This window comes from Tenrec ecaudatus, chromosome 2 (assembly GCF_050624435.1).
Source record: "Tenrec ecaudatus isolate mTenEca1 chromosome 2, mTenEca1.hap1, whole genome shotgun sequence".
NCBI classification, from domain to species: domain Eukaryota; kingdom Metazoa; phylum Chordata; class Mammalia; order Afrosoricida; family Tenrecidae; genus Tenrec; species Tenrec ecaudatus.
The window spans coordinates 28493974-28566062 of NC_134531.1; the positions used below are offsets into that span (position 1 = coordinate 28493974).

At 38.0% G+C, this 72089-nt stretch overlaps 1 pseudogene; it reads right to left on the reverse strand.

Moving 5' to 3' along the window:
- Positions 1 to 1592: 1592 nt before the first annotated feature.
- Positions 1593 to 2008, reverse strand: LOC142440732 (protein FAM136A pseudogene; annotated as a pseudogene).
- Between the last annotated feature and the right edge of the window lie 70081 nt (positions 2009 to 72089).

Sequence of the window (72089 nt, forward strand, 5' to 3'; positions counted from 1 at the left end):
GGCAGGTCCGCCCACATGCAGATACGCCCACAAACAGGGTCACCACACAAGAGAAACTGTATTAAAGGGCCGCAGTATCAGGAAGTCTAAGAACCACTGGTTTAGGTATCAGTTTCTTTCTTTCTTTTTGGGGGTGGGGGTGGGGGAGTGGAGTTAAACTCTTTTAATTAAACCACTAGGAAAATATATCACCGCTTTGAAACCGCAAACGGACAGGCTGTATGTATTATCACTTCAGGTATTAAGTTGGTAGAAAGGTGACATGTTCCTTATCTAAATAAGGTGTCCATGAAGCAGGAACACCACACACTAGAGGCTTTGGGCAGAAAGTGGTGTTTGGTAACAGTGGGGGGGGGGGGCTCCTTTGCTCTAGAAGAATCACGGGTCTCCCTTACCTCTACATCACTCACTTTTTCTCCCTCAACTTTCCTGTTGCCAGGAGATTGGTTTATCGGGATTCTGATAATACAGGGGATGAGAAAGCAGCTGGCCCTGCCACCCGGATAGCCCTATCAGTTAAAAAGGACATTCTGTCTGGAAGAGGGCCACCAAAAACGAAACCCTCCATGAGACAGACTTCTACAACGGGCCCACACACGTCCGTGACCACAGCGATTGCACGGGCTTGGCAAGATTTGTTCTGTTACACAAAAATGGGCACCTTGATTTGGGCTCGACTCAATGAACCAGTAAGTAATGGCATGTTTCGGCTTTCCTTTCTTTCGGCAGCCACCAGTTTCCCTCTCGCTGTTCATTCCCAGTTACTGGAACAGATTCCACTGTCCTGACCCCCTTTGATTCCAGGGGAAGAGACAGTCCTGTCACTCTGCTGCGCAGAGCTGGTCACCAGGACAGCCGGTGAGAAGGAGGCTCTGCCTCCCACAGCCAGAGTTACAATCTTTCATGTTTTTGCATGGTCTCTGTGCTGAAAGATTCCATGTGTGTGAATTTCAAGAGCAGCCAATCTTGACAGCCAGACGAAGGCCAAAGAACCTTTCAGAGATCTTACCCAAACCAGCACTGTCTCCCGACTTGACATCTGAATCAATGTTGGGTCCTTGTACATGAACCAAAACAAGCGAAACAAAAACCTACACATCCATTTTCCTCTTCTGGATTATTGCTCTCATGGATTTTGTCTTATAGCTTATGGAAAATGGGGAGACAATACTTCTTGTAAACAGGAGGTTGGCGAGAAACAGAAATACTTCTCCTAAAACTCCATCAGATCATCATAGACAGGTTAGAGGGACGTGCCAGCATGGTGGTCCCTGTACCTCAGGAGAACCCGGTGCCCTGGGACGCCTCTGGCGTGGGACAGAAAGGGAGGGACCAAAGCCAGGATAAGCACCTGCCACAGACAACTTAGGCTGCATATCACTCACTCGTACAACCCCCAACCCAAATTACAGCACCAGTTTTGTCCAATTTACTTCTTGAGAGCTAGAATTGATAAAAGAGGTTGTGTGTAGAGTCAGGTGACATTCCTTAAACTTGCTGATGTCCTTTATTTTTTCATAAAATTCACTTAAACGACCCAAATTCCCCTTCTCTTTTATATAGATTCCTGCCCTGATCCCCAATGGCCACCACTATTTTGCGATGGCTGAGAGAGACTCCTTCGTCTTCCTTCTCATGGACGGGATGAGGTGCCTGTGGTCATCCACACATTTGGTTACAATGCTCTCCAGCTGCTGCTTCACCTGCAGCTCCTTGCTCCCGGCATCCATGGACTCTTTGGCTTGGTCGTTGAAGTGCATGATACACCGGGCCAGGGAGTTCTGGAACCTCTCCAGTTCTCTGGTCACCAGGGCCTGGGCTTGTGCAAGTGGCGCGTGGCTGCACTCAGTGCACTGGGCACTTGCTGCGTGGAGGCCAGACTGTCCTCGCAGCAGCTGGCGCCGCACCGGAACATGGCACCCTGCATCTTCCGGATTTTCCCCCTCTCCAGAATCTTCACCATGGAGGCCCCTGCCTCCTGCACGCGGAGCTGCTGCATCTCTTTCATGGTGACCCCGCGCTGAGGCCCACAGGGACAACCAGGCCGGGCGCCCCCTTGCTGTCGCTGCTACGGTGCGCTCCCATAGGAACCATTTTCAAGGTGTGATGCGAACCAGTTTTATGGCTGGGTGTTTTTTCTGTTCTTTACTTTCCTTTTTGTTTTTTTAAGTCATTTTATTAGGGGCTCTAACAAGTCTTATCACGATCCATACATACGTCTATTGTGTCAAACACATTTGGACATTTGTTACCATCATCATTCTCAAAACACCTGCTTTCTACTTGAGCCCTTGGTATCAGCTCCTCATTTTTTCTCCTCCCTCTTCGCTTCACCCTCCCCCATGAACCCTTGATAATTTATAAATTATAACTATTATTTTGTAATATTTTACACCATCTGAGGTCTCCCCTCACCCACTTCTCTGCTGTCCATCCCCCAGGGAGGAGGTTATATGTAGACCTTATAATCTGTTCCCCCTATTTCCCTCACCTTCCCTCCGCCCTCCCAGTATCACCACTCTCACCACTGGTCCTGAGATGTTCATCTGTCCTGGATTCTCTGTATTTCCAGTTCCTATCTGTGCAAGTGTACATCTTCCAGTCCAGCCGGATATGTAAGGTAGAATTGGGATCATGATAGTGGTGGTGGTGGGGAGGAAGCATTCAAGAACTGGAGGAAAATTGTATATTTCATCTTTGCTACACTGCACCCTGACTGGCTCATCTCCTCCCCGAAGCCCTTCTGCAAGGGGATGTCCAATTTCCCACAGGTGGGCCCTAGGTGTCCACTCTAAACTCCCCTTCATTCACAATGCTATTTTATTTTTTAAATATTTTTGTCTTTGATGCCTCATACCTGATCCCTTCTATGTCTTGTGATCTCACCGGCTGGTATGCTTCTTCCATGTGGGATTTGTTTTTTCTCAATTAGATAACCCCTTGTTTATTTTCCAGCCTATAGGACCCCAGATTTTGTGACGGGCACCATCGCTTTTCTTCACTGTATTTGCTAATGCACCCGCTTTGTCTTCAGCGTTCATGTTGAGGTAGGCTGGTGTGCTTCTTCCATGTGGGCTTCGTGGTTTCTTAGCTACATGGCTGCCTGTTTATCTTCAAGCCTTTAAGGCCCCAGATACTATATATCTTGATAGCCGGGCACCATCAGCTTTCTTCATCACTTTTGCTTATGCACCCATTTTGTCCTCAGCAATCGAGTTGGGACAGGCTGTTGTGCTTCTTCCATGTGGGTTTTGTTGTCTCTCAGCTAGATGGCTGCTAGTTTATCTTCAGGTCTTTAAAACTTCAGGTGCTATATCTTTTGGTAGCCAGGCACCATTGGCTTTCTTCAACCCATTTGCTTGTGCACCCACTGTCTTCAGTGATTATACCAGGAAGGTGAGCATCTCTGACTGCCGAATTGTTAGAATAAAGTTTTCATGTGTTGAGGGAGTACTTGAGCAGGGGCCTACTGTGCATCTGTTTTCTTAATACTAAACCTATAAATATATGTACATAGATCTGTTTCCTCCTCATCATATATAAATATATTTATATCTGTATATACCTCTATTTAAGTCTCTATGACTAACCAATGCCTCCTAGTTCTTTCCTCTATTTCTTTGTACTTTTCTTCTGTCCCACTCTCATGTTCAGCCTTCATTTCGGTTTTAGGAATTCCTTTCAGTTACATTGCCCTTGATCCAGCCCTGCCAGACCTCTTACACCCTTCTTGCCACTGATTTTGGATCACTTGTTCACTTTTCCCTGGGTTTGTTAATACTCATTTCCTTTCCCCTGCCTCCCCTACTCCCATGTTCCACCAGAACTGTCATCCCATTGTTCTCTCTTCTGGCTTGTTTATCCTGCGTATTCCTTCAGGTAGACATGCTATGTACTATCACAAGACTGAGTGCAATGAAGCAACAATAGAAAGTAAAACAATAGCTACAACAGACCAAAAAATGTGTAAATAGTTCAGGTTCTATTTATTGTCCTTCATGAGTGCTTTTCAGTCAAGTCTGATGGGTTGCCATGCTCTGGCACCACATCTATCCCCGGGGCTTCATTGCTGCCCCCCCCACCACCCACACACACTCTGCTGCATGCCCCAGAGGCTGGTTTCAGTGTAGTGAGCTCCTGGCAGGCACAATTCCTGCCGTGTGTCTCTAGTGTTGTCCTCAATGGTGCAATGGGTTATGAAGAATGCTGTGTCCCATGGTGAGGCCGGCCCTGTGGTCATCTCTGTGAATTGTTGTCTGAGCAGGGACATTTTTCTCATGGCTTGGTGAGCCAGGATGTGCTTCACTCCCCACCACCCCCACCTTTTTTTTCCCCTTGTTGGCTCCTGTGTGCTCTGATCAGACCAGTCACTCTTCTTGTTCTGTAGCTTCAGTGCTGTCCTCTGAAGTAAATTCTTCTAGGGGGACGGTGGTGCTGTCCACTTAGTTGGTAATGGGGCCGGTCCCTCAGGCCTTTCAGTTCCCTGCTTCATGTCAGTGTGTTGTGTTCTTGCCTTGGAGTTTCAGGTTGAAGTCTGGTCCCTCTTTCCCTGTGGAGACACAATCAACACCCTCCCCTTGTGTGGGTTAGTACCCTGTTCCCCCGGCTACACTTACCTTTTGCCCCCTCCTTTTTAATGGGCTACCATATGTATCCCATATGTATCCCTTACTTTAGTCCCTGCCATATTACCTGGACCTCAGGCCACGGACATATGCATACAGTAGCTTCTTCCCTATGCCCCTTTGGAATTTTTTAAGTTTACCTCAGCAGACTCACATAGTACTTGTCCTTTTGTGCTTGGCTTACTTCACTTAGCATAATTTCCTCCAGTTCTTCCCATGTGGTGATGTGCTCATGCATTCATCACCGCATTTTAGGGATGTGTGATGCTTCATTGTATGTATGTACAAGAGATTTTTAATCCATTTGTCTGTTGATGGAAATTTGGGCTTTTTCCAACTCCATGTAATTGTGAACTATGCTACAATGAACATTGGAGCACAGATGTCTGGCCGTGTTTTGTTTTTGTCTCTTCTGGGTATATGCCCAGCAGGAGGATTGCTGGATCATAAGGTAGCTCAATTTCCAGCTGTTTTAGATATCGCCAAATTGATTTCCATAATGGCTGTGCATACCTGCAGTGGACAAGAGTTCTTATCCTGTATCCCCTCCAATACTTGTTACTTACTGATTTCTTGAATTGGGCTATCTTTGAGAGTGTTAGGTGGTATCTCATAGTTGTTTTAATTTGCATTTCTCTTATGGTTAGAGATATGGAACATTTTCTCATATATTTATTGGCCATTTGGATTTCTGCCCTTGAGAAACTCCTGTTCAGGTCCTTTACGCACCTCTTGAGCAGACAATTGTTTGTTTGTTTTTTTGTTGTTTTTGTAGGTTAGCAGTATATTGTAGATTTTAGTAATAAGGCCTTTGATTTGTCAATGCTAGAGAAGGTTTCCCATTCTGCGATCTCTCTTATTGGTCTCTTGGTGAATTCTTTCGATGCACACAAGTGTTTTATGTTTAGTGTGTCCCCCTGGTCAATTTGTGCCCCCTGTGTGTTGGTGTCCTTCCCAACACCCGCCTGCGTAATCCCTGTGCCAAGCTTCTCAGGTTTGTCCAGATTCCCTCATTGATGGTCTGAATAGTTTGGGATTTTACCTCAAGGTCTGCGATTCACCTTGAGTTTATTCTTGTGCATGGAGAGAGGTAAGGGGCTTGTTCATTTTTCTGCAGCTATGTATCCATTTTTCCCAGCACAATGAATTGAAGAGGGCATCTGCTTTCCACTTGATATTTTTGGTTCCCTTATCAAAGATCAGTTGTCTGTAGGCTGATGATTTTATTTCTGGGTTTTCAATCCTTTTCCACTGGTCTGAATATCTACCATTATACCAGTACCATGCTGTTTTGATCACTGTGACTATATAGTACTTCTTGAGGAGTACTCTGCTAATTCTAGGTTTCTTCCCTCTCCATATGAAGTTGGTAATCTGTTTTTCCAACTCTTTGAATAAAGATGATGGGATTTGGATCGGGATAGCATTGAACTTATAAAGTGCCTTGGGTATAATCGACATCTTTACAATATTGAGTCTACCGATCCACGAGCCGGCGGAGGATCCCCTTCCATTTGTTGCGGTCACCCTTGGTTTTTTTAATAGTGTTTTGCAGTTTTCCTTGTACAGATCTTTTGTTTTTTGAGTCAGGTATATCTCTAGATATCTCAATTTGTGTTTGGCTATTATGAAGGGTACCCCCTTTTGATCCCCTGTTCTGTGTCCTCGTCCGATGTGTACAGTAGTGCAATAGAATTCCGTTTGTTGATCTTGTAACCTGCTACTCTGCCATATTCCTCTTTTGCTTCCGGTACCCCTCTCATGGGAATTTTAGGATTTTCCATATATAAAATCAGATCATCTGTGAATAACTATAGTTTCACTTCTTCCTTCCCCAGATGAATACCTTTGATGTCCTTTCTTTGCCTTAGATTGTTAGCTGGGACCTCCAGTATGATGTTAAATAGGAGTGGAGACAAGGGACATCCTTGTCTAGTCCCCTTTTTCAGAAAAATTGATCTCATCTTTTCACCATTGACTACCACATTGGCTGTTGGTTTTTCATACATAGCTTGTATTATATTGATGAATTTTCCTTCCATTTCTCTCATCTTGAGTGTCTTAAACATGAATTGGTGTTGAATGTTGTTGAATGCTTTTTCTGCATTTATCAGTATTATCATGTGGTTCTTAAAGTTTTTCATTTCAATGTGACAAATGATACTAATGGCCTTTCGTATGTTGAACCATGCCTGCATCCCTGGTATGAATCCCACTTGATCATGGTGAATTATTTGTTTTATGTACTTTTGTATTCTCTTGGCTAGTATTATGTTAAGGAATTTTGGGTCAATATTCACTAGGGAAATTGGTCTGTTGTTCTCAATTCTTGTGGGATCCTTGCCCAGAGTTTTATTAGCTTCATCGAAGGAATTTGGGAGTTTACCATATTTTTCTATGTTCTGGAAGACTTTGTGTAGGATTGGTGCCAGTTCTTCCCTGAATGCTTGATAGAATTCTCCTGTATATCCATCTGGTCCTGCATATCTATCTGCATGTAATGCTATGAGACTTCCTCTGATGACTGCCTTTGCTGTGTCCCATAAGTTTTGGTATGTCGTGTTTTCATTCTCATTGATTTCTAGAAATCTCCTAATTTCATCTTTGACATGAGTCAGTACGCTCTCCTTTTGCAATAGAGAGTGATTCGTTCTGCAATGGTTTGCACTTGATTTCTTTATCCTCCTTTTGTTTGTTAGCAATCTTGTGGCCCAGCAGTCAGAGAGGGAGGTCTGTACAATGTCCATGTGCTTGAACTTATGCAGGTTCGCCTTATGCCCTAGCGTGTGGTCTATTTTCTTAAATGGACCATGTGGGATTGCAAAGAATGTGATTTCTTTTTTATTTGGGTGGAGAGCTCTGCAGATCTCTATCAGGTCAAACTTTTTAATTGTCCTGTTTAGATTGTTAGCCTGCTTGTTGAGCTTCTTTCCAAGTGAGCTATCTCTCTCAGAGAGCGGTGTATTGAAGTCACCTACTATAGTAGTTGAGGCTGTGGTTTCTTTTTTTATCTTTTGGAGTGTTTGCTTCACATATTCTGCTATAAGCTTGTTCATCGAGTACATGTTTAAAATGCTTCGTGGTTCTTTATGTGATGTTCCCTTGTGCATTATATAGCATCCACCCTTAACTCTTTTTATCATTTTTACTTTGAGGTAAATTTTATCCGATATTAGGATTACAACCCCTGCTTTTTTAAAAATTGCTGTTTGCTTGGTATGTTTTTCCTCAGCCTTTGATTCTCAGTGTATTTTTGTCTGTAATGTTGAGATGTGTCTCCTGTAGGAAGCGGATAGAGGGGTTGTGTTTTCCAAGCAGTCTATTAGTCTCTGTCTCTTAAGGCCTGAGCTCAAACCACTAATATTCAGGGTTATCACATCTACACGGGGACCTTGTGATGTCACTTTATCCCTCTTGTGTTGGGTGTTTTCCCCCCTCCATTTCTTCTCTGTGGGTTGCGCATATGTGTGTTTGTAGTTGATTCATGCCTTTTCCCATCACTGAGCCAGTTTTATCTTGGGGACTGTTTTCCCTTTGATGGTCTCGGGGTGGAGTTGTTCTCTGTGGAGGTCTCTTGTATGTGCTTGGTGAGTGTTGTTCTTCTGCCCATACTGGGTCAGTGAGCATCTTTTGCAGTGCTGGGTTCATTTTAGCATATTCTTTGAGGCTTTCCTTGTCCGGAGAGACTCTCACTTCTCCATCAATTTTGATAGATAATTTGGCTGGATAGAGTATTCTTGGGTTTGCATTGTTTTCCAGCAATTTTTGAAATATGCTGCTCCACTGTCTCCTCTTCTTCATAGTGTTTGCTGATAGGTCTGCTTGCCTTCTTATGTGGTTGCCAGTTTTTCCCTCGCTGCTCTCATAATTTTCTCCTTTTCCTCATAGTTGGATAGTTTAACAACTATATGGTTTGCTGACTTCTTCTTGGGTCTGTCTAGCTGGCACTCTTTTGATCTCCTGGATAGTTGCCTGATTTTCGTTCATTAAGTTAAGGAAGTTTTCCTGCAAACATTCCATCACTATTTTGGATGTTGTTTTCCTTAATGGGCATTCCTCTGGCAGGCCAATTATTCTGATGTTGTTCCTTCTCATAGCATCAGACATTGCTCTGAGGTTTTCTTCAATTTCTCTGATGCACTTGTTAGACTTTTTCTCACATTTATTAATTTTTGCTTGCAAATCTTCTAGGTCATTGTTGTGGTTCTCTGCCTCCTCCATTCTCTGGGCAAAGTCTGTGAGTTTGCTATTAGCTTTGTTATCTCCCCCCATTAACTCCTATATTTCCTTTTGTTTCCTATATCATTTCATCCTTTTCTGTAATGCTTCCCTCATATCCTGTATGTCTCCAAGCAGCATTCTGAAGATTTCTTTCCATAGGAGTCAACCTCATCCTTTCCTATGACTGCTATTAGGTTCATGTGGTCCTCTGGCACTGGATTTTGTTTCTATTTTCTTACTGAAACTGGAAGCAGCTTGCTGTTTTTTGGTCGATTTATTGGAACTAGGTGCCATCTTCCTGGGTGTCTCAGAGCCCTGTGCTCTCTTTGGGAGGTCAGGGTTGGTGTTTCAGCCGGCTGCCTTTGCCAATTGCCTTGCAGGATTGTGTGTCACCTTGTCCTGCTGGGGGTTCCCTCTGGCCTTGACTTATGGTTTGTGCTCCAGTCCCCTTCAGGTCTCCTTTGGGGCTGTTTGCAGCTTCATGCTGTGGTCTGATAGAAAGTGTTGGCCCCAGTGCAGGAAAGCATATTTTGGGGATTGGGTGATCTGTTTCTGGCTAGAGGCACTGCCCTCAGTTGGGGGTGAGAGGGGGACTGCCACTGATGAGCAGATGCACCACTTGGAGCACAAAGGGTGGGACAGAGTGAGCAGAGAGAAGGGAGAATGCAGTGAGCAAGTCCCAAAGACTTGGGTCCCTATGTCACAGTTGCCGACATTTCTGCTAGACTTGTATTCTCTGCTTGGCAAGCCTGAAACAGTGTGGCAGGATGCAGACCTCTGCATGCATGTGCCTGTGTGCTTGCGAGTGTATTGGTGGTATAGGGAGGGGGCTGGCTGGCAGAACTGTGAGGAGTGCAGTGATGGGGCCGGCACCTCTGAGCTGAGACCTCTGAGTGTGGGGGCAGATCCGGTGGTCAGTTAGCAGAGCACAAAGGCCTGGGAGGAGAGGGGAGGGTCTGGCATGTTGGTCAGCGAAGGGGACCCAGATGGGGCACGAATCTGTGGGCTGGTATGCAGGCTGGAGCATCCACACAGACCCCATGCACTCTGAGGCAGGGTGGGCGTTACTGACTGGCAATTCTATGCGGAGCACCAAGGCTGGACACAGCGTCCATTGCTCACCTGACTCCCCTGTGGCACTGGTCCAGGCACAGGGGGCACCCGGAGAACCACACAAGAGCCCATGGAAGTCCACACCAAGCACTGGCGATCAGATCGGAGTACACTTCTAGGTCAGAGAAATGCTCTGAGTTGCCTAAGGAATTGACAGACAGACTTGATAACACTTACTCCGCCCCCAATTCTCCTCACTCACCGATCTTCTGGGAGCTCCGGGCATGAGCTTCCTATCTGGTGGCCATCTTCCACTGAGTTCCTGTTTATTTTTAATGGACTTTTAATATATGATTTTGATGCAGTAAAACATTGCTTGGTCCTGCATCTTCCTCAGATTCTGTGCCATCTTTGAACTCATTGTTGCAGCAACTTTCCCGAAGAAGTTTGAGGCTGTCTTTCAGTATTGCGTTGGTCTGCTAACTGCAAACTCACGGTCATCGAGTCAATGCTGACTCAGCGTGACCCTAAGGGTCAGGGGAGAACTGCCCCTGTGGGTTTTTGAGATGGTAACTCTAATTCAAAGTAGAAGGTCTCACCCTTCTCTGGCTGAGCAGATGATGGGTTTCAACTGTTGACTGCAGGTATCAGTCCAATGATTAACCACCACAGCATCAGCGTTCCCTCAAAACTCCTAGCAACGTCTAATTTATTTTTTTAAGGGTCAGGGGGGGCGGTGTTCTACTTCCACAAAGATTTACAATCTTGTGAAACCACAGAGGAAGTTCTGCTCTGTCTCATAGGATCGCTGTGAGTCTAACCCCACAGCAGTGAGCTTGTGTGAGTGGAAGTAATTCAGGAAAAGACTGTGACTCAATCTCAGCTTCATAATATGCTTCTTGGATTTGTATAACATGGACTCTACACACTTTTGATAAGGCAGACCATGGGTTTTCTAGAAAATAGAACATTAGAAGTATTCATAGAAATCTCAAATAGCAATTCTTTCAAGTAACATATACCTATGTAATTAACTTTGATTTCATGGTATTTTGACTAAGTGGAAAGCGATTTTATCCAGTTTCTACATGATAATAGAAATCATCATGAAATGTAATTGTATCCTCCTTTGAAATAGTCTTCATCATAAATTTGTTATAATCTATCTTTTATTAAAATATTTTGATCACATATTTTTAGTGAAGGAGCAAAGTAAAAAGGTATCTGAAGATTACTAAAATGTTCACGATTAACTTACAACATTATTTAAAAATGAAAGACCAAATTAGAATTAATCATAAAAGTGATGCTAAGTCAAATAAAGCTATTTAGAAAGTAAAATTAAGGCACAAATATTTTAAATGCAATGATGAATTTTGTAGAGTTTAGAACACAAAACAATATTGAGATATTACATTAAATATAATATATCCAGGGTACACTACTCTGCATTTTTCTAAGTAAACCATTAGGCTGATTGATACTTGATTCATAATAAATAAATAAAGCTATAACCAACTTAGCCACTAAAATAAAGAAAGTGCAATAATTTGCAATGATCGTAAGTGATCATTACTGACATATACTCATTAACATAGAAAATGAAATACTTCCTCTTATTTAATACAATATTTAAAACCATTTGTAGTATATTAAATGTATTTTATTGCACTTTCTTTTTACTTACCAGAAAAATATTTCATGGCTTTCTTTAGGTTTCAATTTTTCAGGAATTTACTCTAGATACCTAACAACAATACTTGCATTATATAATCAAGTATTTCAAAGGTAAAAATCCCTTATTTTCACAAAACAAAAATTATGGTTTCTTGATTAAAGATATGAAAGCTCCCATAAATGCACCCAAAGCACTTTTGATACCCAGGCAACTTAAATAGCATAAACAATAAGCTAAAGAACCAAGACTACAAAAAGTAAGTAAAATTTGACAGTATTTTCACATAATGCATAGCTTTTTCATTTTAGGGATTATTTTATTGAATATTCAAGATTGATTGAATTAAGAACAAATGACTTTTAAAGCAAATATTCAAAAAGAATGTATTATTATCTTAAAACCAAAAAATGTAATTCTCTGTTTTACATGTTACTTGACATTCAGTCATTAAAATGCTTATAAATTAAATAAATAAAAATCAAATCATATTAAACTTATATATACTAAAGCTCTAAAATTCCTTCTCTATATTGCAAATTTTTATAGAACGTTCAAATCATAAAAATGAATATATACATAATCTGATGTAAATACATCACTAAAGTAAAGAACTATTGCTATACATATGTATATATATATTCATATACATATGACGATATATATGTAGCTGTCGCATGCCATCCAGTTGGTTAAGACTATTACGGGCCCTATGTGTAACAATCACAATTATATAGGCCAGTTCCTGCACCATCCGTGCCATTCTTCTTATGCTAGACCCTGCTGTACTGCGAATACCAATGTCAGCAGTTTGAACTGTATGATCCCCTAAACTGCCTGTGCTTGCAACCCGACAGAAAACTCAAGTAATAGAGCAATATAATTAATGTCCCTCACAAGTAAAATTAATATGAAGCTCATCCAATAATAGTTGCAGCCGCACATTGACAGGAACTACTGTAAGTTAAGGCTGACCTCAGAAGGGGACATGGAATAAGGGATCTCTTGGCTGAAGGGTCTGAGCTCTTCAGGGAGCTGTAGCAGGGAGCTGCCAGAGGTTCAGGGTGAACTGAGAAGAGGCCATGGAATAAGAGATACCATTGCTAATGTCAGATGGATCTTGGCTGTAAGCATAGTTTATTAGAAAGATGTTTATTTGGATTTTATTAACTATACCAACCATGCAACTGTGCAGATCATAATAAGCTATGGAGAACCTTGAAAATAATGGGAATTCCCAAACACTTAATTATGCTCACATGGGACTTGTACATAGGTCAAGAGTGTGAATGGAACAAGAGAATACTGAATGGTTTAAAATCAGGAAAGGTTTGAGCCAAGTTATATCCTCTCAGCATACATATTCAATCTGTATGATGAGCAAATCATCAGAGAAACTGGATTGTATGAAGAATGTGACATCAGGCTTAAAGGAGGGCTTATTATTAACCATCTGCTATATGGTGATTACACAACCTTGCTTGCTGTAACTGAAGTAGACTTAAACCACGTTCTGATGAAAATTGATGATTGCCGCCTTCAGTAGGGATTATAAGTCAGTTTAAAGGAGCACAAAATCCTCACAGTGGACCAGTAGCTAAAATCATGATACATGAGAAAAGATCGAGGTTGTCGAGGAGTTCATCTTTCTCAGATCCACAATCAATGCTCATAGAAGCAGCAGTCAGGAGATCGAACAACACATTGCATTTGGTAAAGATGCTGCACAGACTTATTTGAAGTGTTGAAAAGCAAGGATGTGATTTGAAGGAGTAAGGTGCAACCTATGGAGTTTTCCATTGCCTCATTTACACGTGAAAGTGGCAGATAGACCAAGGAAGGTCGAAGAATAATTGCTCCATCTGAATTATGATGCTAGAGAAGAATATTGAAACTATCAGAGATTGTCAAAAGAACCAACAAAGCTATCTTGGAAGTGCAACCAGAATGGTTGTTACAGACAAGGATGCCTAGAATTTGTTTTATGTTACTTTGGTCTGTTGTCAGGAGAGAACAACTCTTGGAGAAGGACATCATGCTTGTTAAAATGTAGGGTCAGCAAAAATTAGGAAGCCCCTCAGCAAGATGGACTGACACAGTGGCTGCAACACTGGGCTCACACTTGGTAAGAATGTGAGGATGGCGGCAGGACCCAGCAGTGTTTCCTTCCGTGGTACGTAGGGATGTAATGAATCAGAACTGATGCAGTGGTACCTAACAACAGCTATTCTCATTTATAGGCTCCAGCATCCTGGATCATTTTCTCATCATACAGGTTGAATAAGAAAGATTAAAATGATGAAAACCTGCGACATGAAACCGTGGAGTATTCTATTAGTCTGTTTGAACATCTACTTTTTGGTCCACGTATAGATATCACATATACACAGTTAAGTCGTCTAGAATTTCCACACTTCAAAATTTTATCTACAGGTTTTATTTGTTTGTTTTTAATAATTCAGACAGTTAATACATTTGCATATTCAATAAAACACAAGTAAACATCTTTCTAGTTTTGTCAGCTTCCATCCAAGATCCATGTCATATCAGCAATGCTGTTTGTGGGGCTGCATCTTCTTCTGAATCTGGCATTAATTTTTGTCAACTCCCTGTCAGAGTACTGCTGCAAATGTTGTCGAAGTTTTGTCAACAACAACCATAGCAAAACGTTTTACTTGCATATAATATTAATGTTATTGGTTGATATATTCCAGAATTATGTTCCATTACCTCACTTTTAAATGGGCACAAACATGGATATCTGCCAATCATTTGTCCAGGTAGCTGTTTCAAAATGTCTTCAATTGGATGAGTGAGTGCTTTCAGCGCTTTGTCAACTTGAAACATTTCTTCAAAATGCTGGAGCCTTGTTTTGCATGAATACTTTCCATATAGCTTTTAATTATTTCTTCAATATTATGGGTTATTGACCAGATTCTATTTCTTTTTGGTACAGTTATCCTTTGTATTATTTCTATCATCTTTTGATATTTGCTGCTTTGTTCTATATTTTTATCATTGAATTCTTCAATATTTATTAAAACTCAATACTTCCCTTTTTTTCATTTCTTTCAGATGGATAGATACATTGAGATAGATACATTACTTGGGTGGTTTTTGGTTTTTTTTGTGCTTTTACACTTTCTAACTCCACATTTTTGCATAGTCCATGATAACACTTTGCCTTCTTGAATTAGCTTTTGAAATTTTTTGTTCAGCAGTTTTACTTCATAATTAGTCCATTTTCTTTAGCAACTCAGCTTGCAAGAGAAGTTTTGAATCTCTTCTGACATCCACCTTTCTTTCTCATTGTCTTTTTTTTTTAACATTTTATTAGGGGCTCATACAACTCTTATCACAATGCATACATATACATACATCAATTGTATAAAGCACATCTGTACATTCTTTGCCCTAATCATTTTCTTTTTTTACATTTTATTAGGGGCTCATACAACTCTTATCACAATCCATTCATATACATACATCAATTGTATAAAGCACATCCGCACATTCCCTGCCCCAATCATTCTCAAAGCATTTGCTCTCCACTTAAGCCCTTTGCATCAGGTCCTCTTTTTTTCCCCCCTCCCTCTCGTTGTCTTTTTATTGACCTTCTGTTTTCTTCTTTTCAGCTCACCAGGTTTTCTGTCCTTAGTGTTCAATGCATCAATTTTATTACTGAGATGCTCTCAAAATTCAAATGGGATGTACTGCAAAACCCTCACAGTCATCTAGACTGTACCTACTCATGTAAACTCTATAGGACAAGGTAGAACTTCCCTTTCAAGTGTCTAAGACCATAACTGTTTAAGGGAGTAGAAAGCCTTGTCTTTCTCCCAAGAAACCCCTACTTGTTTCGAACTGCTGACCTTGTGGTAATTGCCCAAGGCATAACCACTATGCCACCAGGGGCCCAAGGGATAGACTTAAGGTTGCATTTTTAGTCTCATGAATTTGTATTTAATGTTCTTTACTCGCAACCTGAACTTATATATGAACAGTTGATGGTCTGTTCTATATTTAACCCTGGCCAAATTTTGACTACTGATATTAAGTTTCTTTTCCACTATCTTTTTCTACAGATGTTCACAATTTAATTCCATTTGTATTCCATCCGGCAACTTAATGTGTACAAACACTGTGTATGTTATTGGAAAAAATGAAGTTTGCAAAAAAGAAGGTATTCATCTTGTGCATTTTACCTGGTACGTTCCAGCTTTGTTTCAATCAAGAGCTTCACAGCCTCCAGCTAGAGTTCATTCTTTGTTTCCAACTTTCTCATAAATATAACAAAAATAAATAAATAGACTCACTGACACCAAGATGCTGCTGCTTCATAATGACCCAATAGGACAATGTAGAACTGCCTCTCTGGGTATGTAAGACTGTACCTCTCTATGCAATAAAAGAAGAGTCATATTTTTTTCTCTCACAGAATTGATAGTGGGTTCAAACTGCTGACTTTGCATTTAGCAGCTCAACTAGCACTCACTAACTACACCACAAGAGGCCAAATTGCCAATAATTATTAGTGTATCTTGATTACAAGTGTGATCAATTGGTATAGTTATTCTACTTATTCATCACTTACTTCAGAGGTTGGTGCTTAAATATGGATGATATTGCATTAACTAGACTCCCTTGTAGTCTTATCCTATCGCCATCAGCGCTGTATTTCAAGATAAGTACTGCAGTGCATTTTTGGACTACTAATGCAGTATTATTCTCCTTTAATTTATAATTTCTGACCTACCGAATTGTGGTTACATTATTAGAATGGCCAGTCCTTTTCAGCTTACCATTGTCGAGGATATAGATCTTTATGTGCTCCATTTAATTTTAATGACATTCAATTTTCCAATATTCATATCTTATACTTTCCATATTCTAACCATTAATGGTTGTTTGCATCCATCTATTTGTGCTTATTAGTAAAATGAAATTTTCATGATGTCAATCTTTTCTTCATTTATCATGATGATATATGCCTGGTCCAGGTATAATATCAATTGTTTTCTTTACACTGTGTTTCAATCCATAATGAATGTTATATTCTTAGATTTTCATAAATAAGCTTTCAAGTCCTTTTAACTTTTCAAGCAAAGCTATGTCATCTCTATGTTACATGTTGTGCCTGTATAAATTAGGCTGGGTTGACTAGAAAAAAAAAATCAATGACATTGATGTGTATGTGTATAGAAATAGATTTGTGTCAATACATGGTTCACACAGTAATACTAAGTACACTCTGCTTCAAGTCTGTGGGTCAGATGTAAGCTGCAGATGTCTGAATCCTGTAGTTGTTGGGCATAAGAACAGGAAACAGTAATATGCAGCAGAGCTCAATGAATCTGAGATCACACACATGAATGAAAGAATAGCAGAGCTCAATGAATCTGAGATCACACACATGAATGAAAGAGTAGTAGACCAACTTCTGAGATTGGGAGACCATATAACCAGAGCTGGATGAACAAGATAAAAGATTAAAATCCAGCGGTAAATGTGAGCTAATTTTCACACACTGACCATTAATAATAAGAGTAGGCCACACTCTGAGCAAAACCTCTCTCAATCTATCAAAGCTGTGACTAGATGAAGGAGGTCTATTCTCCCCACAGATGCTTGGCTACTTCACAAAAGATTCCATCATGGAGTGGATCACAAATAATAGAAAACACCTTGGGTGTGTCTTGCAGGAAGTGAGTCTTGCCAGCTGAAGCAGGAACTGGCTAATGCAGTTGCACCATGGTCTGACCATCAGAAAGAAAGAAACTTGAGAACTCAAAAGGCAGGGCTCACTGAGCTATTTATCTTTCTGTCCTTCAGTCAACCCCACGTGTTTATCAGCCAGGTTGGCACAATAAACTAATTCAAACCAATGGACATATGTCTGCGGGGGTTTGCAACCCACTCTGGGTACCAATAATATGTTATTGGAGAATCCAACTGACTCATATGAACATACACCCTAACTATCACATGTGCCTTCTTCTAATCCTATGTTCTTCATAAAGCCTAGCTTTTTAGATAATTTCTCAGCATATAGATTAAATAAGTATGGTACAGGGATACAACATTGATGTTTACTCTACATGAATTTTTTTAAATATTATGAATTGTGCTCAGATTTATAGTCTACATAATGTTTTACATTCAACAATTCATAAGCAATATATTTCAATTCATCAATTTTGATCACTTTAAAGCATTCTTACTTATCTCACAATCTTTGTTTCTTATTTCCAATCCACCTTTGTTTTTAACTCTCTGGTCTTTGTTCTTGGATAAATGCTGACCTACGGATATTAAATAATTGATTTTTACAAGATGTGAGTACCACATGATTGTTATTAAGATATGTCTAAGATATTCCATTTTGGTTTCCTTATCCCAAGTCATTGCAAAGAGTCTATACTTCTATTTAATTCTTTACTTTTAAGAATAATTTTAAATGTATCCTTAAATTTGTTCATATTTTTTGTTTTCTTTGTTTTTTATCTAACAAGGTGATGCTTCTAATTTTTAGTAATATTTTTATTACTTTAGATGTCATGTTTATCTTACTTGCTTCTAGTCTTAATGCTTTCTTTTCCTGAGAGTAGTTTTTTCAAAACTTTCCTTGAAGTAATATGGGTCTCAGATGTTTATTATTAATAATAAATTTGTTCATCTAATCCCATTTACATGTCTTCAAGTTAGCCCAGGTATTTGATAGAATGAAACATAAATAAATGCTTCACATTAGGTGATGATTAAAATATTCATTTTTCAAAATTATATTTCTAGCTTAATTTTCAATTATTTCTTCAAATATTATAAGAAATTTATTTAACATATATAACCATTTTTTAAAAATTATAACCCAACCTTAGGAAACCCTTTGAAGAAATATTTCATCAAATTTAATTATCTATGGAGATATGAAATTATATTGCCATATATTTTCTTTGATACTTCTATAACTAGTTGTGGTGCTAAAGAAGAATATTGAAAGTACTTCGAACTTCTAAAAGGAGAAACTGATCTCTGTTGGAAGAGACAGCCAATGTGTCCCTTAGAGCCAAGGATAGTGAGGCTATGTTGTGTATAATTTGGACAGCTTGTAAGAGAGACTAGTCCCTGGAGAAGAACATCATGTTTGGTCAAGTAGAGGGGCAGACAAAAAGAGGAAGGAGCCAACAGGATGGATTAGCACTGTTGCTTTAACAATGACCTCAAGCATAAGAGAAATTGTGAGGATACTACAGGACCAGGAAGTTTTCTTCTGTTGTGCATCGGGTTACTATGGGGTGGAACAGACTCAATTGCAGCTAACAACAACAATAAAGGTTCTTGTATCATTTGTGTTTCTGTTCTTAGAAGATATTCTGGTGGTTTGACATCCCATTTTCCATAGCTTTGCTTACTGATTCGTTAATTTAGTGTATTTTATAGTTCAAAATAGCAAGACTAAAGACAAAATCTATGCTAATTATATCTCATTAACATAAGGTAGAGAGCTCATTCCCCAAAAGGACTGTAACTTTAAGTATATAGGTTGGGGTTTATGACATATATTTTGGGGAGGAGGACACACTTAGAGCAATGCATGTGCTAAAGAAAAAAATTGGTGTGGATTTTCATTATCAAGAAAATATTTCTCAGCATTTAGAATAGAAATCCCTACTACCACTTTGAAATAAAATAAAATAATCTCCACATATCTGCAAGAGTTTTCACTAGTTAAACAATAATAAGTACCCTCATACATACTGGTAACATTGGTCATTCAAATTACACATATCAATATATTCCTAAAATAATAGCACAATATACCCTCATTATTACCCATTATTTATGATTAAAGTAGCAATTAAGCAAGAGACTATTTTATCAATTTTAGACTTTCTTTAATCACAAAAATTCATCCCCAACTCTTAATCAAATATATAACATAGAGAACCCCAAATGACTTTTCACTGATATCTGTGACCATTTACAAGAATAGAGAAGAATTTCATAGCAGAATTACTTGAATTTGATCACATTATACCCATTAAATTTACCATCAACTTAGCTATGATTTCTGGTAATCCTGAGTCTGTTAGACTAGAACTGTGCTCCTTTGGTTTCCCATACACCTTAAAAAAATTTACGTTACCTTCCTTTTGTTCTGAGACACCTATGAATGAACTCAAACTTCTAATCTCAGTTAGCAGCCAAGTGCATTACATATGTGCACTTTACAGAGATTCCTCAGTACATCCAATTTATTATAACGTATGAGGCCTGGATAGTGAGGAGAAAACACCCTGGCCCACCAAGCCCTGAGGACAATATTCCTGCTCATAGCAGACAATGCACAGAGGGGACCATAGGGTCGGCTCTACCACAAGGCAGGATATCGCTCACTGAACCATAGCGCTACTTAATACAACACTGGAGACAGAGTGTGGGAACTTTGTCTGATCTGACAGCTTCACACTGGGGCAAAACACTAAGGGCATGCAACAGAGCAGCAAGGTGAGCAAAGTGATGAAATCCCCAGGGAATACCAACAATAGTGTTTGGTGACAGTGTGGTATCCCATTAGTCTCCACTGGAAAACACTTCTAAATGTCAACAATGGGACTGATGGTTCCAGGGGGACACAAGAAAAGAGAATGTGGGAGAAAGGAATAGAGTGGTCAACCAACCCAGGGACAAGGAAACAACAAGTGAACTGAAATCAATGGAGGGAAAGGTGTAGAATGACTAGTGGGGCTTAATGAAGGGCAATGTAAGAGAGAGGTATTACTAAACCTGACTCAAGGCCAAACATGGTAGTGGGTCAAGAGAAAAGTAAAAGGAAATAGAGGAAAGAACCAGGAGGCAAATGACATTTATAGACGTCTAAAGACAAGCATGTACATATGTAAATACATATAATGATAAGGAAATAGATCTATGTACTTATATCTATATACTAAGAATTAAGGCAGTAGATGAACATTGGGCCTCAACTCAAGTACTTCCTCAACACAAGATCACTTTTTTCTAATAACCTGGCATTCCATGATGATCACCTTCCCCACAGAATCTCTGAAGACAAAGTGGGTGCATAAGCAAATGTGGTGAAGAAAGCTGATGGTGCCTGGCTATCAAAAGATATAGTGTCAGGGGTCTTAAAGACTGGAAGATAAGCAAGCAGTCATCTAGCTCAGGAGCAACAAAGCCCACATGGTAGAAGCACACAGCCTGTGTGATTATGAGGTGTAGATCAGATCAGGTATCAGGCATCTAAGCCCCAGAACAAAATAATACAAATGTGAATGGGGGGAGGGGATGTGGAGTGGAGACCCAAATCCCATCTGTAGACAATTGGACATCCCTTTACAGAAGGGTCACAAGGAAGGAACAAGCCAGTCAGGGTGCAGTATAGCACCGATAAAACATAGAACTTTCCTCTAGTTCTTTAATGCCCCCCCCACCACTATCATGACCTCAATTCTACCTTACAAATCAAACTATACCAGAGCATGTACACGGTTACAGAAAAAAGCTGGAAACACAGGGAATCCAACACCAATAAACCCCTCAGGACCAATAATGAGACAAGAGATATCAGGAGGATAAGGGGAAGGTGGACAGGAGAAAGTGGGAATTGATCACAAGGATCGATCTACAATCCTCTCCCAGGAGGACAAACAAAAGAAAAGTGAGTGAAGAGTGACAGAGGACTATGTAAGATATAAACATAATAATCTATAATTTATCAAGGGTTCATAAGGGAGGGAGAGCAGGCGAGGGAAGTGGAAAATGAGGAGCTGATATCAAGGACTCAAGTAGAAAGGAAATGCTTTGAGAATGATGATGGCAACATACGTACAAATGTGCTTGATGCAATGAATGAATGAATGGATTGTGATAAGAGATGTAATAGCCCACAATAAAAGTATTCAATTTTTTAAAAAAGAAAGAAAAGGTGTAGACGTTACAGTAATTAGCAACTAACTGAACTCACCAGACTCTCTTCTGGAGAAAGATGTGGCAGTGAACTTCTGCAGGGATCTACAGCCTCAGAAGCATGGGGCTTATCTTCTCTGAGTCTCTCTGAGTTGAAAGCGACTCAATAGCAATGGGTATGTACAGCTGCTAAATTTATAGTCATATTTTTACACAAAAATTAAAAGCAAACACTTTCAATTTTTTGAGTTTTGATAATTAAGTCACCTCTTTTTTGCATGTATTTTGTGATAAATTAACATATATATCACATAAAATTGTTCATTATAATCATTTTAAGTGCACAGTTCAGTGGCATTAACCACATCCACAGTGGTGTGCTATAATTCTTGTGTTTCTAAAATTTCTTAGCACCACTTACAGAAACTACATATAAATGATTTCCTTCTACTCACTGACAATGTCTAATCAACGTTCTGTCCTGGTAAATTTGTCTATTCTACATATTTAATATAAGAGAATCATGCGATACTTTTTATTATTCCTGGCTTTTTAAACTTAGTGTAATGTTTCATCATTCATCACAGCTGTGACATATAACAATATGTCACTTCTTTTTATGGCTGAGTAAGTCTTGGATATATCACATTATATTCATCCATGCAAGAACGACTATCACATACAAGTAAAAATTTGCTCAATATAATTTTAAAACAGCAGGAGCACTGCTCCAACAGGGAACTGCCAGAAATATAAAATTTCAAGTAAGATTCAGAAGAGGATATAGACTAAGACACATCATTGCTGATACCCAATGGATCATGGTTGAAAGGATAGCATGCCAAAAACCCTGTGTATGTGGCTTGTTCAAAACCACCTGACTCTTTGGATCATTACAAACTGTGTATAACACTGGGAAGGATGCAAATTCCAGACACTTAATTGTGTCAATATAGAATATCTACATAGGACAAGAGACAGTCATTTAAAAAGAACAAAGGAAAACTGCTGGGTTTAAAATCTCACGGTGTGCCTTTTCACTAAATTTATTCAATCACTATGTTGAGAAAAGAATCCAAGAAACTAGACTGTATACTGAAGAAAGGCGCACCAGGATTGGAAGAAGGCTCCTAACATCTCACTGCCACAACGTCAGTGCTCACTAACAGCGAGCTCTGTGGATTTCTGAGCCGGTAACTATTTCCTGGAGTAGAAAGCTTAGTCTTTATCCAATGAAGCTGCTCATGAGTTTGAACCACAGACCATGAAGATCACAGTACAATATGTAATCACTATACCACATAGGCTCCTTCCTTAACAGCTGCTGAATAGGAGATAACATACTCTTGCTTGTGGAAAGAAAAGTGGACATCAACTCTTACTGATGTATATAAAACCTACAGCTACATTGGATTAGTCATCTACATTGTATTATACCACACTGTAAAAAAACCTCACAGCAGGACTGATAATTAGCATTTTGATAAATGGTGAAAAGTTTGATATTATTGTGTTAGTCCAGGGAAACTAGGGAAACAAATTCATGGAGTCACTCAAATGTGTATAAGAAGGAGATTTTTATACAAGAGTAATTGAATATTGAGAAAACATCCCAGCCTACTCCTGATGAAGTCCATAAGTCTGACATTAGCCTACATGTCCGATACCAATCTATCAAGTCCTCTTCAGACTCATGAAACACATGCAATGACACTGAATGCAGGATGATCACAGGCCAGTGGGTGCAAAATCAGTGGTGATAGAGTCATTTCAGTGCTGGCACGGTTCTCCATGTGTCTCCTCCAGTTGCCAGGGCTGCATCCGGGAAAGATTATGTGGCCTCTCTTCAGAGATGTCTCACAGGAAGTGAGCAGAGAGAGTCTCTCCTGCCTCCAAGGAGGAAATCTAGGGGTTCCCAGAATTCCCACAGAGGCCTCATTGGCTATGATCTGATTGACAGACTAGACTCCACCCCTTCACTCTTAATCCTTTCAAGTCCCAAATCGACACCAGATTATGTAACTACCACAATTGTCAATATTTCAATTTACTGTAATCCACAGTAAACACTCATGGAAACAGTGGTTCAGAAAAACACATGTTGTATTAGGCAAATCTGCTGCAAAAGCCCTCTTTAGGGGGTTAAAAAGTAAAAATATTACTTTGAGGACTAAGGTGTACCTGAAAGAAAATACAATATTTTCCAAACCCTTAAATGCCAGGGACAATTTGAAAATGAAGAAGGAAAACTGTGCAAGAGCTAAGCCATTTGAATTGTAATGTTGGAGAAGAATTATGAATATATTGTGGTCTACCCAAAGAACTAACAAATCTGTTTTTGTTTGATTGTTTGTTTTATGCGGAACAGAAAAAAATGCTCCTTGGAAGAATTACAAGACTTCACCAATGTGCTGTGAACATTTTCTCAGGAGGAACTTGTCCCTACAGCAGGATGTCACTTCTGGTCAAGTTGAGAGTCAGCAGGATAAATTGTTATGATTTCTGAATCAATGGGGTCAAACAAAACAAGTGTGAGAATGGGGTAAAAGCGGGTACTGTTCTGAAATCCAGAGTTGCTATGATTCAGAACTGACTAGATGGCACCTGCCAACAACAACATTCACCCAATCAACTATTAATCGACATTTGTGTGTTTGTGTTCTGTTGTTTGACTATTGTGAATACACACTAGTGTGGATGTGTATTGTGTGTGTTCATTTGTGTGGATGATGAAGGACCCCGCCGTGTTCTGTTCTTTTCTGCATAGGGACATTATGGGTCAGAACCAAGTGAAAGGCCCCTAACAAAACACTGAGATTAAAGAATGTTCTTAATCGTATTGTGTCCGTTCAGATAACTAGAGAAATAAATTGAAGGAGACTCATAAATATATAAGAAATGGTTTTATATACAAAATAAATTGAATATTGGGAAAACATCCAGCCCATTGCAGATCATATCTACAAATCAGATATTAGCCCACATGTCCGATGTCAATCTTCAAAGTCCTCTTCAGACTCATGATACACATGCAATGATGATGAATGCAGGAAGATCACAGGCCAGTGGCTGGTAAATCTTGTGGATTCAGTGGCATGGTACGCATCTCAGCGCTAGATCGGGTGTCTCCACGTGGCTCCTCCAGCTCAGGGCACTAGCTTAGTTCCCAATGTCTCCCAGGGAGTCAGTAGAGAGTCTTACAGGGAGACAGCCCAGAGAGTGTCTCCTGCCTCAGAGGAAGAATATAGGCCTTTCCAGAATCGTCAGGAGGCCCTGCCCACACAGAGCCCTCATTGGCTATGACCTAATTGACAGGCTAGACTCCACCCTTCACTTTTAATCCTCTCAACTTGACAATTACATTACTACCACATTTATTGAATATACCTAGAAATGTAATTTATGGTTAATATACTAATTCTACATTTAAATTTTTGAGTGACACCCTATTTTCCATAGTGTGTACATTTTAAATTTCCATCAGCACTACATGAGAATTCCACTTGTTTTACATATGCACTGATATTTATTTATTCTGTTTTTACTCTAGTTTTTGATTTGATAGTCATTCTTTTTATGAGCTTATTTGCATTTTATAATGAGAAGTTAATAATTTTGAAAAATAGTTTATGTGGTTTTTTTGCCATTTATTTATATTCACAGGGGAAACAGTTTTTTTGTTTCTGCTGCATGCCATTGATTTGTTTCCAACCCATCGTGACCCTGTGCACAACAGAATGAAACACTGCCCGGTCTTGAGTGATCCTCATAATTGTGTATGCGCCCATCGAGGCAGTCCGTAGAACAATCTATCTTGTCAAGGGCCTTATTTTTAGCTGCTCTCTTATTTTTCTATTTTATGATGTCCCTGTCCAGGAGCTGGTCTCTCCTGACAATATATCCAAAGTATGTAGGAAATAGTCTTGCCATTCTTGCCTCTAAGAAGCATTCTGGACATACGTATTCCACGTTGAGTTGGTTGGTCCATTTTGGTGTTCGTGGTACTTTAAATAGTCTTCTCCCGAAGTACAACTCAAATATATATGCTCTTCATCTGTCTTCTTGATTCAATGCCCAACTTTCACATGTATAATGGACAATGGAGAATATCATGGCTTGGGTCAAATGTGCCCTAGTCCTCAAAGTATCACCTTTGCTTTCTAAAACTCTAAGTAGCTCTTGTGCAGCATACCTCTTTTAATCCAATTTTTAATAGGGTAGAAATGTGGGTACAATATCTGTCTAATGTCATTTTGGGTTATCATAGAACCTAATCACCATGAAATCAAATATTTTTCTTGGAAAAAGCTTAATGATTCTTTTTATTTATTGCAAATGCTAACTTTAACACAGACAAAGAGGCAGTATCATCAGGTCCAATGTATAGCAAATCGATAAAACAATTAAAACTACCCCACAATATTCCAAAGTTTCTCAAAATTCTTGGAAGAAAATTCTCACATGTATTGTTTGTTTTCCCTGCAGAGCTGATGTTGGGTTCAAGCCACCAATCCTGGGACACCTTATTATTTGGGGGAGAAAATGTTTCTATTGTTTTTATTACCATTACAATGTTGAGACTTTCATAAGATAAAGGTTCAGTGAAAATGTGCAAAGAATAAAGCATCAATGGGAAAGGCGAGCCCAGAGAGGCATGTTGGTATTGGCATAACTGTAAATCACAAGAAAAGAGCTTGCACTTTCCCAAAGGAAAATTCTCCAACTCAAAAGATTTTTCAGGGCATGGTTATCAATAAAGGCACAGATAAAGAAGTCTTAGCAACTCAATTTAAACCATTTTTAGAATTTTGTCATGGTTTATTTTTTGTAATCTAAATTTAAATTTTGGAATAATGCTCATCTCAGCAACTTAATATCTACAGCCAACATAAATTATAACACAAAAGCACTTGCAGCTATTTATTGGTTAGGAAAATATACTAGGTGGGAGAAAAATGGAGTGATTGTAAATTATATATTTGTGTGCAAGAATTTAAGTTGTGAAAATATGCTATTCCATCAGCAAAACTCATAGCATTTATAGATCAGTAAAACATCTTTGAACATTGTTCAGATATCTGGCTTAGCAAAAACTTGAAGAAACACTTAGTCATGTATTTTTGTGCTGGATTGTGAAGCCTATGAATACTTCACAAGGAAAATCTAATCTTCATTTTTCTATATCATCTACGCCGGCCCACATCCATGCTGGATTTGTAGAAAATATTACCATTTTTGAATCACATATTTATTCCAAGGGGAGAGGTATGGCATCTTAAGTTTGCATAGGACTTTAAAGGCTTGGCGTCTACTCACACAATCAAGCGAATGTGCCTACGTTGAGAGGTTTCGCAATTGTTATCCTCTGTCCTGCAATGAATCACAGGCCCCGTGATTGCCTGTGCGTGCCACTACATCATGATGAACTTTATACCAGCTGCAGCAACAGAGCCAACCTGAGGCTAAGCTTTGTATGGACAATTTGTCTAGTCACAAAGTAGTTGAATGACAGCAAAATAAAATTAAAGCAAATTTGCTGTCGTGCAGATTCTGAATTACAGATAGGTCATCATGTGTGATGTGTGTCAAAGTAGAAATGTGTACCATGGGTTTATTTATTTTTATCTTTTGACTACAACCCTTTTTCAACAGAGCACCAGGCATATTTTCCTAAGGTGCCTCTAGACAGAGTCCAATGGTCAAACTTCTGGTTAGCTGTGAACTATGTAACCGTACGCAATATACAGATGTCTAAAGATAAAAGAGTGCCCTGATTGACCTTGATCCTCTTTGCAAACTTACTTTTCAAGACTGCTCGTTTTGCTTGTGCCAATCAGTTTCCTAATGCAGACGAGTGATGCAAACAGTTCAAGTGGAATGCAAGGCTACTGAATAATCTTTGTGCATTCTCAAATCCTGGCTTTTAAAAATATTTTTTAGCCTCATATTTCAGAAGGTAGATTTGAAAAAGAAGCTTAGCATTCCCTGGGGCAAAAGTAGTGAGCATAAGAGAGAATTCAAATTACCTGCTAATGAGTAAAACTCCTTGGTGTATTAAGCTAAACTTTAAGTTACTAATTCAAAGATTCTGTGTTTAATGTATGATTTCAAAATACACTTCAATTTAGTGTTTAGGGCTTCAGGAAAACTCAGAAGCACAGCTTGAATGCATTCTAATTATAAAGTTAAAAGATTGGATATTGTACTACTTAGTATGCCATTTACATACTTTCCAACAACAATGAGTAAAAAAGTCAGCTCCAGTCTCACAAAATTCAAATATATGATAGTTGGGATTTGCAAATATGGGCAAAATGTGATTTTCCTTATCTGAACAGCAATGCGTAGAACAACAGAATACCAAATATTTGCTCACAAATGTCAACATTAAAGTAAACCTCAGCCACCTTTTAAGGGATTATAAAATGTATTGAAAATGGCTCAGTAATAAAACAAATAGCCTATATTGTTAAACTTTTTATAAAGGATAAAAGATTTTGTCTAGGTGCACACTACCTCTTTCTGTCACTGCACGAAGTGGGAAGACGTCCTCTGAAACTGTCATACAATGAACCGGCAGGAATCTTAGGACACTCATCATCATCACTTAAAGTGAATCTTATTTACTCGAAGAAACCAGGTTGCATGTTTGCGTTAATTGTTCCCTACTTCAAATCTCATATTGCTCACGAATAAATACCAAGCTTATCTATGGAGGGAGTAACTATGGTTGTCTGGTTAATAGAAAACTTAAGTTTCTGACGATATGGAACCCCAACTACTTTCAATCAAGCAAGTAAAAGAATGTGTAACAGGATACCAGATGGGAAGGGTGAAGAAGGGTGGGGGGTTGGAGGGGAGGAAGGGGAAACCCATCACAATGATTGACACACAACCACACACCCCACTCCCGGGGAAAGAACAATGGAGACCATGTGGGAAGGGAGACAGTGGTTGGTGTGAGAAATGAAAATAATAATAATAATATATCATCTATCAAGGGTCATGAGGGTGGGTGGGGAGGAGAGACTAAAAAAAGGAGCTGATACCAAGGGCTCAGTAGAAAGTAACTGTCTGGAACAGAATGATGGCAGCATATGTGCAAATATGCCTGTTGCCATTGACGTATGGATTGTAATAAGTATTGTAAGAGCTCTCAATAAAATGGTTTTAAAAAGAGAGACGAAAAAGAGGACTAATGGTAGGGAAGCAAATCATATAAGACGTACACCAAAATAAGAAAAGTTTCAGAAATTATAGATGCCGCACCATTGATAGCATGAACTGGGACCATTGATAGAACAGCCTAACAGTTCCCCTCTTGGTGTCTTGGTGTTAGGCCTTTGCTTGGGGTTATTTTGGGCACTGATTAAAAAAATGAGATGGACGGGTTACATTAGGTCTAGTTTCTAAGATATGATGATCCACTATAGTTAAAATATTAAATTATACTAATTTATTAAAGTATCCTCCTACTTATCAATATGAGAAAAATTCAGATCCACAAATTATAGGATAAAACTAAAAAGGTAAGAAGTCTTTTTTACAAAGAATTGAGTATTAAGGATGTTAAAGGAAGCTATAGATGGACCTGGGTTGGCTCGTTGCTTATATATTGAGGTACCAAGCATCTGCCCAGTGGTTCAACCCCACTAGCCACTCTGCAGCCATTCGAATAGTTAAAGGTTTGGAAACCCCAAAGGGCAGTTCTCTGTCCTGTAGGGTCACTACGAGTTAGAACCGTCTAGATGGCAGTGGGTTGTTCTCTTCTGCATGGGAAGTTGTGCAATATGTACAGACACTACCAGTTAGGTACAGATGAGTGGGAAATTATAAGAGAAAAAAGAAAAGGGCAATTTAGAATGTTGAAAATGTGAAGACCGCAGCAATTTTCATAAATATCTTGAAGACCTAAAATTTCCTTCTTCAAATTATGCAGTACACATTTCAGAACATTTCTTAATATATAGAAGTCAGGGGAGAATTCATTTTAAATATTTCAGAGATGAGGCTGACTCCACGTTTAGTTATAAGAAAATTTCTAACTTTTCTTTTAAGAGTTTCTGTACACAGGTGGAGAAGTTGGGCCAGCTTATAACAAGACTAGAATATTTTAATTTTAATAACGGAGGTTTGAACTCTGACGGATCCATTTTGGCTTTCAAAACATTTGAATATTTATTATATGAAGCTGATTATCATTGAACTGAATGCTTGATTTTGACTCCTAGACCTAGCTACCCTGTAGGAGAGAGTGGAACGTCTCTGGTGGGGGTCTGAGGCTGTAAATATTACGGAAGCACAAAGGCTCATTCCTCTTTCGGAGGCTGGTGGGCTTGTACACCTGAAGCTGTGGTTTGTTTGCAGTCAAACACAAGCCCGCTGGAAGAGCCGGTCTCCTTATTTATTGTATAGCAACTCTTATCTCGGGCCCCCTTTTAAGATCACACATTGGAACTCTGCTTTCAGCTCCGGACAAAGGTGAAGTAATACTTGGAGAAAATTCAGAGTTCGTGTATTTTACTCTGTTCAATTCTATCTTCGACTCAAAGAATACCATGTGAAATATAAGTTGACCTAAATACTTAACACAACACAACTATCTTTAAATAAAGTCAGGATGCACTTCCTCTATCTCAGGCATAACACTCTATTGAAAGATCCTGATTTTGGGGGGGTGAGGTATGAAGAGTAGCACACGGATCTCAAAATCCAGAGCTGACAGGGAAAACCTGGTGCCATCTGAGGAATCAAAGCAGCAGATCAAAGTCACACAGAAATAAGTTTGCCATTTGAGGAACCAAAGTGCATGTTGGCCAGTGTTAATAGAAAGAAGACAGTACTAAAATTCCATCCTTTGCTCATAAATATTTTTCTATTGTGCTAATCACAAGGTCAGCAGTTCAAAAGTACCACCTTCTTGGGGAAAGTCAGACTAGGCTTTCGACTCCCATAAATATTTGAAGTCTCAGAAACTGATGGGGCAGTTTTACTTGCAGCCTCGTGGCGTAATGGAGATGAGTTGGGCTGTTATGCTGTGGTTGGCATCTCCAAGGGAGAAAGATGAGGATTTCGACTCCTACAGCTCCTTCGTCTGGGAACCCACAGGGGTAGCTGCGAGTGCACATCGACTCGATGGCAGTGTGTTTGGTTGTTGTTTTCAGTATAATGTCATTATGTGTAGGTGCTGACTCAACGGCAGGGAGTTTTGGGGTTGTTTGTGTGTATGTGTATGTGTGAGGTGTCAAAAAGTCTTCTCTAACTCGTAGTCACACTATGTACAGGGGAACCAAACATTGTCCCACCCTGCATTTTGCTCACAATTGTTATGATCGGGCCTATTGTTGCAACCAACAGGGTAATCCATCTCCCTGAGAGTTTTCTTCTTTTTATGACTTTCTGCTTGACCCAGCATGTTGTCCTTTCTCAGAGATTGGGCTCTCAGGACAACACGTCCAAAGTACAGGAGGCGTCTTCCGACCCTTGCTTACAGAGTGCATCCTGGCTTTATTACTTCCTAGACAGATTTGTTTGTTCTCTTGGCAGTCCATTGTACTTGCAATATCCTTTGCCAATATCATAATTCAAATACACGAGTTCTTCTCTAGTCTGCTGTATTCATTGTCCAGCTATCACCTGTCTATGAGATGCTTGAAAATGCCATGCCTTGTCTAAGGCACACCTTATACCTCAAAGTGATATCTTTGCACTTTCCAAATTAATTAGGTAATGTGTGGTATGTTTCCCCATTGTGATGTGTCTTTTGATTTCTGGATCATTGCTTGTCTAAGGACACCCAGTACTAGGCAGAAGTCCATCTGTTGTGCACACGGTTGCTGTGGGTCACAACTGACTCAATGACACCCCAAAAATACAAAAAGCTTCCATAAGAGTTACCTGAGAATTCAAGTGAAAAGAAATTATTGATAATTACTTTTATTAAAAATATATATATTGTCTATTGCTTCACTTGTGAAGGATTCTGTTTCTTTACATTGATCTATAATCCACATTGAATGCTGTTGCCTTCAATTTTCATCAGCAAGTGCCATAAGTTCTCCTTGCTGTCAGCAAGCAAGGTTCTGTCTTCTGTATATCACAAGGAGTTCATGTGTGATATCGTTTCTGGGATGATGTGCTCAGCATACAGACGGAATAAATACAGTGAAAGTGTACAACCCCAATACATATCTTTCCTGCTTTAAAGTCACTCTATACCTCCTTGCTCTGTTCAAAGGACTGGCTTTTGGCCTATCTAGAGGTTCCTCATAAGAACATGAACGTCTTCTAGAATTCCCGTTTCAACACTGTCCATCGTTTGCTTTGATCCACAGCGTTGAATGATTTGCATATTCAATGAAACACAAGAGAACATTTTTTTGGTATTTTCTTCCCCAAACCTTTTAGTTTTATATTTGTCTGAATAAATTTGAAATTTATCACAAAGCTTCCAAAAGAAATACCTTTAAAAATTTGGTTGAAAGATAATTCTGAAATTATGCCATAATATAAAATTGCTTCATCAATTTCAAAATGTGTTTTAGTATTTATGGGTTTATCATAGACACAATACTGTTTTTCAAATATATACATAAGTTTTATTTTATGTATTTTTCATTCTTTCAATTTCCATTTCAGAATGCAATATATTTTCAATTGACCCAATAAATAAGCCTAAATGACATGGTTTCTAAGAGTTTGGATTGCCCCAACAGCACCTGACCATATCAGCAGTGACTTAATGACTCTTCATTCAAGAATATCACTGAAATTTCAAGTGTTGTCATAATTTTGGTAACCTCACTCACGTCATGGTTTTTAAACACTTCCCAAGCTATCAATTCATAGTAGGACATAAAAGATAATCCTAAGTAAGAGGAAAAGGCAATATGAATTTAAATAGAGGAAAAAATAAAAGCAGTTTTAACAGTTGGTATGCACACAAGTGTTGGTCTGGATTAACTAAAGAAACAAATCTAGAGACACTCATAGATGTGTAAGAGAGATTTATATAAAAATATTGTATATTAAGGAAGGAGTCCAGCCCACTCCAGATCAAGTCCATAAGTCTGATATTAGAGCATAAGTCCAATACTAGTCAAAAAATCCTCCATCAGCCTCACACAGTCACGTGCAATGATGCAAAATGCAGGAAGACGACAGGCCAGTGGCTGCAAAGTCTTGTGGATCCAGTGACAGTGGAAGCACCTCTGACGCCCTTGCAGACGTCACTGTGGCTTAATATGTCTCATCCGCCAGAAGGTGAAAACAGAGATAGTCATCACAGGACTCAGCACGACTCCATGTGGCTTGTTGAAAAGAAAATGAAGACAGAAAGAGAGAGGAAGTACCTGGAATCCTCAGGAGAAGGCCCTACCCAGCGGCATCATCGGACTGTGACCTAGTTGACAGTTGTACTCCGCTCCTACACTTAAGTTGACATGAAATTATGTAACTACCGCAACACAAAAATACGTTCTGTTTATAAATTGGTTCAATACTTTTGGTCCATTTTTCCTCACTTTCACCTCACTCCGACTCACAATAAGACACTGAAAGCCCTGGGAGGGGGGGGGGAACCAGTTAAAAGCTATTGATGGAGACCTTGAGCCAGGGTTCAGAGGAAGAAAGTGGGCCTTCAGGGACAAGAAGAACTGTAAAATCCCAAAGCAAAAAGTAAGCAAGTGGAAATGAGAAACCATGATAAATGTGCAAGTGAAAAGAGGGGGGACTTCAGGGAGAGAGGCCTCTTAATTCACACAATGTAAATTGATGGGGCCTGATAAATGTCCTGAGAGAAAACTTAGGTACACACAAGACAAACACAAACTGAGAAAGGAAGACAATGAATTTGAACATTTCCCTGAACTATCTTCTGTAGTCCATGTATGTACCGGCTGGTTGAAAGTTGTGTTTTTCTCTAAAGTGCCCTGCTACTCTTACGTCTAGTAAATCATGAGGGGGGACAAATGCAAGAATGCACGAATAAAAGAAACTTGGCAGCTGTTCAAATAAGAAGCAATAGCCTTAAGAAATAAGAACAGAGAATTGTTTCTGGAAGGTCTGAAACATACGGGACCAGATTGATGTAATACACAATACAGCCGAGGAATTCAAAATCATATAAAGAAACGAAATCATAAAAAAGCATTGTTTTTTTTAAAATCCCATCAGAATCCAAAATAAAAGTACAATCAGAGCACTGGAGACAAAGAGAAACCTTTTGTTTTTGAGTGAGCAAGTACAGGGAACATCAGAACCATCCAACCATTTTCCTTCATGGATAGGAGTCACCACACGGCTAGAGCTGGCCTGTGGTCAGAGCAGCACAGGAGTCACTCAGGGAACCCCTGGGCCCGGCGGTAGCAGAATAACGTGACTTCGAGGAGACACAATGAACACAAACAATTTTTTTTTCCCCAGGAACGCTGTAGAAGACAATATTTTCATTTGAACCAAGGACAGAAAGTTTACCTTATTAATTTTTCCTCCCATTATAATGCTAGTTTTAAAACATGAAAAATGAAATCTCACCAAATAGCTGAAGTAACATTAGCTGGGAATTTGAAATATTTGGAGTGGATTGTCAGAAAATGCATTCAAAAGGAACAAAGTTGACAATGGTATTAAGAAATTCAACTAGCAGGGATAATAGATGCAAAAGTTACATCTGTTTAAATAAGAGAAAAGGGAAATAGGGAGGGGGTAGAATCAATACATATACTGAGACATGTAGATTCAATCCCTCCTACATTATTTCCTGGTATCTGCTATATGTATAATGCATGGCACAATTATTATGCAACTACTAAGGGTATTGATAACAGAATGAACAAGAACTTGGCTACTTACTAAATGGTGGTAATTAAAACCCAGCAGCCGATCTGTAGACAGAAGATGTAGTAATCAGCTTCTATAAAGTTTCTGTTCTTGTGTGCCATTGAGTTGCTGCTAACCCACAGTTACCCGATGCAAAACAGAAAAGCTGTACAGTTCTTTAGGACCTCGGCATTTGACAATGTTTCCATGCTATGTATAAGGTTTTCAGTAGCTACTTCTTCTGAAATTGGAAGTCCATTTCTTCTTTGCCGTCAGTTCTTAGTGTGGAAGCTCAGTTGAAACTAGTTCACCATGGGTGGCCCTGGTGACATGTGAAACACCAGTACTATAGCCTCCAGCATCACAGCAACACACAAACCACACAACACACAAACCACCACAGTCCAACAAATGAAGATGAGTGGTGCCTATAAAGAATATAGCCTTGAACCTCTAAAGGGAAGTACTATTCTGTCTAATACGGTCATTTGGAATTGCATCAGTAGCAAATGATTTCTTTACGTGCCTATGATTATTCTAGATAGTTTATGCATATTATCACATGATTTTCACAACAAAAGTAGGTCCTAGTTTATACATGGAAATTCAGATTTGTGGAAAGATAAAAGATCATATTTTTATAATGATAAATCCAAAAACAATAAGGGATTCTGGTCATTGCTTATTTTTAAAATAACTTGAATCAAGTGTATATTCTGGGATACAGATGCCAATAACACGGAGATATACAAATAAGCATGACATACTGGTATAGATCTTTAATATTGTTGCAGTGGCAAATGTTTAAAAAAGAGAACTCATGTTTATAAAATATAAAAATGGAACTCATGAGCATACATTTTCAGAATGAACTTCACTGACAATTGGCCTAATATTACCTCGATATCTATTGAAGCTACGTTTTCACTAAACAAGGAATCATAAGGAGTCATACAAGTAAGACGGGATCTATTCTCTTAAAAATGACTGTATACCTTCCGCTTTCCATCAGTGATAATTTTGAAATCATACTTTCTCTAAGAGGAATCGTTGTTTTACATTTTCTTTTTATTCAATACTCAGTGTGATTTGTAAGTTGACAATAGCAATTTTTCTGTCCTTTTCATTTTTTGACAGTTTTATCTTTTTGTTAGTTTGGTGACAGAATTTAGGCAGAATGAATTTTATATATGACAATTGTCTTAAATGAATATTTTTTAAGTACTATCTTAACATATCATTGACTTTCATGAGTCTTTATTAAACAACAAAAGGAGAGTTTAGGGATATATATATATATATGACTGAATAGACAGAATATTAAGAAGTTATATCATAAAGATCTAATATTTGTCAACTATTCAGCTAATGTTTTCATAGATATGCAATAATTTTGACTAATTTATAAAGTAGAGGCTCTCACGCATCCCAGTATTTTACATCCTTGATTCCTTATGTATAAGAAATTAAGATCTAATTTTAAATTAAAAAAAAAACTTTTTTACAGAAAATCTTTCAGAAGCTACAGAATGAAGTCCCTCCCTACCCCCCCCTCCTTCATGAACACTTGAGCAGCCGTTTGATTAAGGGGAATCCTGTTGGCTAACAAAAGTGATCGTGTTTAAAACAGCAATCAAAAAATATAAAGAAAAATTGGATTTTTCTCAAATTACTTGCTAGTGACAATTGCAGCACATTCTTTTCTCAATTTGCTATGGAAGAGCATATACCCCTTTCAGCTAGAACTGACAGCTTTAAAGAGGATTATAGTGAAATTAATAATTTTGGAATATATGTAATTGTTTAATGTGGCTCTTCTGGCCAAAGTCTCCAATTCCTACCAAAGGCCTTTTTCCTACATGGGTCTGGTAAGAGGGTGGAGGGACTGATAACATTCACTTGTGAATAATTGTTAATGGGATTCTTTGGGAGGCCCTCCAGCTGGGTATAAAATGAGCCCTCTGGGTAGCAGGTGAGGAGACTTTACTACAAGGAAGGGCCAGAATTGCAGCGTGTCCTCTGGACCCAAGATCCCTGTGCAGAGAACCTCCTGAACCAGAAGACAATTGTAACGTCAAAGGAGCAGTGGAACCAGGAGCCAGGTGATAAAGCAGAGTGGTGGATTTCCCTGACCATGGAGCACATAAAACAGTGCTTTCAGTCGAGAAGATTGGCTTGTTGTGTGGTGTGCCTCTGAGCACTTCATTAGGGAAGTGGGATTTGCTTGCACATAGAGGTATAGTTGAGTGCCTAGTAGAGTGGGATGCCTCTGGGAACTTAATTTGGGGAGTTGGGTTCACTGACTTCTGATTTGAACTGAATGTCTTTGGGTTGAGGCTAACAGCAGAATGGCATCCCCTCTGGATTTTGTTAGCATCCCCGATGGGACTTCGTAACATGCCGCAATGAACATCTAACTATAACTAATGGTATCCTGAGCATGATTCACTTGCACTAAACCCTTTGACTTTCTCTAAAAACCCTCTAATCTTGAGTATTGTTTGTGAGCTCTATATTGTAATGGATTATAGAATCTGGATAGAAAAGATAGAGATTACTACTATATATATATATATATATATCACAACATCCTGAAAGTGATGAGTATGTTATACTTCATTTCTAGACAAGAACCCAAAGACACAGCAAAAACAGAAAACAAAACAACGACTAATGGAAGAATGCGAGAACTAAAGCTCAGACACATCCTACTTTTCTCAGGTGCACTTCACATTTCTGTGTGATCATTGACAAACTATGCTTCTTTGTGGGACAAGAATGGGGGGAATATTCTATTCGCCTTCCAGTGAAGAGCATTGCTGCTTTTTCTAGATTAAATAAGTCTCACCTGTCCAATCAACATCTGTCAATCAGCCTTGCTTGAGCCCATGATTAACAGGTCATAAATGCAATAGCAGGATGAAGGGAGCAGTGGGAAAATAGGTATTGACAGTCTTAACAAGCTCAGGTCAATTGGTTTCCATAGAAAACACAATTAGGCCTGGCTGACCAGAACCCTGTGAGCATCAGAATGAAGCCCAAGGAGGGGTAGAGTTTGATTCACAGTAATCCCATGGGCAACCAAATTGATCATATGTTTAACATTCCTTTGGCCTAAAGCCTGTGATAAAGATATTATCATTACTTTCTCACACAGTTTAAAAAAACATTTCCCTTAAAAAAGACATAAAAAAGACAACATTGGTAAAAATAGCCACGATTTTCTTTCTTAATGAAATATATTTTTTAAAGTAACCTTCATGCTAAGTTTATGGTCAAACAGTATAATGAAAGAGGATTGTCCCGTAAACCTCATCTCTTGTGTTGCTTTAATCCCATTAAACTTGTTAAATTAAAATTAAACTTTATGAGCATAGATGTTAAAAATATTTACCTCCTTAAATTGAAATAAAAAGCATTTTCTAAAGGTATTTATTGTTTAGTGCTATGTAGATAGATCTTGGCATCGAGGAAAGAAGCAACAATGGAAGGAATCCCAGTTCAGTGGGAGGTGGAGGGCAGAAAAAAAAAACATACTTCCTTTATAAATTGTTTCTGCAGGGAAAGGAACTCACAAAACAGGGAGGGGCAATAGGAGCACCCAACTCCACACAAGTCACTGAAGACTGTTGGATTCTAGCTGTGACCAGGGCTCAATATGAAACTTGAGGGCACCCACCCTCTGGAAGGAGAGATACACTGTAAATAGCCGGCCAATAACCCAAGGTTCACAACCAACTGTATAAAAAAACTGGCATTTTCATCCATTGGTATGTTCTCAGAGTAAGGTACCTTCCCCCATAATTGTGCTAGCCATAATCATAAAATAAATGTACTTTCTCCATTCAAACTTCTTTCCTTGAAGACCTGCTTTGGGGCAGGACTAGAACTAAGACAGCAGGGCCTTGAAGCTTCCAGTCCCTCTGATCATGTTGTTGTTAGATATTTCGAGTTGGTACCAACCTATGTATAATAGGTTGTGATTCTATTACATAGGAGTGCTCCCATGTATAATAGATGACCTGCTCCTGTTGCCTCCTCATAATTATTCCTATATTGCACCCATTGTTGAGAACATGAGGCCAATCCATCTGTGTTAGTCTGGGTAAATTAGAGAAACAAAGCCATTGACACACATATGTGTATAAGACAGATTTTATATATAAGCAGACTTGAACATTGAGAAGACATCCCAACCCAGTTCAGTCCAAAGCCATAATCCAATATTACCCCATATGTCCAATACCAATCCATAAAGTCCTCCTTTGACTCACGAAACACATGCAATGAAGCCACATGCAGGACAATCACAAGCCAGTGGTTAGAAAGTCTTAGGGTCCAGTATAAGCATCTCAGCGCTGGCAGGGGCCTGTCTGTGGCTTCACCGGCTTCCTAGGTCTGGTTGGGTCCATGTGGCTTGTCTTCTGTAATGTCTCCCAGGGAATGGCAGAGAGAGAGAGAGAGAGAGAGAGAGAGAGAGAGAGAGAGATGTCTGCTGCCTCCAACAAGGAAGTACCAGATTTACCAGAATTTTCAGGAGAAGGCCATGCCCACACAGAAGTCTCATTGACGGCCTCACCTCCACCCCTACACTCTTAATCCTTAAATTTACACCAGATTAGATGACTACTGCAGCATCTCATAAAGGTCTCCCACTTTTTTGTTGTTTCTCTTGCTTTACAAGCACAATGTCTTTCTGTTGGGACTGGTCTCTCCTGACAGCGTGCCCAAAGCATGTAAGACAATGTCTTGCCATGCTTGACTCTACGTGACCCGCTGGTTGTATTTCTTCCAAAATAGATTTGTTTGTCCTTTCATCTATCCATGTTACTTTCAATATTCCTCGTGGGCATCACCATTCAACTGCACCAATTCTACTTCCGTGTTTCTTACTCAATATGCAACTTCCACATGCATATGAGGCAATTGAAAATATCATGCCTTGACTCAGCATATGTTAGTCCTTAAAGCAGTATCTTTGCTTTTCAACTCTCAAAAGAGGTCATGTGCAGGAGATTTACCCAACACAGTCAGTTTTCTAAGCTTTTCACTGCTTTTTCCTGGAGCATTGATTGTGAAAGCACATTAGTAATAACAATAATGGTAGGAAGGTGTACTATTAGGTTTGCTATTTTTAACATATGAATAGAACAAAAGTTCTATTCAGATTCACCACAGCCTCCTTTATCTTGCTTCTGCTGTAATCCTATGGAGGCACAGCGCCAGCCCTTTCTCTCATGGAAATAGCAACCCTTCTGTTAGCAGCCCAGCACTTAATCACTGTGCCACCAAGGCTTGTGTTTTCTGTGTAGAAACAGAGTCTCTGTTAGCTCAAGATGTGACAACTGCATGAGAATAAATAAAGGATCATCTTCATTTTCCTTCATCGTAAATATAAGCTAACATTTAATAAGCCCTGAAACGTTGATCAAAAGAATAAATAAATTAGAAGTCAAATTTAATGTGGCATTTATGTTTTAGCCTGAACAAAATTATTTCACAAAAGTCTTTTGGTCATTAAAGCACTACTGGATCCCAGCAGTGACATTTCAGTCTATTGTCCACAGTTTTTGAGAAATTTTTTCTTAATTTTTTTTCAAAACAGTTTTAAAAGAACGTGATTCTAATGGTTCTCTTAAAATATTGACAGAGGACTTTTGACCTGATCAAAATCCTACAAGGAATTGGGAAGTGCTCTGTAGTAGGTTTGGTCCAGTGACAAAATCAGAACTAGTGGAACTGCATGTAAAGCCCGTGGGGACACTTTAGAAGAAGAAACTTCCCGAATGTGGCCAACTTTTACATCTGATCAGCCCTTGGCCACCTTTCACTTTGGTGCAGCAAGTGGGACTGTCACGGTGAGCTATTCTACATCACACGGCAACTAGCAGGAACACGCGTGCACCTCTCTTCGTGACCTAATGAATCTTGATCCTTCTCTTGGGGGAAACTTCTTGAGTCAGAATAATGAGTTCTTGGACCCAGAATAAAGGAAAGCTATGGGCTCTGAGTCACAGATTATTCAAAAATAGAGCAGGAAAAAGGTTTCCTCCCAAAGGCACTCTGGGAGGAGTGAATACTTTCTGAGCCAGTGTGAATAACTAACTGCAAACACTGTATTACTCTCTTGTGCATCGTGACGAATGACCTCTGAGTGGCTTTCAAATTCCCAGGATATCCTCACTTGTTCTTCAACACACAGCAAGACACAGGTGAACTACATAACAAATAAAGAGAAAAACACAATAAAAAGGCAAGGAGGGAAGGAATCACTGAGGAGGAAAGACAGTAGGAAGAAGGAAAGATGAGTTCTGCCCACCAAGTCTTTCTTAAAACACAGCTTCAATATGCCTTTAGCAAGTTATCTCCTAAGTACAATAGTTGATAGCCTTGGTGAAAGTTTTGAAAATTCTTTATACTTATATTACATAAAAACTATTGGAAACCCCTGTTCTAGTGTCAGCGTGGCAAAGAAAACAAAGCACCTAAAACAAACCCTTTTACATTTCGGGTCTCGTTAAAACATTATACTAATTTAACAGAAGGTATAATCATGAATCAATACGTGAGGCCAAGAACACATTTTAGAGTTATTCCCTTCTGAGTTTTGCTCATAGTTTCTGTAAAATGTCTTCCAATTTATAGAGACTTTATAGACAGCAGAGAAGAACCATGTCCTTTAGGGTTTTCAAGGGAGATATACTTCATTTTTTAGAAGCAGATGGTCAGTCCTGTCGTCAAAGGCACCTCTGGGTGGAATAGAATAACCGTTTCATCTAACACTGAGTGCATAATCATTTGTACAATCCAGAGACTCACACTGCATTTTCACTTACCTCCTATGCCCACTCAAGAATCCCAAATTTTACCTGAAATAGTTACCTGTAGATTAGTTGATATGAATAATTTAATTTGTATTTTCTTGAATCAAAAAGAGCCTAGCTTAATATAACTCAAATAGATGTACCTGTCCACATAAATAGATATCACTGTTCAATCAATTAAGAAGACACAGCTAAACATCTCTTTGAAATATTACAGAGCAAAGATATCACTTTGAGGACTAGGGTGCCCCTGATCCATGCTATTTTCAAACACTTCATATGTATTCTAAAGGTAGACAATGAGTAACAAGGACTGGATAAATTGATATTTGTGAATTATGGCATTGGGAAGAAAATCTGTTTTGGAAGAAGTATAGCAAGAATGGCAGAAGCGAGAATGGAGAGTCTGCACCTCATGCGCTTTGGACATGTGAGCTGAAAGGTGCCATTCTGAGTAATGCAGAGGGTGAGGGGAGAAAGCGGAAGAACTTCAACAAGTTGGACTGGCACAGTGACTGAAACCATGAGCTCCACCAGAGCAACTGCTGTGAGAATGGCCTGGATCAAAGGGTGGGTCATTATCCACGGCACAGCAAGGCTAGGCTCTCAGCTGACTTATGACATCCAGCAATATAGACCTGAAATCTATTATGGTTCTGGTGAATTAATCTCAACCCAGCAGGGATTTATTTCAAATTGGGAGTTACTGACCATAATGATGTGTTCCTTGTGCATTGGAATGGCATTTTTATAAGTGACATGACCCTGACACCATAATTCACTTATAAAAGAGCAATTCAAACATACTTTTATCCAACTTAAAAAAAAAACCTTTTATTTTGTTTCATAATGAGGCGAGAAACCCAAGCATCTTATTTCAATCACAACTATGGTATTAATATGGATAGAGTTTATACGTAAAAAAAAACCCTCCAGAAAATGTGGATCACCTATTCTATTTTGATTGGCCAGCTACTCTGGTTCACCTGGGAGGATTATAAAATGCTATTCTATCGATGTAACATGTACAAGCTGAGAAGCTGGACATATGAGCTGATGAGTGGAAAAAAATAATTCTTCTCTGGAGGAAGGCCCCAAACTGGCAGGGCCATTGTGGCATTGATTGTTATCTAGGTAATTTCATAACATACAGGAAAAAGCATAAGAATAGATCATAATAAGAAAGCATTGTTTACTATGCTTAATAAAAGCTCCTCTCTGAGGTTATCATGACTTGAATTGGAACAGCAATAAGCTTAAATTTTGTTCTGGTTCATAATTGCTTTAAATTCTTAGGTAAAATACTCTATTTTTCTGATTTACAATGATGACTTTTAAAAAATTCTGTAATCAAGTTATTTTTTTATTTTCAATTTTTAGGAAAAGTATTCACCATCTGTATCTTAAATTCAGAACTTCTACAGTTGTGTGGCCGAAAAAGAAGCACCCTGTAATTCTCTCAGAAAATAAGATGAAAGAAAACAACTTATGCTTTGGGATGCCGCCTTAAAACTTTGTGATTCTCAGTGCCCACTCTTTGGTGTCTATGCATTATGCTTCAATACAAAAATGAGAGGGTGATTTTACGTAATTTTTGGTTTAGGTGTTAGAGTATACTTCTCAGGTTGACTCTGATGAAATCAAATCTATCAAAACTATATGGTTATTACCGTTGTAATATTATGAATATAACTAGTTATAACACTGTTCAATAATTTCTATAGCATAGTGATTCCTAGATTGCTAGCATTTTGAAGAACTTATAAATTGAGCAGCCAGAGAGTAGCATACCTTTGTTTTTTTCTTGGTAAATACACTAGAAAATGAAAAACTTATTTATTTTTCACAATCATATTGGATAAATAGCATGGTGGGGTGACTATCTTTGACATCTTCTAGATCCCTAGGAGCCTTGATGGAGTAGGGGTTATGCTTCAGGCTGCTAGTCATAATTGGAATCTACCCGCTCCTCCTCAGGAGTGAGATGAGACTTTCTACTCTTGTAGATACTTACAGTCTCAGAAACGCGTAGGGGCAGTTCTACCCTGCCCTATAGGGTAACAAGTGACTCACTGGCTTGAGTATGAGTATTTGCTGGCTTCTCCACTGCCACAAGGCAGGAGTGAGTGCTATCTTCAAGCTCCATCCTTCTTTACCCTCTGCTGACACCAGCCGTCCCTCCTATTTCTACAATGTGTTTGATCATTCTTGCAATGGCCACTCACAACATGCAGACAATACTCAGAATTCTGGGGTGTACTGCAGTGTTTGATAGGGGTTTATTTTAAAGGTTACCCTGAATCAGGAGCAGTGAACAGCACAGATACAGTCATTGTTCCACAATAACGTCTCTCTCTGTCTGCAACAAAGTTTCTGTGGTCCTCAGCCCTTTGGGCTCATGGTCTTTGCCACTTTGGACCAGGAAGCCAGCCAATCACTCTGCCTAACCATCCCATAATCTCAGTGCTGCTCTTCTGAACACTTTCATGCTTTCCTTGCCTTGACCTCTGGTTTCTGCCTGGATCCTTTGCTCTATCCAAATATTGTCCATGCCATGAGACTGATGATTCTAGCCTTGGCCTAGGCTACTTCAGACAAAAATCCCAAGTGCATTTTTATTATGATTTTAGGATTTATCTCTATGTCATAGACACAGAGGAATTGATTTTAAGGATATGAATTTTAATATATATTTTTTAATTTTACGAGGTCACCCCCGCCCCAAGGAAAGAAAGGGTATGACCTGGTTTACACCCTCTACTAGGGGCTTATTCCCACCTTAATCCTGTTCTAGGTGAGAACTTAAATCCATCTTTCCCCTACACTAGTGTGTTATACAGGGTTCTCTAGAGACAAAACCAGATTGCTAACAATTATATATATATATACATATATATATATATGTATATATATATATATATATATATATATATATATATATATATATATATATATAGAGAGAGAGAGAGAGAGAGAGAGAGAGAGACATATAACACAAGAAATGAACAGTTAAATTCTAAAGCAGTACAAATTTCTCAGTGCAACTCACTGCTCTGAGACAGTTGTGAGACACTGGCAGTCCTTCATGTCTGAGGTCCTCTGTAGAGTAATTCAGGCTATCTGGGCACAGGCAGCAAACAGCAAGGCAGGTCACCAACAGTCAGCAAGATGACATGGTCGGATAGTCCCCAGCTCAAGAGATGTAAATTCCCATTTTGTGGTGAAGCAGGTCTTGAAGGAACCTCAAATTACAGCGACACAGTCCACAGGTTAGGTGTCCCACAGGTAGTGTAGCTTGCAATTGAGGCACAGAACAAGCAAGGCAGCCACCTCCTGATCCAATGATCAAAGAGCAATAGACAAGAAAGGCGAGACTCGCCGAGCCATTTATCTCTCTGCCCTTCAATTAATCCCACATATGGTTATCGGCCAGGTTGGCACAATAAACTAGCTAACTCAATTAGTAAAGCAGAGAACTTTCTCTAAAGTGAGATTCTAATTAGAGGCTTAGAGTCCAGAATAATATATGTCAAATAAGTATTTATGGATAGAAGGACATATTAATTGACTCCATCTCACATGTCATTGGAGGATATTAGGATGACTTCATTACAAAAATAATTATTTAAGTTATTGCAGGAGCAATAAATTATTTAATATGGTTCATATATTCAGTCTCTAACCCCTATTATTTTTTTTTCTGTATACGTCTGCATAAGAAAGTAGGAGATGATCCTGATAAAGTTTATGTGTATTTATGAACAGAATTCTTTGGGATGTCGTCGAGTTGGGTATAAAATGAGTTCTCTTGAGAAGCAAGAGAAAGGATCTTGCTACCAGCAATAGTCAGGACTCAGAGATCCTTTCACTGGGAACCTCAGGTGTAGAAGGTTCTAGAAGTCACTAGAAGTCACCTGTGACATTAGAGAAACAGAAAGAGAGCCGGAGAATGCAACAAAGTGGTGGATTTCCCAACCCCTGAGGCACTTGAAACTGAGTGCTTTGGGGCAGAGGGTTGGTTTGTGGAGGGATGCCTTTGGGCACTTAGTAGGGGGAGTTGGACTTGCTGACCCACAGAAGTGGAGCTGAGTGCCTTTAGTGCATACATTAGCAGCCCTAAATGATTGCAACATGCTCTGATGGATTACTGTATCCTGAGCATCTCTCACTTGCATTACAACTTTGCTAAGTTCTTCAATAGAAGCTATACTCATTTTTATTGTTTGTGAGTTCCTCATAGTCATTGGGAAAAATATTAGAACATAAAGGAAAACGTGTGAAATGTTGTTTGAGATACCATGAGGACAAGGACTTGTTCTTTATGAATATTTTCAGCATCATCCCTCGCTTTGCACCATTGACAGATTGTCAGTTAACTTAAGGCATACATTTGAAACCATGAAACCATGCTCTGGGTTCCTCATACAGTCAGTCTGTGAATATTGAATACTGAATATATCATTCAGTAGAAGTATATGAATTGATTTGTATCCATTATTGGCACTGTTTATAGACATTGATTATTCCAAAGGACTTGCTATTAGATTTTGTATGACAATTGTGATTTTTGAAAAATGAGGAACTTTTTAATAGTTTTTACTTTTTCAAGTGTGTTAGTCTGGGTAGGCTAGAGAAACAGATTCATAGAGACAATCATATGTGTATAAGAAAGGGCTTTATACACAAGAGCAATTGAATATTGAGAAGACATCCCAGTCCAGTCAGATAAAGTGTATAAGTCTGATATTAGCACATATATCTGATACCAATTTATAAAGTCCTCTTCAGACCCACGGAACACATACAATGATGCTCAATGCAGGAATATCATAGGCCAGTGGGCGGGAAGTCTTGTAGATCTAATAGCAGTGTAAGCATCTCAGCACTGGCAGGGGGTGTCCACATGGCCCCTCCAGTACCCAGGGCACAGGGTCTATCAGCGTAGTACAATGTGTCTTTTCAGTAGAACATCTCTCAGGTAGTGAATAGAGAGGGAAAGTGTCTCCCAACTCCACGGAGGAAGTACAGCAATTCCCAGAATTCTCAGGGGAAGGCCAGGCCTATACAGAAACCTCATTGGCTATAACCCAATTGATAGACTAGACTCCACCCCATTTACTCTTAATCCTCTCAAGTCCCCAATTGACACCGGATTATGTAACTAACACATCAAGAGATCAAAAAATGAATTGCATTACATAAATCTGCTGCACAAGTCCTCTTTAGACTATTGAAAAACAGTAATATTACTTTTAGGACAAGAGTGCCCCTGTCCCAAAGCATGCATGAAATGTGAAAGTTGGACATTGAATAAAGAAGAATCAATGCACTTGAATTAGCATGCTAGAAAAGAATATTGACAGTATCATGGACTGCTGAAGGACAAAAACTGGTCTTAGAAGTATGGTCAACCTGCTTCTTAGAGGAAAGGATGACAAGACTTCTTTTCACATATTTTATACAGGTTTTCAGGGGAGACCCGTCCCTGGAGCAGGACATCATGTTCAGTAAAGTGAAAGAGCAGCAAAGAAAGGAAGACCCTTAAAGAGATGTATTGATACAGCGGCTGCAACAATGCATCATCAAAAGATTTGATTCAGTGTGATCCCATTTATTACAGAATAGAAAATTACTAAATTTTGTTCTGTCTTTAACTTTTTCTTATAAATTGGTTCAAGATTTACGGAGCAAATCAGTTTTCCATTCAACAGCGCATTTGCATTTTGTTTCCTCTGGACAAAGATGTCTTTCTACTCCTGTACAGAGTTACAGTCACAGAGGCAGTCTACTCTGCCCTCCAGGGTCACGAGGATTTGGCATCAACTGGGTGGTTGCGAGTGGGCAAGTGGCCACTGACTTCAACCCTCACAAACTAATAGCACTCATGACACTTCTTCCCTGTGCTTCCTGTTTCCATTCTTCCTCTTCTTTCCTAGCCCTTCCTGATGCGGGAACTTTGTATTTGGGTGAATGCTACCCTTTTCATCACAAATGGTTGATTGTTTCAGGAATGCGTAACTTCCTAGTATCATTGGCTACCACACTGTTCTGTAAATTGAGTGAAAATTCATGGTCCTCAATTCAACTCCAAGTCTGATGGGTGAATAAAATTCACAATATCAGGGATTCTACCAGTCTGACCATTGAACCCAGTCTTATATATTATTCATTTTATATCTCTAATACATCATTTACTTTGTTAGGAAGCAGTGTGCTTTGTTATTTCACAGTTGGTTTTACACTGTAATGTAGTTTCTTAAATATACACCTAACAGCATATGACAAACTTTTGGGAAGCGTAGTGTACTTTCTATTTAAATAACGTTGTAGCCATGGATTTTAATAAGTAAATTTTGGTGTATAATAAAAAATATTTCTCCTCCTTGGTTATTTCACATTTAAAAACAAACAAACAAATCCTAGTGCTGATTGTTGCCCCTTCTTAGCCTTCCCAACGTCATGTGATCCTTCTCATTTCATATTGGACCCTGAATTTCACCTCGTTTTCCCTTCTTACAAGTTCTTCAGCTATACCTCTGCATCCATTATAATTAAAACATCCATGGAATTCACCTGCCTTCCAATTCATGAACTAGTGTTAATTAAATATGATTTTCTGCATACAGTTTTTATTAACACTTTTTTTGTGGGCTATTACATCTCTTATAACAATCCATACATTCATTCATTCATTGGGTCAAACACGTTTGTACATATGCTGCCATCATCATTTTCAAAGCATTTTCTTTCTACTTGAGCCCTTGATATCAACTCCTTCATTTTTTAAAATAAGATTCATTTGATAAGATTTGTGCCTCTATTTCACTATATTTTAAATGGCAAGGGACTGAAATCTGGCAAAAGTAGCTCAGATTACCTCTCCCTCTTATTAATTTAGTGACCCTACTCAAGCAGCTCATTGGTCTTTGATGTCTTCATTTTTAATATATGAACCATGTGTCTCATTTTATATCCCTATTTTCAAGAATAAATAAAATAATGTGCATTAAGATTCCTGCACAGCTCCCAAACAAAGAAGACCCTTGATATATGGTGATTATTTCAATTATTAACACAATTATGCTCTGTGGTGGTAGCATTTGCCTTTATTGGCATGATGCCAATCTGTTTCATTAAATTAGAAGGCTCTTTTCTGGAATGAACCAAATAGAAAAGATGGTAAATGAATGCAAAAAAAAAAGCTATCATTTGGGGAACTTGTAAATGCCTGTTGGGTATAATTCATTATGGGTTATTGTAGGTTGAAAGCTTCAATATATATGTGTACCCATTTTTAAGTTATATCATACTTTTAGAATACTATAAATGTAATTCACTTTTAATAAATACTTGCTATTTATTACATAAAGTAAATAAAATTTTGTTCAACAAATAGTAAATATAGATACATATTTGGGACAAAGTTACTGGATCCAGGAGAAGGACATCATGTCTGGTAAAATAAAGGGGAGGAAACAAGAGAATTAATACAGCAGTAGACCTGAGAGGTGTTTCCTTCTGCTGTGCATAGGATTGTGATGCCTCTGAACCAACCCAACAGCACCTAGCAACAGCAACCACATATTTTCAAAGATTTTCTTAATAGTATCATAACAACTAAGAAATGTCTTCATAATATGTCTCCCAGAATTAATTGAGTGATTTGTATTGTGCCTGTTATTCATAATACTTAAATCAATGTAATTCCAGCTTCTAAAAGCTATACAACATTTGTTAAGAGTAGTCCACTATATGATATTTTCCAGCAATTGCCACAAACAATTCTCAAATGAACATCCGAAGAACATATCTAAGGACTCTGACACAGTAAAGACTTACATTTTCAGATATATCACTTTTAAAAAATTAAACATAGCTGTTATGAATAGAATTGCACACCTCCCAGCATGCATGCTGTAAATCCTACAACAACAATGGCTAAAACCCCATTTGGGAAATACGGTTTTCCTTTGGCAAGTATTTGTGTGTAGTGTGCATTAAATCAACCTCTCTGAGATATAAAAAGCAGGCTAAGCAAGTAGCAAGTAAGTAGAGAGAGGGGAAGATAAAGGTTATGACACAAGAGGGTCTCTATGAACCAAGAAACAGAAGTTAAAACGACAGAAAGATCGTCCCTCAGAGAAAGCTAGCCAACTATCAGAATTGCTTGCAGCCTCAGAGAGTGAGAACTCTGTTATATATAGAACAGTGTGAACAGAAAAAGAGGTTACCCTGAATTTATGTATAAAGAAACAAAAGTTACCGGGGAATTACATGTGAATGGAAAATGCCCCATATGCAAACCAAATGTTTGGAGAATTTCTCCACAGGATAAAATACTGCCTTCCCATAGAAAAGGTAAATGAGGATTTAAATTCTTAACCACACTGGTTGAATGCTAAGACAAAGCAAAATCATCAAGTCAACATCCCCCATATTATTTTAAAATCCAAAATATTTGGAACATATGAAAAAGTATTCATTATTCTAAAAGGAAAATATAATTTCAGCTATTTGCATTATGCTTATTAGTTTATGATACACTTTGAAATGAATAGGAAATACCCATATTAGTGGTATGAAAATATATCTATGACTAACTGTTCATATTATAAATTAAGAAACATATCAAATAAATGGAGACTCTAGTAAAGGGGAAAAAAGGGGGAAAGTTCCATAACAATACTAATATAAGAACAACAATAACAACCAAAAAAGAGCCAGAATGAATATAAGGGCTGCAGTCAAGAGAATTGGAAAGCAAAAGAAAATAGAAAAAAAATCAATGAAGCCTCAAACTGTTGTGTTGGATCTATAATACTAATAAACTTCTAACCAGAGTGAGCAAGAAACAAAGAGAAGACACAAATTGCCAATAACAGAAATGTGAGAGGAAATGTCATGACAAGCCCAATGGGCAGTGTGAGGATAATAAGGAACGACTGCAACAACTGGTTACACATAAATTCCACAATGTAGACAAAAAGTACCAGTTCCTTGAAAGACAAAAACTGCCAACATTCAGTGGAAAAAGTTAGCCAAAGTCAAATAAACGTGCAGTTTTAATTCTCTAATTTAAATACAGAGAAATTAGGGCAAACATTTAATGAAAAATAACATCTTTCAGTAAATGCGAGAGTGCATACTTCTCAACTCATTGAATAAGGTGAACATTATACTGACATAAAATAAACCAATAATACTTATGAACATAGACTCCCCCAAAACAATTGTAAATCAGTAAAATATTACCAAATTAGGCTTTAAATAAAAAGATATTATATCACATTCACATGTTTTACCCCATTTGTAAAGTGCTTTAAATATTTGAAAATCAGTCAACACAATTCACTATATTAAGACTCTGAATTAAAATAGCAATATATAATGATGTAGTCATGTCAAAATGACCATTTTGTCATGACCATTGTTCATTTGACTTAACAAACTTAACATTTGCTTTTATTGGGGAAAAAAAGAGAAGAAATAAAATACAATTTAAAACAACTTACAAGCTGGGCAGGAGTACTTAAATTCCTGATAAAGCCTACCAATAATAAATATGGATTGACCAGTTTGTTTAATGGTAAATGACTGAGTCATCTCCAAAGGATGGAAACAAGGAAATCTTGGGTCCTGTTACTATTCTTAATGGACATTTATATGAATTTTTCCATAAGGTTTCCAGTATGCTGTCAAATTAGCAACATTAAGAGGAGGCAAGTTTGTGAGGGTTGTGAACCAAATCAACTGCCATCAAGTCGATTCCACGTAATTCTACGTAGGGTTTCTGAGACTGTAACTCTTTAGGGGAGCAAACACCCCTGATTTCTTCTGGGAATTTGAACTGCCTCACAGGTTTGAACTATTGCTCTATGGCTAACAGTCTAATGTCTCTCCCACACAATATCAAGGCTTCTACGGATAGGAATCATTTAGTCATTTCGGATTCATAGTATCTGAATGAACCACTGCTTGTCCCTATACTATGCTCTGACATCCTAAATTGGAGTCCACTGTTGCAACACTGTGTCAATCATACTGTTGACATTTATGCTGCTATGGTTCTCTTGCTGTTCGGTGCCGTCAAGCCATTTCTGACTCATAGTGACCCTGTGTAGATCAAAATGCTTGCTGATTATTCTTATGTTTGAGTCCAATGTTCAGCCACTGTGTCATCCAACTTGATCTTCCTTTTTTTTTTTTTTGTTTTAACTCTACCTTCTCCAGGGATTGGTCTCTCCTGAGAACCTGTCAGAAGTATGAGGGAGAAAGTTTCACCATCCTTGCCCTAAGGGCAATTCTGGCTGCACTTTCTCCAAGACAGATTATTTTGTTCTTTTGGCAGTCCAAGGTGTTATTCACCAGCTCCCTAATTCAAATGCATCAATTCATTTTTTGGTCTTCTTTATTCTCTATCCAACTTTCATATGCATATGAGGCGATTGAGAATACCTTGGCTTGGGTCAGATGAAGCTTAATTCTTCAAAGTAACATCCTTGCTTTTCAACACTTTAAAATACAGCCGATTTACCCAATGCAAATCATTTGGTCTCTTGATCACTTCCTCCATGCGCATTGATTGTGGATCCAAGAAAGAAGAAATGCAGTCTCTAAAAGGACTGAAATGCAGATTAAAACACAAATCAAAACCCAAACCCCCCACATAGTCAGGAATGAGTGTGGGGCTCACATTAAATCCTAGCTCCAATTTAAGAACAATTACTTCTTCATCATAGTCCTGTTTGATACTTGCCCTCAGGATGGCAACACAGAAGATATTGCAGTAGAAAAATGGAGTACCAAAATTAGATGATGCCTATCAGATAAAATAGTGTCTGGAGTTTTACAGGTTTGTGTCCAAACACCAGCCTTCTAAGTGAGATGTCAACTAAGTCCACATGGAAGGAGCACATCAATGTCTGTAACCAACGGACTGTAAATCATATAATCCTAAACCAAAGGAGGGAATAGTATCAAAGCCTAAACTTGGAGATTCTGGTTTGCAGAAGGCTATGGATTACATTGTAAATCCAAGATACTTTTGTGAGATCTACACAGGAAATAAGCCTCTGGTGATTTCCCTCAATTCATAATGGAGGGACAGGAAGAAACCAGTTATCAAATAGAGTGCACTGCAGAAATGACTATAGGAGATCACAATAATAAACCTGACTTCAATAGTTAAAACAAATCTTTCTCTCTGATATATGTTGGGCCTAATAGGGTTTTCAACATTGTATGTGTTTTCGTTTTGTTTTCATGTTGAGGTTTATTTCAGATTTATTTTGTCATTGGGAGTAACTGTCTTGAATTTTGCTTGTATTTCTTTTAGTATTTGAAATTTCATGCAGTATATGAAACCCAGAACAGAGCAGTGGTTCTCAACCTTCCTAATGCCATGACTCTTTCAGTTCCTCATGTTGCAGTGAACCCCCCAACCATAAAATTATTTTCATTGCTACTTCATAACTGTAATTTTGCTACTGTTATGAATTGGTTAACCCCTGTGAAAGGGTCATTCAACCCCCAAAGGGGTCACGACCCACAGGTTGAGAACCGCGGATCTAGAGACAGCATGTAGAATAAGGGCTTCTGGGTGGTAGAGTGGGGCAGGAGGTCAAAGGAGACTGATATCAAGGAGTCCAAGCAGAAAGAGAGTGTTTTGAAACTGATTGTGGTAGCAATTGTACAGTACTGCTTGAAGTGATTGAACTATGAATGATAGGATATCTGTATTAGCTACCCACAAATGGTTTTGGAAAATATAGAAATAAATTACAATTTTTTTTAAAAAGGAGAAATCTAGAGCATTGGATTCTCTAGAGAAGCAAAATTGGTCATTTCTTGTTCAATATATGTGGTAGTTACACATCTCTTGTCTACTTGAGGATGAGAAGAGTGAAGGGGTGGAGTCTAGTCTGTCCATCAGATCAGATCTAATGATGTCTCTTTGTGGGTGTGGGCTTCTTGTGAGGATTCTGGAAGCTTCCTCTCTTTCTCTGAGAGGTGGCCCACACTCTCCCTCTGTTTACACACTTCTGTTGATAAGCCTCATGGAGCCACACTGATGGCAGCCAGAGATGCTTCCACTGCCACTGGAGATGCTTCCACTGCCACTGGATCCACAAGACTTTTCACCCAGTGGCCTGTGATCTTCCTGCATTTGGCATCATTGTGAGTGACTACAATAATCTGAAGAGGAGTTGATGGATATATAGGATAATAATATCAGACTTGTGGACTTGATTTGGACTGGGCTGGGATGTTTCCTCAGAATGCAATTGTTCTTTGGTATAAAGGTCTCTCTTATAAACATATGAGTGTCTCTGCATTTGTTTCTCTAGTAAACCCGAGGAACACAGGATATATATCCAGGAAATGGCCCACACAATTGAAAAAGTGGGTAAGCCCACTCCAGTAAAAGTTCCTAGGTCAGATGTTAAGCTGGAGACGTTATCTCAATTTGATACCTGTGGTGGGATGATAAACAAGGAAACAGGAAGAATAAACAGAAAGCTTGAAAGCCAGCTACATACTGTTGAATGCATAGGCAGATAAAACAAAATCCTCTTGTCAAGTAGAATCCAATGAAGCCAAAGCTGGTAGGTCCAAGGGCCACCAATTCCATGGCATTGGGGATCGCAGACATCTGCTTCTTCTCAAAGGGTGGTTCAGCAGTAAGTCCAAAGGAGTAAGTTAGTTCCTGAAATCTGCTACAAGTGAGTTTGAGATAGACTTTTCTCCTACTGGGGTTTTCACATGGAGTATCTCTTGTGTGACTTATGAATGATATCATGTGCCTGGAAAGAAGAGTGCAGTAAGGGTGGGAGGTTTCTCCACCAGGTTTACCCACCTTCTCCAAGGCATACATGCTCCTTTACCTTCATGTAGACTTGAATTTCCAGTAACATTAGCTTATCACTCTGTAGGAGTGTCTGATGATTCAGTGACCTTAGTACAATACTTTCTGGCAGTATTCTCCCTCTCTGTCCATCTTGAACAACTCACCCCAGCTGTGGTCTCCCCTGTCAAGGTGTTAAGATGTACATATAAAAGGGCTGTTACGTGGTTTATAGTCACTTGGTAGACCTCTATCTTGTTGCTTGGGACATTGGATTAGAAGATTACATGACGTGAGGGCAAAAACATACCTTCTTTGGGTGTTCATCCGCAGAGTAATGGATATACAATATTTGTCCTTTTGTGATTGGATACCCATACATTCATTATCTGTGCTTCCTTGCATGTTACTGAATTCTGGGCATTAAGTCAGGGGGATTTCAAATATTACTAGAGTTATAATGGTGGGAAGGTTTCAATGAAGATTTCAGACAAATTCAGACAGACTAAGAAGAAATAACATATAATGTACTTCTGAAACAAATTAGCCACTCAAAACCTTAATCAGACTCACCTCCTGTCATCACCACCTGACATATCAGTACAACCAGTTTCCTTATTTATAAAATAAAACAAATTCCTGCATGTTAGTTGAGCAGAGTTGACCAATTTGTACCAATCATTGCCCTATTTTAAAAATTAGATATTGCTTCCATTTAAGAGTTAAAAGTGTTTTCTCAGTAGTAAGAATTTAAGAATGGGCTCATTGTATTTCAGCATTGTATTCAATCCTACAAAATAATTCTTAGAAAACACATTTTAAAGTACCTGTGTTAACACGATGCTGTATTCAGCTGCTACATCATTTTCAGACAATACCTGAAATCACACTGGACTCATATGATTAATAGATGTAACTCCCAGCCCTTTCTATGGCTGGCACTCCGGGGATCTAGTCATTTAGGGTTTAGTTAACCTTGCCGTGACATCCCAGAAAGGACTAACAATGTAGAGCAACTGCAATGGCAAGAGTCTACAGCTTAGTTGAGAAGCTGAAAAATAATAAATACAGCAACTTTAATTCTCCAAAAATACAATGCGTGTCTAAGTCTGTTTTTTAATATTTGATTTCAATAATGAAATCCATAAAGTGCTAAATTAATAAAATCACCCAGCAGTGGAAATTATAAAAATATTTCATTATTTGTGGCTAATGATACTTTTTATGGTAAAAATATTTTGTCTATGAAGGGAAAATTAATGATTAATTTTAATAATATTATTATTCTGTTTATCATACTCAAAAATATAAATTAGTCATTTTTCCATAGTATTATTATTGCATAGTGCTGTTAGTTTAAGGAAATGAAAAGTTGGTGATATATAATGAAATAGCTACACTTCTTCATTGCTATATTTTTACTTACAAAAATTACATTTCATATTTTCTATTATATACTAAATCAATACCAAATTGTATTCAGTTTTCACATCTACAGACATACAATCATGCAGATATCCATAAAAATAAAGAGAAAAAAATGTGATTTGGGTTGATCAACTGAGTAAACTTTAAGAATATACCGGTATGTAAATAATTTTGGATGTTTTTAAACTGCCAGATAACAAAATTGGATTCCTTATCTTTACGGATATTATCACAATCAAACAAAAGCATAACAAGAACAGCAACATTTTTGGATGTATTAGTCGATCAGACACTGAGAGACTTTATGCAGTTTAGTGTTTCTGTGTCACTGCTGTCCAAACTCCCTGACTATGTTCTTCAGTGAACACACAACGCGACTTTTGTATTTTTAAGATATCCTTATGTTTAATCTAACTGGGTTTTTTAATCTCATTTGTTTTTATTTGTTTATTGTGTACAATAGTTCACAGTGTGTGTGTGTGTGTGTGTGTGTGTTTCCTATTCTTTCTTCCTAGATTGGAAAAAAATTGAAAGTAAAGAGTTCCCTCTCTTCTTCACTGAATCTTCAGCAGAACAGTCTATGGAGTGATTTTAGGGTGGAAGTTTGTATTTTTACTTATCTTTACTCTAAGGTCTAAGGACATAATAGTACATTAAAGATGATATAAAGATAATAAGTTAATATTTACTGAGTTCTTACTATGTATCTTTACATCATTACTAGTTACATTGCATTGTCATATTTGATTTGGAAATACGGAAATTGGGTTCAGATAACATAATAAAATTCCCCAGGGACACTCTGTGAGGGAATTGAAGAGTCTGACTTCACTCAGAGTGGAAAGTTACATGACTACAAATGCTTCCTGTGACTAATCTCCATTGGCCCCATAGCCTTTGCAGACAAAGCCGTTGGACCTCTTCTCCTTGCTCTGAATCTTTCCTGAGATATACTCATATCATCTTTCAAGAAACCATTCTCCTTAAGTACCTGTATAGAATAGCTATTTGGAAGATAAGAGGGAGATTTGAAAAGTTAGTGCACACTTATAATAATATAAAATCTAACTATGGATTGTAAGCGTTATTATGAGTTGCCATTGAACAGATTTCAACTCATGGGGTTCCCATATGTACAGTGTAAAAAAGTCTTCATAGAGGTTTCAAGAATGTAACCTTTCAGAAGCAGGTCCTCAGACTCGTCTTCAAGGTCCCTCTGGGCAGATTGAATAACCAATCTTTCAGTTACTTGTAAAATGATTGAAATTTGCGCCACTCAGGGCCATAAATAAACCCCAAACTCACTGCCAGCATGTGAGTTTCTGAGATGGTGGTCATATTTTACAGAAATAGGAAGCCCAGCCTTTCTTTCTGAGAGCATTACCACTGTACCTCTAGGGTTACCGAGGGCATAAATAGCCATTATTACTAACAGTTCCATAATAGAGTTTGAATTGCCTAATGTCAAATCAAGTACATTGAAATAATAATAATAATAAATATAATAAATAATAATAAAATAATAATAAATAAATGAAATAATAATAAAACATGATCTTTGGGTAGTTATGATATTTTTTAATTATATGAACTCACTAAGTACGATTCCCTTCAAAGTTTAAATGTACATGAATGAAATATAAATTAATATATGAATGCTGTTTTGAAACTTATTCTTTCACCTGGTTATATTTCCTAATATGATATCTCCTAATAGTTTAATAGTCTTAACTGCTGAGATTTCTCTTTTGCACTCCGCCTTCTGATGAGTCCAGGTGGAGCATTGTGTTGCACATTGAGCTGCTAATCACATGATCAGCAGTTTGTAAGGAATAGTCCTTCGTAGGAGGAAGATGACGTTTTCTACTCCAGTACAGAGCTTTGTGTGTCATGGAATCACACAGGGCAGTTCCAGAGCCCTGCCGTAGACATGCAGCACCTGTGCAAGAATCGGGAGGCAGTCTTTGGAACAGAACAAGGAAACACTGATGGTTTCAAATAAAGAATTGTGGGACTCAGTGTTGTATCCTCTCACCATCCTTTTTCAATCTGTATGTTGTGCAAATAATCCAGGAATTTGCACCCTATGAAGAAGGATGTGGCATCAAGGTTGTAAGAAGCCTGCTTAACAACTTCTCATATGCAGATACTGCAACCTTGCTTGCTGAAAATGAGTAAGACTTGAAGTTCATGGCAGTGAAGATTAAGGATTGAATCCTGCAATGTAGATTACAACTCAATGAAGAGGAAACCTATATTCTCGCACCTGGACCAATAGGTATTATTATGATGAGTGGGGAAATGTTTGAGTTGTCAAGGATTTTATCTAGCTTAGATCCACAATCAATGCTCTTGGAAGCAGCAGTGAAAAGATCAAAGGCCATATTGCATTGGGTAAATCTGTTGTACAAGACCTCCTGTATTGAAAAGCAAGCATATCACTGGGAGGAGTAAAGTGTGCAAGGAAAGATATTTTTAATGGGCTCATATTCATATGGAAGTAGTACATGGAATAAGGAAAACTAAAGAATTGATGCATTTGAATTACGGTGCTGGAGAAGAATATTGAAAATAACATAGAGTTCCAAAATAATAAACAAATTCATCATTCAAAAAATATAGCCAGGTTGATCCTTGGAATCAAGGACAGTGAAACTTCATCTCATCTACTTTGGACATGATATCAGTAGAGACCAGGCGTTACAAAAGAACATCATGATTGGTAAAGTAGAATTGCAGTGAAAAAAAGAAAGACTTCAAGGGTATCGACTAACACCGTGGCTGAAATAATAGGTTCAAACACAAGACTCCTGAGGATGCCATGGAGCTGAGCATTGTTGCACGGGGCTACTATGTTGGAACCCACTCAAGAGCAATAAACAACATCAACAGTTGAAAGCATCTACATACTGGATGAGCTAGAGTTCTTGACTCAATTGTAGTTTACAAGCTCGCCTAGATGAAATTCTCTTGTTTCGCGTCCCTATTTTTTTGATAATAGAAAGCTGTATTTATTAAATTCAAATATTTTATTATATGTCCACTCATGGATTCAATTTCACACACATTTGTAAAACACCCTTGGCAGTGATTCATGTACAAAAGTAACTAAAATAGGGTTTATGGCACTAGGGGCCTGACAGTCTAGGGACAAATTTAAGACCAAAAATAAATTCATAAAACAATTTGGGCAATGGTAGATAGTACTCTTTCTTTCACCATTCAATTAGTGACTATGAATTAAACATGTAGCATACATATGACAGTGTGATTTTAATGAAGTGGGAATTTAAAGAAAAAAAAGCAAGATTCCTATGGCTAGGGAAAAAATTGTTGAGAAAACAATGTAAATACAATAAAACTATTATAGTTGCCATATATGGAAATTCAGTGAGATATATCTTCTGAGTAATTTATTCTTTACTCTTATAACAAAATGGCTTAGTTATTATAAATAAAAGACTTAGAGCTAAACAGAGATGTCCTAGAAATATGGACAGATTTTATTATCTTATTAATCAGTAAGTTGGTGAATAGGTATTATATTGACCAGGATATAAGCACTATAGTAGACATGTAATCATGGCCCTGCTTGATACTCACACTCAGGAAGGTAACTCAGAAGAGAGGTTCTATAACAAAATGTGGTGAAGAATGTAGATGGTGCCCAGATTTCAGATAAAATAGCATCTGAAGTCTTAAAGTCTTGCCTAAATATAAGCAACCATCTAAATAAATAAAGTCCACACGGAGGAAGCACGCTATCATCAGTCACTGAAGGATTGGAATCCATATAATCCGGAGTCAAAGGAGGGATCAGTATCAGAGCCTAAATGGTGAGACTGGTGTGCAGAAGGCAAGGGTTAACAGGGGGAGTCCAAGGTGTATTTGTAGAACCACATCGGAAGTAAGCCTCTGGAGAACTCCCCGTACCTAAAAGTGAGGGATGTGAGTAAGCAAAGTGGTTACTAAACAGTGTACGTGGGAGAGGGCACTATCAAAGATCAAAGGCATGAATCTGACCTAAACAGTTGAAATTTTGTCAGCGTAGCTCCCCTTTTCTGTATTTTTGGTTTTTATTGTGTTGTTTGGTTTTTGTTTGTTCATATTAGAATGTATCTCGGAGGTGTGATGTCAGTAGAGGTCACGCTAATGAAGCTGTGTTATATGCTTTTCGTTTTTTGGTATATGAACCCCAGGACTGAACTTATAGGGTCAGCAAGTAGACTAAAAGGGGAGAGGTAAAGTGGAGGTGTTGGAGTGAGAGGGAAGCATGCCAAGGAGTCCATGTAGAGAAAGAATGTTTACAAACTGATTATGGTATCAACTGCTCAATTCTATCCTCATAAATGGAATATGGAATTACATGCTGTATGTATTAATTCCCAGCTAATGATGACAAGAAGAAGACATGCATGTTCTTGGATGAAAGGATGACAGAAAATTGGAAGAAAGAAGTCATTAAGTGGAAGGATTTTTTTGACAATGATATTGGCAAAGGAATGTTCATTTGGTTCAGGAATAAATCTGGATTGCAAATAGTTTCTTGCCAGTTTCTAAAAATGAGAAATTGACATTTAGTCACTAATGTTTTTGCTACTCTGTCACCGTGTTTACTACATTAGACTGCTAAAATATCGCCTTATCATGCTTTCCAGCTTTCATATGTAGACATTCACCCCTAACAATCATACCTCCACATAACATGCTGTTTAATTTTATTAAACATGAATCAAGCCATGCAATGCTCTTGCTGAAAGTCCTTCAATTCTTTTATCACCAGCAATTCTGTGATTAAAATTAAAATATAAACTTCTAACAATGATCTACATTATGTTTTCTTTGCTTACCTCTCTGACTCCCCATTGTAATGTCTCCTGTTTCATATAATAAATGCTATCTTAATTAAATATAATTTCTGTATTTCTTCAGAAGCTTGGATCCTTTTTGAAACCTTGGTCTTAGATTAAATAGCTTCTCTTCAAACACAGCTTTCCTGAATACTTGTTAGGGTTAGTTTTAACTGCATAAAACCCCAAAAAGAGGAAACAAATATATATGAGATAGGTGGATAATGAATGTTTGCATTATATAAAATGAATGGCCATATAGGTTTTCCTACTTTTCTGTTAAATTATCTTAATGAGCAGATCCTATTCTAAAATTCACTTCAGAGCTAGGAGAGACTCAATTAGATTATTTTTTCAAATTAGCTTTCCCAGTAACCCCATATAATATTTGCAACTATATCTCAATGGCTCAAATTTAACCATATAATAAAGTAAATTGTTAAACATAATAATTAGACTTTACACATTGCTATAACAAAATAAATCAGATGTCCTTTCTTAATGAAGGAATGAGGAGTAAATGTTGTGTCTTCATCCAAGAATCTTTGCTGTAAATTCCTTGTTAATTGTGACTATCTTCCTACTCCCTGAAAATTCACCCCACGATGTCACACTATTCTATGTTGTTTTTTCCCTGGAACCTATACTCTCTGAAGTGTTTGTGTGTCTCTTTATATTGTTGAAAACCTCAAAGCACCAGAACTCCCACAACGAATATCAGCCGTGTTATTCTGTGCTCGCCTACTGCATTCTGCAAAACTTCATCTTACTTCCTTTGGACATGTCGCTAGGAGAGGTCATTCCCAGGTAAAGAACATCATGCTCGGTAAAGTGCAAAATTCTGCCTCAAAGACACAGATTGGCACCATGCTGCCATAATGACTTCAGACATAGGAGCAACAGCAAGGTTGTCGCAGCACCATACATGGTATCCCTCTTTGGGCAAAGGGTTGCTATAGGTCCGAACCGACTCGATGATACCTAACAATAAAGTATTTAAATTATCCTCTATCATGGCTTTATTTTTCCTACGATTTTATAATAAACTGAAATGTCTCAAATCAAAATATGTCTCATCCTTTCCTAGGGAAAGGAAAGAATACTGGGTCTTATGTGATTAAAACACATTTTTCCAATATCTGATCCCTAAACAAGCATGGTAGATGAATTGTAAGTAATTGGAATATCCTCTGTTACTGATCATATATTTATGTATGTATGTATGTGTGTGTTGAATCTTATTCAATCAATAAAGTTCATAAATCAAGGTTTTTGTGACACCTTGACTCGGCTAGTATTCTCAGTGGTTTTGCACTTAAAAGTTAGTGAAATCCCAGCATGTTATCTCCTTGAGGGTGTGACCTACTGCCAATCTTAGTGGTACTTTGTAAAAGCTTGCTTGGTTTCTGTTGTGTATGAATTTTGTGTTTGGTTCATGGGCTTTGAACACGAGCTTATCATATTTCCAGCCAACTCAACTGGCAACTCTTTGCCTCTGGAGCCAGAAGAATGGTAGCTGACCTGCCAATCTTCTGATTACCTGCACCTACAACAACACGATTCAAGAGAAGCCATGAGGCTGCCATCTGAGTCACAGGCGTGGCCACAAATGTGGGGGTCATTTTCTTGCTTAAAACCTCTCTCTCTGTATACAACGTTTTTCTGTCAGTTTGTCATGGTGGTTAGAATACGGCTGTGATGCTTGGAGTTCGGCCGCCACCAGTATTTCAAATGCCTGATGGTCATTCATGAAGAACACATTTCAGTAGAGCTTCCCATCTACGAACAGAGTAAGAAGAAGAAAATAAACCCCGAATTTTGAAGGATTAGCAACTGAAAACTTTATAAATATCAGAACATATCTGGATAGAGTGCCAGAAAATTAGCTATTCACTTTGGAGGGAACTCACACACACTGGGAAAGAGAAGGCGTAACCTCAATGACATGAAGAGGCTAAAGCTGTGGGGGCTTCATTCACTGATGTTGCAGGAAGGGAAAGGAGGAGAAATAGCCACAAACATCCGTGAATAATCAGAACATAGAATGTACAAAGCACAAGTCTAGGAAAATTAAAAGTCATCAAAATGAAATGGGACAAAGATCTACATCTAAGACATTAATAAACTGAAAGGGACTGATATTGACCATTTTGAATCAGTTAATAGTCTGATTTACTATGGGAGGAATGGCAAAGTGAAGAGGAAGGATATCATATTCACAATAAAAAAGAACATTTTAAGATCTGTGTTGAAGTACAATGCTCTCTACAAAAGCATAACAACTATCTACCTACTGTATAGATGTGTGTGTTCATGTGCTAATGGATTAAATATTGCATTTGGAACAATGAAAATGAATATACAATAACACAATTATAATAGTATCTACTAATCTGATAATAAATAGTTATGAGTCATACTGTACATGTCTTTGGGTAAACATTTTATGTGAACCCATATCAAATAAATACATGAGAAAAATTCATAAAGTTTATGGGAAAATTCAATTAAAGATAATAGAATTTTCCCATTAATTTTCTGAAGTCACCGTGTCTCCTCGCTCATATACATTCAGGGATAATAACACTGTAGAGCTGTAGATGGAATCGGGGAGGTGGATTTATGAATACAGTAGCTAGATTGATGATTATGTGGGGGCATGAGAGGAGAGGGGTGAAGAAATAGGGAGACAACACCAGAGAGTACAAGAAAGACAAAGTTCCAAAGTTGATTTTAGTGATGATTTCACAATCATTGTGAATATGATTATAATATTGAATTGTATGATATGCTAATTATAGCTCAGTGAAATACAAAAGTAATAAAAATCAGGAATAGAGAATGTAGAGGAAATAGAAAAAGCAAAGAAACCTTTTGTTCTAGCTACTGAAAACTTACCTAATGTTTTAGCTTGATACCTTACATATATGTATTTGCATTCCTATACTCAACATGAGTGATTAATGTTAAATTTCTCATGTAAAAATATGTTTTGCACATTTAAATAGACTACTTATATAAAATTTCAAGATATAGTAACATAAAACATTTTTGGATTTGTGATGTAAAATTACTTTAAATGCCTTACTAACTAGATTTTTAATGCTGTCTGGCTCTTTATATCATATTGGAAAGACAAAATATTTTTAGTATATGTATTACAAATTTTTTCACTATATCTATTAGATACATATTTCAGTTCAATGTTTTTAATATTTTTGTTTAGGTATTTCAAAAGTTCAAGAGTATGAACAGTACATTTGCACTCATTCTTCCATTTTCTTTCAGTTCTAAGCTTAAGGATTGTCTCCCTTAGGCAACTCTGGTTCCTTTATACAATTTTGTTTTTCCTTCAGTTTATTACACACTCTATTTTACTAAGACTAAATTCATATTCAACTCTAATGTGATAAAAATACATCCACTAAAGAAAGAAAATGAAATCCTTTATTTTACTTTAAATTGATGGAGACATTTCAAATTTTTTCTGGCATAAGAGAGGATCATTTGCAAATAATAAGTTGCTGGAGATTCTCTTGAGCATACTGGTGTATGCCAACTGGAGGTTGGATTTAAATAATTAGTGAATTCACCATTTGTGTGGGATAGAAATATGATATTTTTACTCTGCGCATTATTATTTCAGAGATCAAATCCAGAAAGCTTGTCTTCCTGGGACTTTAAGATGCACTGCCCTGATTGAGCCATAGGGAAATATACCTTCAGTTGAGAGTTAGAAGTTGTCTTGGTAAAAGTGAATCATTATCTGTGGAGGAAAAAAACAAAATTAACAATCTCCTCATGGAAAATCAAGACTTACTAATGAGCAAAAAACCTTAGTCAGAGCCAAATGTTGGCTGTTTTTAATCACGGGTTATGATATAATGCATTTCTAAGTCCACATATTATCTTAATTTAATTTCTGCACATATCTATTCATGAATGCAAAGGTCAATAATCAGCTGATATGGGTAACTGGACACACTGTTTGATCTAGGTATCCTAGAACAGAGAGGCATCTTTTATGTCTAGCAGAATAAACTTGAGTTCTTTTCTGGAGTTTAGCATAACAGCCAAGCTCGATGAGACACCTATGAAGTCCACCTGGACCATCCTCATGGGGCCCCTTTTTTTTAATCATGATCTCAAATGGGGAAAATCGATGGTGGCACTCCATGTTAGTGTCCATATTTGTTTAACTCAAAAACTTTGTGTTTGCATAGCCCTTTTGACTTGGAAACACAAATGAGGAACTGTCTTTTAATGCCAAATTGTCATTTGATGCATTAAATAGCTCTTTGAAAAGTTTTATCATCAATTGTGTACTTTCCTTACGTCCACGCTAATTTATGACTATTTGCGTGGAATATAAAAAGAAACCTAGCATGATCAGCCACTGGCATAACTTGAACTAAACTTTGCCTCAATAAATTAGTCTTTCTTCTCTGCACAGACAAGTCTGGGGACAGTTACTGGTAAGTAACAGCAAAAAAACATCAAGATTTTGATAATTTTCCTTCCAGACTAGACATAAAATATTAGCCACTTTTCCTTCAATGACGGCCTGTGACATGAGTCCTTCAAAACTAGCCATATCATGAAGCCCTTTTTTCACTTCCTTGTTTGCCATCAGCATGAATATGATTGTGCTGCACAATAATATTGATCATAATAAATCTGTACTATAAAAATCCTAAAATAAGCAAAATATATCCAGCAGCCCATATCTCACTGATTAATGGATTATTGTTTCTCTCCATGGTGCAAGAAGGAACAATAACAAGGCCTGAGGTTTTTCATAATCACATCTAGCAGGCAGGGTTATAGGTATTGGTAATATTGTTTTAGAAACCTGGCATGACATGAAGCATGACCCGGGATAGAGAAAAGGATAAATTACAGCAAAACAACTCAAGAACAATTGTGAGGATGAGGCAGGACTGGGAAGTAATTTCTTCTCTTGTCCAGGAGGGCAGCACAAGGCAGAACCGACTCAATGGCGTCTGCCAAAGAGGACACACAGCTGATTGTGAGTTAAGAAAGGAAGTACACCACTTAGACAGCTCGGGGGGGCGGGGGGGGGGGCGAAGAAGGTATGGAACAAAACAGCAAGAGGCAAATAACAATATAAAAATACTTTTGTTTCTCCCTGCACCTCCTAAAAATTAAAAAAAATGATACAACTAAATCTGGCAAAAATATTCAAAATAAAAGACATATAGTCTTCCAGACCCCATTCCCTGAGCCCACTCCCTTAGAAATATATCTTCAGGACCAATGCATGAACTATGTCAAGCTAATAAGTCTCGGAAATAAATGGATTGTTTCCATGATTAGGGGGTAGTCAATGGTATATTTAAGGCAAATTTTGAAATTTTCAAATAATATAGGAGATAATATAGAAGCTCAAATGTGTCCAGTAACATCACTCTATTGTCTTTATCAGGTTATGCTGTTGCAACACTTCATTAAAGTAAGGGGATTCTATAAAGTGATTTTCCAAGAATCAATGACAACCACACAGATGTCATCCTATAGCCCTTTGACCTATTTAGGATTCTTCTTATCGAGTACTTGTTGAAAGTATATAAAAGGCTCCTCCAGTTCCTAAATGCTTCCTCCCCCCCCCCCCCCAACTACCATGATCCGAATTCTACCTTGCAAGTCTGGATAGAGCAGAGGATGTACACTGGTGCAGAAAGGAGCTGGAGGCACAGGGAATGCAGGGCGGATGATCCCTTCAGGACCAGGGGTGTGAGGAGTGATAATGGGAGGGTAGAGGGTGAGTGGGCTGAAGAGAGGGAACCAATTACAAGGATCTACATGTGACCTCCTCCCTGGGGGACAAGAGAAAAGGGGGTATATAGGAGCCATTGGCTGATCAAGGTGTTTATTTATGGGTGACCAATTAGTCTCCTGTGCCTCTGTTTTTGCAGACAAAAGCATTGCAAAATGACTGTTATTTGTGACCTTGCTACTAAATACATTGAGAAATAACTCAGTTATTTAAGATTGCTTTTAAAATTCTTTTGAATCTTGCATATCCATGTGATTGTCTTAGAACTTAGTGCTTTTATTATTCTAAGGTTAAGAAAGTGTGACTAGTTAAGTGACATTTGCATAGATAAGAATTTAGGAATCTTTTTAAAATTCTTTGTTGTTTGTTTTGTATCCAATCCCATGTAAGAAGAGTATAAAAACCAAGCTTCGAATATACTCCATACTTCAGTCCATCACACTGTCGTCTTCCTGATCCCATACTTTGTACATATCTCTTTTTTTCCTTTCATCTGCACGCCTCATTTCTGACCCAGCTTGATGCCGTACATCTGGTCTATTCCCCCGCAGGGGTGAAGAGAGATGCCGGACAAGGCAAGATATGACAAAATAATAATTTATAAATTATCAAGGGCTCACGAGGGAGTGGGAGAAGGAGGGAGGGGAAAAAAGAGGACTTGATGCAAAGGGCTTAAGTGGAGAGCAAATGCTTTGAAAATGATGAGGGCAAAGAATGTACAGGTGTGCTTTATACAATTGATGTATGTATGGATTGTGATAAGAGTTGTATGAGTCCCTAATAAAATGTTTTTAAAAAAGGCTGATGTCTCAGATGAGGACGTAGTATTAGCCCTCCTTTACTCCCAGCTTATTACACCAATCATAATTTCATATTAAACCTAAAATAAATAGTGTGGGAATTCTATGTATTGACACCGAAATTACTGTCTTCTGGTGCATGGTATTTTCTGTTCAGTTCTTTTGCTTCATTACTCTTTCCATTCAATTTAATTACTCTAAATTCAAAATCAGCTCTTAGCGTCTTTTGATGTCACCCTTGTTTGTCTCTTCATTTCCTATCTTATTAACATAATTTTTTTTCATTTTGCATGTATGATGTGCCTGAGGTCACCTTACTACTAATCTGGGCTTCAGTTATTGCTGCTCACTGTGTAACAGTCTCTAAATTCAAGTGGGATAGTGTAGACCTAATTTAATTTTCTTCACACTCGACCTGAGCTCCTCTGTGCACAAAGTGTTGCTTCCATTGTCAGTGCCCCGGCCTTGTTCTGGCTGAAGCTGTTAGTCATTCTGTTTCTCCATGATCTCTTACCACCATTGAAGTTGGATGCATGTGTAGCTCTCCTGGCAAGTCAATTTTCATGCGGATAAAAGTAGTATTTGCAACGAGGAAACTCGTGGTCTTGCAATCTTCAGGTTCATTTCTTACACGAAGGCCATGTTTTCCAGTTACTGATACTTTCTCTTTGTTCCCAGCTTTTGCAGCCTAATCACCAGTAATTATCAAGGCAGCCTGACTGTGTGCTTCATCAATTTCACGCTGAAAAAGCTGGAATTCTTCAATTTGTTTATCATTATTTTTCCTGGTGGATGTGTACCTTTAAATAATTGCAGAACTAATTGTTTTTTTCTTTAGAATATGGATATTATCCTATCACTGAAAGCAATATCTGTCAAGATAAAAATGTGAATCCAATGCCATGTCTCATCTATTTCTACTCCCTCTTGGCAAACCATTGAAAATGGCCAGTACTAGTCAATTTCAGCTAATCAGTACCAAGGATATTGATCTTAATGAATTCCATTTTATTTGTTCTGACTTTAAAAATCCTAGCTTCTTATTTCATATATTTCAAGGACTAAATATTAATAGGGATTTTCAGCTGCTTTGTTATCAACTTGGGTTATGCCCCATCAAGAAATGTTGTCTTGTCTCTAATGTGAGGAAATGGTTATCCTGTACTCTGAGAGCTCTCCAAACAAAGTAGTTCATGTTACAGCACAGTCTCAGACATAGCTTGGTGCACATTTAAGGTTTCTGTGGATAACTTATGATAAATGGTCCAGAGTTTTCTGCTTCCTAATCTGCTCTTAGTCTGGATGCTCCACCGAATTCTGCTCACCTTGGAAGACCCTTCTGGTATTTGAAATACCAGGAACAAAGCTTCCAAAGGCACAGCAGCATGTAAACCACCACAGTATGATAAATTGGCAGAATAATGCAGCTTTGGGTACAAAGAAATGTTTAGTAAATATTGTAGCTAAACATTCAAAAGAAATGATGTTAGCCAAATAAAACTGTTGGTAATGGTGTGCTTGGTTTTCTTTGCAGGTAATTTGTCTTCTTACCAGAAGCAAATATACTTTGCAAACATTACAGAAAATCTTTAAAAATAAATATGCTTCACTAATCTTTCGCATATTGCTTTGTAGATCTGAACTTTAGATTTTCTTGTCGCCCTTTGTATTGGCAAATGTATGTCATTGTGAGTGATATCCTGACACCATTGCTCTCCATTTGATCTTTTGTTCCTTTGAACAAAATTTATAAAAATAAATGTTTTAAAGTCTAGCTTGAATATTGACCTTAACGTGTAAAATTATTAAATGCTCTTACCTAACAGCAACAACAATAAGAACTTTTCTTCAAAGTTATATAATTGAATGAACTGTATAGATTATTTACTACAAATGAAGTGTGATCAAACTAAAATAAATCAAGGAAGGTTATAAAAATATTTAAAAGGTGGAATTATCTGATTTTTATCCTAAGCACATGCACCACCTAAAACTTAAATGTATTTATATAATTCAAGTAAATTCTCATTTTTCAATAAATATTAATGTATCTATTTAACTGTTTGGAATTAAACAGAACATTATAAAGGGCACATTTCAACTACAGTAATAACCTACTAACTAATTCATTTGATTTTTCAGTATCTTTTCACCCTGGTTGCTGGAAGGCAACTGTGTATACCAGACTACCCACATATCCCAGACACTTCACTTCCCAATTACAGAGTAGGAGATCCAGATATTCACACATATGTCCAGACAGCAAGGTATCAGTCCTGTGTGGTTCAGAATACCACATATACTGTCATTCTGGATTTTGGTAGTAAGAATGATATGACAATATTATAATTTATAAGGGAAACTGTGTCCTCATTCATATCAGGGATATTCATTAAATGCACTCCCAAACATGCAAATATTCAACAAAAATTAACCAATACTGAGTGAACTTATTGTCACATTTTTCACACTCTACTTAGCTATCATTTATTTCTTAGGATGCATTACACTAGTGAACACAAGTATCACTCTAAAATTTTAGATTTTTTTTTAATTTTAGATTTTAAGGACATCTGCTATTTCAACCTTCTCTACTCACATTGACTCAATTACCCCTACTATGCAAATTATTATTTATCTTATACAACATATATATTACTTTTATTTAAGAAAATATAAAAATTATTCTTTTCTCTATAGCTATGGTTAACAAAGATTTTGTGCTTTTAATTTTTTTGCTTTTAAGAATTAAAAAATTGTTGTATACTTAGTTTATAAAGAAATTATTTGCTTTGTTGCATATTTAGTTTTTTCAGAAACTTCACTCTTTTTGCATACTTAGTTTTTCACATTTCTCCCCTCCCCCCATTTAATACCCACTTCTCTCAGACTTTTGCAGTTACTTGGTGGTCCAACCAAAAGATAAATTTGTTCCTAATAAATTATTTTACTGACACAGCCAAGTTAACAACAAAAGAAGGCAGTTGTTTCCTTAGTGCACAATAGAGAAGACCCTTATTAAAATGAACATCAGCTGTCAAAGTAAACTTCTTGAATCATTGAAGGCCTTGAACAGCTTAGCTCAAATTCACTGACTTCCAAGATGAGAGGAAAATATCTTGGAAATCAGAAAATATTTGGGGGTTGGCAATAGAAAAATTAGCTTCCTGAAGTGCTCTATGTATTTAAGAATCATCTGTAATGTACCTCCATATCTAAGTCTGTTTTCAACTCCAAAACCATTTTTATCAGCCCCAGGACTAAATATATCAATTTTAGTACAAAGGAAAAAGTATTGGAGAGCACTGACAATAGCCTAATCTTGCTCACAGTGATCTCTATGATCAGGGATCCCTAGATTCTCTCATTGATCCCAGTTACCCATCAAATTCAGGGAAGTGCTGCCTTTGGATTTGGGAGCGGGTAAGCATGCGTACATCACAGGAGCTTCCCTCAAGGAGCTCCTGCTTAGCTATTTCAGATGTATCTTCCTTCATCAGTTTTACCAATCTGATAGTGCTTCCTCATTTGATACTTTAGAACCTGGTTTTGCTTCACTACATTTCCAAAGTATTGCTCATGGCAAAAACTGTTATTTTGTGAATAAAAGCTGGAATAAGGGTAATGGCAGGGGAAGTGGTGGCAGGGACGGGGTGGGCGGGGGCATTGATATCAAGGAGTTCAAGAAGGAAGAAGATGTTTTGAAAGTGATTTGGATAGCAATTGTACAACACTGTTTGATATGCTTGAATGATGGAATGGGATGATGTCTGGATTAGCGCCTAATGGTTTGGGGGAAAAAGAGAAATAGCCATAAACTTCACTCCAATTAGAAAAAAAGTGTATTATTTCTTTGTATGAAAAAGCTATGGTCTGTATATTTCCTTTGTAGCATGATAAATTCACAAAGTGTTTATGCATGTTTAATAAGTACTATAAAGAATCTTTCTAAATAAAAAAAGACTTATTTACACGACTCATTTGAAACCATTACAAAGTATTTAACACACTTTCAATTAGTAGTGTATGGTTGTTGCACTGTCATCTAATATTTTAATAAATAAGTATATCATCAAAATATCATTTAGAACTTATGGAGAATATTTCTTTATTACTACCATCTTAAGCAGAAAATGAAGTGGTGGTATTATTTTAATGGAACTGCTATATCAAAATTCCAAGTATTTTGTAAATTAAAAAATGTAAAAATTACCTCACAATTCCATAGATCAAGAACTTCAAAATCAAATGGTGCACAGGGAGACTGTCCTCATAGAGATTCTGGAAGAATTTCTTCCCTTGCCCATTTCAGTATCCCAGTGCCCTGGTGGCATAGTGGTTACACATTGAGCTGCTAACTGAAAGTTCGGCAGTTTAAAACCACTAGTCAGCTCTGAGTGAGAACAATGAGGCTTTCTACTCCTGTAAAGAGATACCTCTCAGAAACCCGCAGCGCAGCGGCAGTTCTATCCTGTCCGGTAGGGTCAAGGTTGAGGCCAAATGGCAGCGAGTTTAAGCATCTAGTGTCTGCCAGAATGTTTTGTTTTCCTTCTCTTGTCACAGCATTCCAATCTGGATTTCTGTCTTCACAACTCTCTGTGCCTTCTTGTCTGTCCAGTCTCCGTTGCGAGTCTCATAAGAATGGGAAAAACAAAAACAAAAACAAAAAACATGAAAGAAAGAAGGTGTTCTTGCTAAGATCTCAGTCAATAAAATTCCACGGAGCCATTCTACTCTGTACTGCGAGGTGTTTCTGTGATTGGAAATCAACTGGAAAGCAACAGTCGTAAAATAACCAAAACAGAATAATTAAATTTCAGTGTTCCCCCAAAATTTTATGAGAGTACTATCCTGCCCATTCTTTCAAGTATTTTTGTATCTGTAATGACCAGAGTTGCACATGTCTGTCACTTGCTGCAGACTACCCTAGATTTTGAGCAATAGACTGTTCTGTGACACAGGGTAAAGATTTGAGACTTTATTTTTTACATTCGATGTACTTTACATTAATAAACCAGAAATATCTTCCATTGTAGCAATGATGAAACTTACAACTTTCCACTAGTTCTTAAATGCTTCCTCCCTGCCTAATAGCATGATCCCGATTCTACCTTACAAATCTGGCTAGACCAGCGGATGTACACTGGTACAGATAGGAAATGGAAACACAGGGAATCCAGGACAGATGATCCCTTCAGGACCAGTGTTGACAGTGGCAATACC